We start from the raw sequence: 70,266 nt of genomic DNA, 5'->3' as shown, positions 1-70,266 counted from the left end.
GGGCCCCAGCTACTACTGTTTCCACAGTTAAACAGCGGCCAGAGAGCCCCAACGTTGAATGGTTTTGACTTTAAGAACGTTAAGAAAGCTCTGCAAAGCCTCCCTACATTGGTATTAAGCTGAGACTGAGATCCCTGTTTCTCACTTCCAGGGGTAAGTTTCTAGTTTGGATGTCATCCTCATCAGAGATCAAAGTCCAAGACACGTACCTCACAACAAAAGTCAGAGAAGACAAAACACGTGTTGCAGGCTTGTACAGTCAGTCAACTGAGCCCGTGCACTGTGGGCTTTGAAGGATAACCCAACAGGTAAGAGGGAAAGAATTGAAACAGCAGAGTACAGAGTGCTCAGAACGGCACAGAAACAAAACAAGCAGCAGCAGGCCACCTCTGGGAAAGTGCCGCTTGCTGAAGAATGCTCCCCCTTCCCCTAGGGAAAAACTACTGGCAGCAGAGCATTTCTTCACTCTACAACATACAAGGAAGAGTGCAGGCAATTATGGCTGAGTATACACAATCATCATTCCCTAAAAATGAACTGATAAACACAAGGTTACCTCCGCACTATCTTGTTTCACTGGTTTGTCCTGGTCACACACATTTGCTGCTGGTCTGCAATGCCTGAGAGAAGCAGAGAAAGACGGAAATGAGCTATTTCTGTATCCGTACTCATCTCGAGTACTGCATCCAGTTCTGGGCTCCCAATACAAGAGAGACAAGGAGCTACTGGAGAGAGTCCAGCGGAAGGCTATGAAGATGATCACAGGACTGCAGCATCTGCCTTATGAGGAATGGCTGCAAGAGCCGGGCCTGTTTAGCCTGGGGAGGAGAAGACTGAGGGGGGATCTTATCAATGTGTACAAGTATCTGAAGGGAGGGTGTCAAAGGGACGGGGACAAACTCTTCTCAGTAGTGCCATGCAGCAGGTAAAAACTGAACCACAGGAAGTTGCGCCTGAATATGAGGAGGAATTTCTTTCCTGTGAGAGTGACAGAGCACTGGCACAGGTTACCCAGGGAGGTTGTGCAGTCTCCTTCTCTGGAGAGATTCAAAGCCCACCTGGATGCAACCCTGGCTAACATGCTCTAGGTGACCCTGCTGGAGCAGGGAGGTTGGACTACATGATCTCCAGAGGTCCCTTCCAACCTTATTCATTCTGTGATTTGGTGTAATGAACCAGCAAACTAGCAAATAAAGCAACTAGAAAATTATTACTTTGGGCTAGGCTGCAGGGAGAGGATTACCTGCTTCTTGGCTTCTTTGATTTTTTTTTTAACACCTAAGGAGCTCCTACAAATACCCTTACTTTCACAAAGAAGCTCCGCCATCATCAAAGAAACGACAACAACAAAATACACCCACCCACCGAACAGTTACAAAGGGATTATCGAAGAGTCTTCTCTAAACTCTACACTGATTGCAGCAAAGGGCTCCTAAGGGGGCACAAGCAATTTATCATCCACCAGCACTGCAAACAGCCAGACGCTGCAGAGGTCAACACTATGACAACATGAGTCAGTCTACACCTAGAAATTTCACTACCACTCTCAGGCCTCTCTCATGCACTTTAACATGCATCCTCCCTTTCACAAAATCCTGACAAAGCCACTTCTGCCAATAAAGAGCCAGAAGGGATTTTTCTCTCCCATTTTTTTCTTTCCCCTCCCTTTTCTCAGACAGAGCTTGTGCTAATCCATAGCTTCCAACAGAAGCTATCGTACCACAAATGCACTGGCTGATTTAGACTTCTGACCAAGGGATTTGAACACTTTCAGGTGAAATGCTCTTGCTGCTGCTCATGAGGAGAGGCACACAACCAGAAAACAGTGCAGTCCAGGTCACTCGACTGATTTTGGATCCATCCTGCTTGCACTGGAAATAGCAGGTCCTCCCATACTCACTCACCACAGACTTATCATGCCTAGGGCTAGCCCCCACGACACCTCCGCAGCCCCCTGGCCACACACACACAGTCACAAAGAGACAAGAAGGGATGAAAGTCCACATAGTTGCAGTAATCATGGTTCAGCAGTGGAACCAGAGTTTCCAAGGCACATGCCACCTAAGAACACTAAGGCATATCATCTAACTGAATAATGTGCAACTCCTGATCTTTACTTCTTTCCCAAAGTCTGGCCAGGGTCATGCATACATGCCACCACGCTGAGGAGAAAACAGGCAAAACAGGGTTTGGCAGCATCAGGGAAGCCTCTCAGAGACCCAGTGCCCTGCACTCCAACGTTATATTTCCAGTCCCTAAGTTCCTCCCTCCACACACCTCATGCATCATCTCCAAACACGGGAAGGTCTCTCCAGCAGCAGCTACTGCCACCACTGCAGCATGTCAGCAACACCTCACACCTCCCCCAGGCAACACACTGCTCACACACAGCTACTTCTCCCTTCACAGCAAATTCAGCCTCTCCATCACAGGCCACCCAGTAGAGGCCCCATCGAGCACCGAAGGTTTCTGCTGTTACTAACAACAGACCACCCCAGCCTAGATGTAAAGCTTGCCTCCTTCCTCAAGGAAAGCAACACCCTAAACATTACTAAGCCAGCTCAGGTCGGGAGGAAACATGCAAATCTCTACCTTCTGTAATCTCCAGAAAAAGAGAAGCAACTCACAGGCACCCACTTAACATCCTGCCAAAGGAGGCCTCAGGAGCCAGGTCTTTCAGTAAGTCTCAGCTGCACATTTCTCACCTGGCAGTGAGGAAGGCAATGCTCAGCTGAAGCATTTGGTCAGCAGATACAAAGATGGAGGCTTGCAAGTAGCTCTGCTTCAGGAACAGAGCCTGAAAGCTGTTGCCAAGGTTTCTTCTGCTTGCTTGCCAAAAGACTAGGCAACACTGTATGGATTCTTCAAATCTTCTTCAACAAAAGCACTTCTCTTCAACACTTTTGCTCTCAAACCCTGCTGGTACCATCACTACAGGACCATCTTTGTGTCAGGTGCACAGAAACTTCCTACAACAGAACTGAGATCCTTAGCTGCAGCTTCCATATATCTGCTGTCAACAGGCTACTCAAGCCAAACAGAAATCATTGGGGGCTAGGTGGTAAACATATATCTATGCCTATAAAAATACATTCTTATTCAGCAGGGTCTATTTCAAAAGTAAAACTCAAGCAGGCAGAACATGTGTGTGACCTCCAGGCCAACCTTTGACAAGACACAGGTTTCTGCCAAGCTCTCTTCAGTCACAGCTGGCCAGCATCTGCCTGCCAGCAGACAGAAAGAACACTACAACTTTCTCAAGGTGACATTCAGGGATGACAACAGTTTAAATACCTGGCTGCAGTAGTAATACCTGCTCCTGAACAGAAGCACCTCTTTCTCCAGCTTCAGGAGAGCACTCACCATCCAGGAGACCCTTGTCCTGTCCTTATCAAACACTCTGGGAGCCAGAAGTAGACTGACCATACAGGAAAAGACATTTTCTCTTCAGATTCAAGAATGAATGGAGATAGCTTGGATTTTCTGAAGCAGCCACAGCCAGGGAACACGAATGGCTGCAACACAGAAGCAAGAAAAAAAGGTATCTCTGCTTAGGTATCTCTGCCTCCCACAGCAATGCACACCTTCTACTCCGGCTTTAAAAGCAAGGACAGTGCCTGTTTGTGGCCATCCTTTTACTTTCCTCCCAAGCAACTGTAAGAAGAGAGGAAGCTACCAAAAAAGCACTGGAGCTCTACATATACATACCTCAGGGCTCAGGCCCTGCTCTTTTCACAGCCCTCTTCTTTCCTCATTACTGCAGAGGACAGACTGCTAAGGTTTGTAATCTAAAGCTGAAAATAAATCAAAATTCCACACGCTAATCACAAAACCTGCTGCACTGCCCCAGTGCTCTACAGCAGCAGCTCCTGCCTATCTACTTTCCACACCAGCTTCCCCACCCACACCCAGGGTGTTTCAGCTCTCCATCAGGGAAGAACATCCCGGGGCAGAAGCAGCACAGGAAGCAGCTGCCCTGTTCCTCTCCCTCCTCCCCTGCTGCCTGGGGGGTCACTAGTGCTGCAGCTCTCACACCTCAGGGCTTCTCAGCACCTGCCAGGCCGCAGCACAGGCTGAAAACATCCGCTGTGTCCCCGGGATGCTCACAGGCAGCAGCTGCCCCCAGCACAGTGCAGAGGTTTCTCTCTCTCCCCTCCCTTCCCCTCCCCTCCCGCAGACTCTCCCAGGGCCCTGGGGCAGCAGCATTTCCCCACACACCAGCACCAGCAGCCATGGGCACACAGGCCCCGCCCCCACACCCGGAAGTGACACCCCTCCCACCAAGGCCCCTCCCACTCCGCACTCCCCCATTGGCTCCCATTGGACATGGCCTCCCGGGGCGGGACACCAGGGAGGGGCAGGAGGCAGGCGGCAGTGCGCGTGCGCTGTGCAGGGGGCGGGTGGGGAGGGGCGGGGAGGGGATCCGAGGGGAGGGACCCCGAGGGGAAGGGCGGGGCCGGGCAGAGAGGGAGGGGCGGGGCCGGGCAGGGCGGAGCATGCGCAGTGGCCCAGAGGAGGGCGGTGAGGGGCGGGGCAGGGGCGGGGCTGCCCGGGCCCTGCGGGCGGGGAGGGGGCGAGAGGCGGCTGCTGCCGCGGGGCAGCGTCTCCCGGCCCGGGGCCGCCTGGAGCCTTTAGCCGCAGCGCCGGGAGCTGCTGCGCCGGGGCCGAGGGCCGCGGGCTGGGCAGAGCGAGCGGCCGTGCGCACGGGGGCAGCCAGAGCCGCCACGGCCCGGCTGTGTGGCAGCAGTGGCTGGGGAAGGCCCGGCCCAGCCTGGGCCACCTCCAGCCCCTGGGAGTCCCCGGCTCTTGTGCCCCTTCTCCTGGTGGCCCCACGGCTCGGTGCCAGCTGCAGTCGCTCTTTCTTAGCACCGTCCCAGCTGTGAGGAGACGCCGCGGGTGCAGCAGGGCTTGTGGGGGCTCCAGGCTGGAGGCAGGAGGCAGCCAGCGTCCCGGTGCCCCTGCTGACATCCCTGCTTTCCCTGGGGCAAGTCCCCAGCTCCTCTCTGAGCCCAGCCTGGCTGTGGGCACCATGAGGAGCAGGATGTGCAGAGCCTCCTGATGACCATGGCCAGAGCCAGGCTCTCGGGCATTGCAGCAAAGCGGCTGCGGGAGAGCTGTGCCCTGCTGGACGGCACTCGAGCCCCTCAGGACACCTCCCCAGAGACAACTCAGGGTCTGAATGTGACATCTCCTCGGGGGAGTGTTGACCCACAGCCCCATCACAGTTGGGCTCTGAGCACTCAGTTCTGACCCACAGATGCCTCCTGACAGCAAGGCAGTGTTGATGGGCATCTGCATGTTGGCAGTTGCTCACAGTGATGGGGAACAGATCCCCTTGCTTCTGGTGCTGAGGGTAGGGAGGGAGTAGAGTGAGGCACTTTCTGGGCTCCCTTGCAGACCTGCTGCTCTCTCCATCAGCTTTGGAGTCTCGGGCTCTTGTGCAGGCTTGCAGCTCCTTTCCCTTCCACCCACCTCAGCAGCAAGGACCTGAAAGAAGAGATGTGGGGAAGCTCCTTGCCTTTGCTGTCATCCCTGCCTGGAGCTTCCTCCTGAAAAGCCCCTGGGAAGTGTTCTGGGGGTGAGCAGCCCTGCGCCATGCAGCCCGCTCTCCATGGGGAAATGACCCTGTCCTGCCAGGGCTGTTCCTTCCCTAAGAGCTTCCCCAGCCCGTGTTCAGCCTGTTTGTAGTGAACCCTGTACGTCAGCTGGAGAAGGCTGGGCTGTGCTTTGTGTGTACTGGGAGATGGATGCTGGCAAGGAGTGAGTGAAAGATCAGCATGAAATGTGTCTCTGGCTAAAAGCTGGACTGGAGGACACAGGCATTTTTTGCCCCCTTGAGTTTTAACTTCTGAAATCCCAGCAGAAGCTGAATGTGAATGTATTCTGATAAGAATGGATTGGCATTTACCCGCCCCTCCCGCCAAAAAAAACAACTCATCTATTTTTCTACTCTGCTTTTGTAGCATATTGACAGCCAATATTCTTTGTGTGATAGAAAAGGTGCAACTAAGGATATCCGCTTTGTTTTGAGGATGTCATACATTTGATAAAACCAGGCCTTGGGCCACTGGCCAGCAGAGAACTGGCAAAACAGCACCATGATGCAATGCTGCCTCTTCATCGTGGAGCGTGAGAGTCAGTGCAAGAGGGACCGGGACCTTCAGGCAGTGCCCATGGGCGGGCCTTTCCCTCTGCATGGTGAGGCACCCAATATACTGCCAAAAAGTTCGTTGCCCCACTGTGCCAGGGCAAAGGGTGTAAAAGCCTGCTGCAACTGCAAATGGACCATGGCCTCCAGTGCTGCTCTAAGGCCACGACAATCATTGGAGATTTGTGGTGAAAGCCTCCTTTTTTGAAGGAGGCAACAGGAGACAACAGGTTGCCCATTAATTAAAATGAATTAATGGTATTAAAATCATTACACAAGTCTTCCAACTCAAGGGTTCATTTCATTCTGTCTGGACGTGAAGAAGGGCAGCCTGTGCAAGGGGCGTGGAGTGCAGAGCTGGAGAGGGGAAAACTAGTGCTGCTGCCCAGCTCTCAGCTGGCAGCCAGACTCCAAGGCTGAAAGCAAAGGTTTAGAGGCAAGGCCATGGTGATGAGTGTGCCCACGGAGACTGCCAAGGATTTGTGATGGGGGTGCCCACAGCGATCACTGGGCCTTGGTGAGGGGATTTCCTTTTGTGATCAGCAGGGCTTTGTGATGGTGGTGGCATGGTGCCTCCAAGGCCCTGGTGATGGGGCTGTCTCCATGGGGACTGTGTCCCTGCTGTGACCAGAGCCCCTGGGGTGCTCCCTCTGAGGAGAGCTGCCCAATGAAGAGGCAGCAGCTGCCCTTGGGGCCAGAGTAGCAGGTCCCAAGGAAAGGACCCTGCAGAGGGACAAGGAGCAGCAAGCAAACGCCTGCTGCCAGGCTGCACACACACTGTCAGGCACACCAGAGTGCAGGGGCGAGGTGAGCCATGGGGCTGGAGGCAGGGGCAGGCAGAAGGCATGGGAGCCGCCCAGAGAGCACCAGGCAGATCTGTCAAGGGAGCTGTGGTGAAAGAAGCAGGCAGGAGCTGCTGCGGCCAGGTGGGAATTTCTTGCTAGCCCTGGGGATCTTCCCTGGCACAAAGCACACCGACCGGCATGCTCCAAGGCCCCCACGGAGCCTGTGAGCTCTGTGCTGAGGGGCAGAGAGCAGCTCTGGGTCCAGCTCAGCCAGGCGGCATGCAGCCAGAGCTTTGCTTGCACACAGCCCTCAGCTTGCCTGCTCTTCAGCAGCCACTCATACCAACACAACTGCCTCTACCCTATTTTTCCTTCTGCCCTCAAGTGCAACAGCAGCAGCTGCACGCAGTAAAGCAGTGCAGCAGGAGTTCAGCTTGCTCCCACTGGAGGCACAGGCTGCCTTGGCTGACGTGATGCACAGGGCTCACGAGCTTCTGCACACATGCTCACAAAGATGCAGAGCTGAGCTATGACACTGGCCTTAAAAGCCTGCACGGCCTCTGCCTGACTGCACGGAGCTGCCGAGAAGCAGTTGGGAAGTGCTGGCAAAGAGCAGGAGGTTTCTGCTTGCCGGCAGGCTGGCTGCATGCTCGGCCTGGCAGCCTGCAAGGACATGCCTGGAGGTGCCCAAGGCTGCTGCCGTTGCACATCTCTTGCCCCACACCAAGAAAGCCTCTGCCCAGCCAGCCTGGCTAGCAGAAGAAGCAGAGCACCCTCAAGAGCCCTGCCTTGCTCTCTCCTGCTCCTCCTGCAAGGGTTCAGCTCCAGCCAAGGCTGCCTCTTGCAAGGCTTGGCCCTCTCCCAAGTGCTTCTTGCAGACGGCTGTCCTTGGCAACATGCAGAACCAGAGGAACCAAATTCCACAGGCATTCAGAATTGCTTCACTTGGTAGATCATTTTCACTTTGCAGATTTGGAAGGACACAAGTTCTTCTGGGTGACTGACATGGTTTGCAAGCATTTTCATACCTCACCTTGTTTGCCTTGCCGCTGCTGTTCATGCTTGCATCTCGTTATTTTATTTTTTCTGACCCCACTTAGTCTTTCTCAATCTTAGCATGCTGCTGGAGGAAAGGAAAGGAACTGGGGTGTGTGTGGGGATGTCGGTGGGAAGACAGAGGGTATTGGAAAGGTGCAGAAAGCAGGTGTGTAAAAGTAGGGAACCCTGCTAAAAGAGCAAGATTTTCTGCTATCTCGCTATGGGAATAAAGGAGGAAATGGAGAACAAGAAGAGAAAAAAAAACCTCTGTTGAAATCACTGGATTTATTCTCCTAGGCAAAGCCATACATCTGTCTTCTAAGTCGGTGTGTGCAGGAGGTGGGGGAAGGCTGCCTCCAAGTGAGTGTCTTGACTCAGCCACCATAAATGTTTTCAGTTCTACAGAAGCAGCTCTTCAGAGATTCAGGTAGGGGGTCCTTCCTATACTAGTATTCAGTTTCTTGAGAAAGCACAGCATTTGGGTGCTTGAAGGGCACAGAAGTGAAAAAGAACCTGGAGAGGGCAAATGAAATGAAACTCAAAAATATAGGTCTGTAACCATCTGTATGCACAAGCCAAAAACCTGGTGCATGTGCTGGACTATCTGTAAGACTGTTGTAAATGGAGCTCCCAGAGAGTCTCCAGCAGCCTCCCAGCATACCTGGCCATGTGGAGCCTAAGTGATAGCTGGTGCTGTCCTCTGGGCTTGTTGAGTGCTGGTGAAAAGGAAATTTGGAAGAGAATACAGACCCAGGTGGAATAGGCTGCCATGTAACTAATAACTATGTATCAATGCAGACAGACATCTGTGAACACATGCAAACAGGCTGTAAACTGAAAACTGTGTCGACCAGATCGTACACAGAAACAGAGTGTCAGAGCACACCTACTGCATGGGAAAATGCAGCAGATTTTGAGGAGATAAGCGATGCAAGCGAGCCAGACTGTTCCATGGGAAAAGGAGCATGGACAGGGCATGTTGACCCAGAGGCATGGTGGCTTGGTTGGGGCCGTACCAGTGTTGTCCCCAAACTGGGTTCTTTTACCGGATGTGCAAGCAACCAATAGACGCACAGGATCGAGATACTTGTTTATTTCATTTCTGCACAGGGATGGGTGCTTGGTGGTAGATCCACAAAGCTAGCACACCTTCTCCCTTTCTCATTCTTTATCTATAAACACTTTTCAGGAAGTACTTTATACAGATTTTTCTGTTGTTTACAGTTTTAACACATCACATACTTGCTCTGTGCTTGTGCTTGAACATCCATGCTAATTAGCATAGGAAGCAGAGAAGAAGGTGGTAACATCATTATCATGTCATTACGATCTCATTATTTATTTTGGGGAGTGCACTTTAATTGGTTAATAAGCCCTAATGAACTTGTAGGTTCCTCTGGGTTATTCTGCTGTTTTTGTCCTCTCTGTTCCTCATGTTCTTTAAAGTGTTGTGGTTTCCTCACGGTTATTTGGCTGGAGCCGGTTGCCCTTTGCAATACTGTTTCCCAAGATCCTCTCTCCCTTGTCCTTGAGTCTTGTTGGCTCTTGGAGGGTTTCCACAGCATCATTCCAACAGAATGCCAGTGTTCCCATGGGGGTCCAATTCTGATTTCCTGACAGGCAGTGCAGGGGTATTACAAGGGAAGGACATTATACTGTAATTCCATTTGGAATCAAATCAGCAACCCCAGGCTCCATTCCCTGCTCAGCCTCCCAGGAAAAGGTTTCTGTTTTAAACCCATTCCTGCTCCTCTGGTCCCTCGTCCTCTTGGGCCTCATCCTCTCACATTTATTCCCCTTCCTTGCATCTTTCGAATTCCTCTTAATGCTGTGACCAACATACTCGCTTCCTCCTGCTGTAGTTTTCCCTTCTCTTTCTGACCTTCCACTGTATAGGAAAGTTGCTAACGATTGTACCTTCTGTAGATTCTTTCCCTGCCACCATAGAACATGCTTTCCAAAATACTCCTGGATTCCTGGGGCTTCTGGCAGGACAAATGCACTCACTGCCAGCCTTCCATTAATATTTCCCACAGACATTCCTCCAGAGCTTAATGGGGTTTGCCTCAAGCTACTCCAAAAATTGCTCGGGTGTTCCTCACGCTTTTGCTAATGAAAGTACCTCTCCTGAGTTAATGGCCATTAGTCCTGCAGTTCTTACTGCTAAGACTGGATCGCTGTCCCTCTACTCTTGTAGAAAGCAGTCAAGCTGCCTTCTGTAGGTCTTCCTGCACCTGGGGCATTTGCTGGGCCCTTTGAATTAGATCTCCCAGAGCCCATGGCCAATAAACATAGACACAAAGGACCAGTGTGGGCGGCTGCTGGACTGGTGTCACTGGCCTGCCCACACCTGGCTTAGGAATCACAGCTCCAGTCATAGGCGCTTGCAAAGTGGCATACTATTTTCCCATGGGAAGTGACAAATATAGGTTAGAAGCTTGAGCAGAAGCAGGTTCAGAGGGAGGAGAAGCAGGAGCAGAGCTATTCCTCATGTCTCGCAGCATTTGCTGCACAGGCCTGCGTCTTCGCTGACTTCAATCTCTGAATCCTCCAGGATGCATAAATGCCCAGTTATCCGAAATATACTAGTAGACCAATTCCCAGCCTCCAAATGAACCACCCAGAGGCCATACTCAGAGGTTGTCCCCTTCTCAAGTCTGCAGTGGCCATTCTTCCTGATGGAGGGTGATTACTCTACCCTTACTGACATTTGAAGTATGTTTATTTTATACCAGTCTTCCAGAATTTCCACTAGTGGTGAACCCATTTTACATTTCCTAAGAAAGCTCCCCTGACTCATGCTGCCCTGGTTTTAGTACCTCCCTGGTGAGCATCACCAGCAAAACCTCACACCTGATGCTCATCGACACAGCCCACAATTGAAAACAAGAAAACAGAAAATATTATCAATGTCCTGAGACAGAACCGAGCTCAGAAAGACAACACGCACAATGTTCCTGTGCCTGGAGTATCAGCTACTGAGAAAACGTGATCTCCAGGTCAGCTTAAAAGTCATGTGCCTGCTCATGGCCTATCAGGCATTGAGGCAGAAGTAATCTCCCATCTGCATAGAAAACCTGTGCTTGCTACTGACCTATCAGGCACTGAGGCACAAGGGACCTACCACCCACAAATATGAGTCATGTGACCAGGGCCAGCCTACCCAGCACTGAGGCTCAAGTGACCTCACAGCCACAAACAGCAGTCACATGACCACCACTGGCCTGTCAGGGCCTCAGGCAGAGGTGACTTCAGAACCACAAACAGCAGCCAGAGAACCACAAACAGCAGCTGTGTGCCTGGCACTGGCCTGTCACGCACTAAGGCACAAGGGACCTCACTGTACTGGCTACCAGTCATTGGGGCAAGAGTGACCTCAGAACCACAAACAGCACCCGCATGACCAGCAATGGCCCATCAGGCACTGACGAAGAAGAGACCTCACAAACACAAACGTATCCATGGGCCTCTGGTGGAAGCGATGTCACAGCCACAAGCACCAGCCCCAGGACCAGCACGGCCTTATCACGGCCTCAGGCAGAAATGATCTCACAGCAACAAGCAGCAACCATGGGCCTAGTACTGGCCTATTAGGCACCAAGGCACAAGTGACCTTGTCACCGCAAACACCATCCAAGGGCCTCGGTATGGCCAATCAGGGCCTCAGGCAGAAGCGATCTAACAGCACAAGCAGCAAGCACATGACCACCACTGGCCAATCAGGCCAGAGGCACCAGTGACCTCCCAAGAACCACGAGGAGCAATGGGCCCAGCACCAGCAAATCAGATGCTGAGGCAGAACTGACCTCACAAGCACAGTGACCAGGATGTGCCTATGAGGGCTCAGGAGAAGTGACCTCACAAGCAGAAACAAGAGCTCTGTGCGTGGCACTGTCTTATTGGGCACTGGTGCACAAGTGACCTCATAAACACAAACTGCAGACATTGGTCTGCAACTGGCCCATCAGGTCATCAGGCAGAACTGACATCATAACCACAAACAGTAGCCATGTGACCAGCACTGGTCTATTAGGTACTGAGGAACAAGTGACTTCACAACTATAAAGAGCTAGCACATGACCAGCAGTGGCCTATGAGGCACTGGTGCACAAGTGACCTCACAGCCACAAACACCAGCCATGTGACCAGTGCTGGCCTATCAGGCACTGAGGCACAAGTGACCTCACAATCAAACCAGGCAGCAAGGGCCACAGCCCTGGCCATTACAGCCTCAGGAGAAGTGACCTCACAAGCAGAAACCTCAACTGTGTGACCAGCCCTGTGCTCTCAGGCAAAGGAGCACAAGTGACCTCACAGCCAAAACCAGCAGCCAAGAACCTAGTAGTGGCCTGTCAGGAACCAAGGCACAAGGGATCTCACTGCCACACAAAACAGCTAGATGACCAGCGCTGCCCTGTCAGGCCCTGGGGCACAAGAGAACGCATAGCCATAAAAGGCAGCCAAAGGCCTACCGCCCTCAGAGATGTTACTGCTGCACAAGTGACCTCACAACCAGAAACGTCGGCCATGGGCCTCGCACAGTCCTATCAGACACTGAGGCAGAGGTGACCTCCCAGTCACAAACAGCAGCCACATGCCTAGCACCAGCCTGTTAGGTACTGAGCCATAAGGTTCATCACATCTGAAACAGCAGCTCTGAACCTACCGCTGGTCTATCAGGCACTGAGGAACAGCCACAGGTAACATCCAGGGGCCTAACACCAGCCTGTCAGTCACTGCAGCACAATGACCTCACACCACAAACACCAGCTATGGGCCTAGCACTGACCTATCAGGTCCTCAGGCAGAAGTGACCTTAGAAGCACAAACAACAGCTGTGTGCCTGGCACTGACCTATCATGCACCAAGGCACAAGTGACCTCACGACCACTGACAGCAGCAATGCCCATAGCACTGGCAATTAAGGCTCAGGCAGAAGTGATCTCACAAGCAAAACATCAATCACATCACCAGCACTGGCCTCTGAGCCACTGGTGTGCAAGTCACCTCACAACCAACAACAGCAGCAGGCCTATAAGGCAATGAGGCACAAGTGATGTCACAGCTCCTAACATCAGCCATGGGCCTAGCACTGGTCTATCAGGGCCTCAGGAGAAGTGACCTCACAAGCTCTAATAGCAGCTAGGATCCTCGCATTGCCCTGTCAGCAACTGAGGCAGAAATGACCTCACAACAACAAAGAGGAGCCATGTGACCAGCACTGGCCTATCAGGCACTTGTGCACAGGTGACCAAACAACCACTAACCTCAGCCATGGGCCCAGACAGGCCTGTAAGGCCCTGAGGCCAAAGTGACCTCCCAATCCCAAGCATCAGCCATGGGCCTGACACTGGCCTATCAGGGCCTCAGGCAGAAGTGACCTCACAACCAGAAATAGCAGCAAGTGTCCGAGCGTTGCCCTATCAGGCACTGCGGCACAAGTGACTCTGCCACCATGAACAGCAGCCATGGGCCTGGCACTGGCCTAGCAGGCGCTGGCGCACAAGTGACTTTACAGCCACGAACGGCAGCCATGAGCCTGGCACAGGCTTCGGAGGGGCTCAGGCAGAAGTGACCTCACCAGCACTAACATCAGGCAGGGGCTTAGCACTGCCCTGTCAGGCACTGAGGCACCGGGGACCTCATGACCACAAACAGCAGTGACGTGTCTGCCTCGTCCTTGCCATTTACGGGTGCACAAGCAGCCTAAGAACGTGTATTCACGTGCATTCAAAGGAGTTTGCTTGCCGCTTGCCTATCCTGTTCTCAGGAAGCGGTGACCTCACAGTCTTCACCAAAGCCACGTGCCATCTGCTGCCCGATCAGATAGTAAAGCAAGTGTGACCGCACAAGCAAGAACAGAAGCCACATGCCCCTCACTGGCCTCTCACATGCTGAAACGGAAGTGACCTCAGAGCCTGCATTGAAGCCATGTGCTTGCTGCTGGCCTATGAGGCACAGAGGCACAAGGGACCTCACAAGCACAAAAGCAGAAAGGTGCTTGATGCTCTTCCTTGAAGCAAAAGTCACCTGTCCAGGACAAAAGGGAGCAATATGGCTGCTGGTGGCCTAGCAGATCCTGATGCCCAGTGACTTCAAAAACACAACCATCAGCAATATGGATCGAGCTGAACTGCCAGCTACTGAGGCTGAGGTGACCTCACTCACAGTCAGCCATGAAGCCATAGATCTGCTCCTGGCCTGTTGGGGACTCGGGCACAATTGACCTAACCAAGCACAAACAGCAGCAATGTGCGTGCTGGTTGCCAATCACATACTGATGCACAACTGACCGCAAAAGCACAAGCAGCAGCAATGGGCCTGCTCCCTGTTTATGAGGCGCTGAGACACACGGGACCTCACCGTCATCACCAAAGCTAGGGGCATGCTGTTGGCCTGCCAGGTTCAGAGGCACAATTCGCCTCACAAGTGCAAACGGCATCGACATACCTGCTACTGGCCTATCTGTTGCCAAGTCACAAGAGACTGGGAAGTGCAAAACCTCCCAGAGCAGAAGCTCACCTGGGCCACTCCCATGTCCCTTGATTATGCTGTTATCTCTCCAAACATAACAGTCTTCTACAAACAGCTTTCATCTCCTGCCAAGACTCTCTCTAGGTCCTCGGACATCTCCACTCTGTCACTCTAGGCACAAATCAGAAAAGGGGGAAATTGGTCTTGCCATTTCCCTTTCTTAGTACTGACAGTCAGTCAGAGAGCACAGAGACCTGGGCCCTGGCCTTGATGATGACTTGCCATTTGCTATTGATCATCCTCTGAGAATTCAGGGGGTGATGGTAGAGGAGAAAATGTGGCACTGAGCCATCACCAGAGCAGTACGTGCCATGACACAGCTCTTGAATTTAGGCCTTCCCAAATGGAGCCGGTGGTAAAATGCTTCAAGAAGAGAGGGGGCATGCATGCCAAACAGCTGGGAGGCTAGTGGTAGGATGGATGTGCTCACCACCACTGCCTTGACTCCAGCTACTCTGAGCAATGCAGCTACAGCTACGTGGGGCTCCTCACACCCCCAGAAAGTGCAGGCAAAATCTGGCACCTTGCCACCTTGCCAGGGTCAGCAGTGTCAGCACCTAAACACACCACACCTAGCACAATTTGTCTACACATGGGGTGCTTTCTTATTTCCCCATTGCATCAGAGGCAGGTCACGCTACAGCAGGATGGTGTGGGTAACTTGCAGAGACTGCATGTGGAAGGAAAAGAGACCCAGGCTGCGCATCCCTTGCAGGGCATTTTTGCCTTGCTGCTCCCATTCCAAGGGACTCCTCCAAACAGATCTGCTATGGGAAGGACTCAGTCACTTGACAGTCAGCTCCCAAGAACTCGCCTGCCCTTCTCCAAAGACCACCACACCACAAGTATTCACACCTAAGATACTTGCTAAGATATTGTGACCTTGCTCCTCATCTTACAAGTGTACTTCTGTGGAGCAGTCTCAAATGCCTTAAGGAAGAAGGCTGACTAGAGAGATGCTTCTGTGTGCCACTTTCCCTCTAAATACCATCTCACAGCAGCAATAGCTAGCTGACAAAAATGGTGGATTTTCATGTGAGACCATCAATTTTTTTGGCAAAGCAACAGATCTCTACCAGCCCTTTGGCAACAGTGGGACAGCTTGCACAACTTACTCTTGCACTCCTTCTTGCTCTGGCCCAGAGAAGCCCCAGCCAGCGCCAGCAGTCTGGCCATGGCAAAGGCAGGAGAGTTGCCCCTCCTGGGCTCTCTGGCCCACATTTGAGATCCACCCCGCCAGCTCCTCCAGTGAGGAAGTGGCATCTGTCCCGATGGCTTAGGATCCCTCCCACATTTCCTAACCAAAACTCTGCTGTTCCTTGCACGAAACTAACTGATAGGCATCTCCATGGTTATAAAAGCCAGAGAAATACCATGCTACTGCTGCCTTTACTAACTGCAATCACTAATTATGGATATGCAACTGTAAATCCTAACTGTCCCTACCTGATCCCATGGCTGCTTCCCTGCCTGGCCAAAAGCTTGCTCTCAAGAACACAAGGGAGAAGCCCACCTGCAGAGCCTGCGGTTGCTAAAGGGCCAACAGCAAAGGGAGAAAGGGGCAAAACAGGCACGAGATGGTTGGAGGAAAGGCTGCGGAGGCACCCAGCCACCTGCTGAGAATGGAGCACTTCTCTACCTAGCTTTCCAGTATTTACCACTCCTTGCAGATCTGCATATGGGCATCAGGTCGAACTAAAACAAGCCCTTGGGAAAAGTCTCTTCCAGCTGACTTGTGTGGCAGCAGGGGAAGCCCAGAGGCTGTAACGACACATGGCTCACAGACCCAGGCGCCGTCCCTGTATGGCATCAGTCTCCACAGAACCGCAGAGGGGCCCTGGCCAAGGCAGCCCTTGCCTTAGACTGCTGCTCTAGCTCCACTCAAACAGAGCAACATCCCAGAAGCAGGTGCCACCTGCCCCAGCTTCCCCACACCTGAGGAAGGCAAGGGGGCGTCCTATACTTGCCTGGGCTGACCTGCTGGGAAGCAGCTCCACAGAGAGAGCCCTGGGGGTCCCAGAGGACACCAAGATGACCATGAGCTGGCAAGGTGCCCTTGTGGCAAAGGCAGCCAATGATATCCTGGGGTGCCTTATGAAGAGTAGCCAGCAGGTCAGGGGCTACTCTTCTGCTCACAGAAACATAGAAGCACAGAATTGTTGAGGTTGGAAGGGACCTCTTTTCAGTGGTGGGACAAGCAATAGGACAAGGAGCAACAGGCACAAACTGAAACACAGCATGTTCCACCTGAAATATGAGGAAAGACTTCCTTCCTGGGAGAGTGACAGAGCACTGGAACAGGTTGCCCAGAGAGGTTGTGGAGTCTCCTTCAAGGGGAGACAGTCAAAACCTGCCTGGGGCTGATCTTGTGCAATGTCCTTTAGGTGACCCTGCTGGAGCAGGGGGGTTAGACTAGATGCCCTCCAGACGTGCCTTCCAACCTCAACCATTCCCTGATTCTGTGATTCTGTAACACTTGCGGTATTTCTCTCCAGTAGCTAGGACTGAGTATTTGCAACCATAAATATTTGCCTTCTTCCTTTTATGCACTCATGCCAGTCGTTTTTCCCAGAGGGAGGGGGAGCATTCTTTGATGGATGGCACTTTCACAGAGCTTTCCTGTTGTCCCTGGTTTTCCTTCTGGACCGTGCTGAGCACAGTGCACTATACTGCTTCTGTTCTTTCCCTCCTAGCTGTTGGCTAACACTTCAAAGCCCCCAGTGCACAAGCTTAGTTGACTTCCAGTACAAAACTGACACACCCGTTTAGTCTGCTCTTAGTTGCGTTGAGAGGTATGTGGTACGTCTCTTGGATTTACATCTCCGAGGAGCAGGAGATCAGAAATAGAAACCTAGCCATGGAAGTGAGAAATAGGAGTCTCAATCCCAGCTTAATACTGACATCGGGAAGCTTTGCTGAGCTGCTTCCTGCTTGGTCAAAGCAAAGCACCTTTGTGGCTCTCTTGCCTCTGCTTACATTTGGATGCAGGAGCACACGGGTGCACAGCTGGGAAGCGACCATCCCTGAAAAGGGACTTGGGAGTTTGGAAAGGGAGGAATGTGATGGCTGTCTGTGCCTAAAAACTATCCTTCCCTCTTTATGTGTGATTAAGACTGTGTTCATCACCTGCTAGCCAAACGCTCCCTCGTTGCTTCCTTGCTTGATGTTCTTTTGTCTCATAGAGGCAAGCTGGGGCTGAAATCTCTGGAAAGGTGCTGGCCATAAGCGAATGCCACCTGCTCTTTCCAGAGTGTCCTTGGCTCTTGAAGTGGAAGGAGAGAAGTTCCCAAGTGCAGAAGAAAGTGGAATGGCTTCCTCCTCTCCCAGAGGTGCCATAGCTCCTTGTGTGTTCAAAGCAGAGATCTGTGCAACACCCGTGAGCGAGTCCGTTTCTTAGAGCTGCTTCTGAAGGCATCTTTTTGACATGTTAAGATCTGGAGTTTACCCTGTCACTAAATGTGTGTGCAGCTGTGACCTCACCATGCAAGGGTCAGCCACAACTCTGCTTTCAGGCTCCACACGGTCCTTCAGCCTGTGTGACAAGGCCAATAACTGGTGCCGCTCTAGAAGCAGTGCAGCAAGAACAGTCTGCTACACAGGGGTTTGGTGAGCTGGGGCATACAGCTCTATGGGCACTGCCTCTTCACGGGTCCTACCATGGAAGCAGGACAGGAGTCAGCTTTTGCCGATCCACAGTGCTGCCTTAGCTGTGGGGGACCGGAGCATGCTGGGTGTAGCCATGATGCCCCGTCCCTCTGGCGATGTGGCAGCAAAGGCCTGCCCTGAAGCAACACCACCTGATGCACACCGAAGAGGATGAGAGCTCTCAGGAAAGATCCCATCCGCTGTGCGATGTGCTAGTTTTCGATGAGCCCTCTGGTAACCTCAGCAGCACTGCCCTGCAGCCAGAGACTTCCCACGGAAAGGGCCATGTGGATTTCTCCCGGAGGAAATCTCCCCTCCCAGAGGAGCTGCTCCTGGCCAGAGCTGGCTCTGTGCAGTGCTGCCAGGCTACTGTGAGCTCCCTCTGAGCCAGGAGCCTGGTGCAGCTCAGGAGCAAAGGCCCAGCCAAAGGAGTGACTTTGTGTTCTGGGATTGCTCGTCCCTCAGCTGCCGTGTGCCCCAAAGAGATGCGTGCATGCAAGCTCCTTGTCTCCACTGCCATTCTAGTCCAAGGCGATGGAGGACAGGAATCAGTTGCTCACATGGAAACACTAAGTGAAATCTGAGGTGATCCAAGCCGTGTGCAAGTGACTGCAAGCTCACACTGGGCAATGATGAGCAACACCCCCTCTTCCATAGCATCAGCTGGGGGATTCCCTGGCCATAGGAAATGTACTAGCTGCCCCAGCCTGGGAGAAATAACCTTCTCCTTAGTCACTGAGTTCCCTGCAGCCCTCAGAGCTCCATTCCTTAGGAAGCTTAGACACATGTACACCCCTGCATTGTGGCGCACGTAGCATAATTCAGGGCAGGTAGTCCATTTAGTGGCCTAAATGGATTCCTCCTGAGCCTCACGAGATGCCTGGGTGTCCAGCAAAAGTGCCTACAGCAGGCAGGACCTGGCAAGCAGATGCTGGACAGACACCACAGGGCATCTCCGATGGACCTTGGTGCCTGGGGCCACCAGCTGAATCCCACCACTGCCCTGAGCGAAGACCCATGCTGGCTACATTGAGGGGTGCTGCAGGAAGGGGATGAGCATTGCTGATGGGTTCCCCACGTATGCCTATGTTCTCAAAGCCTGGCATCCTCCTCTCCACCATCCGTGACTCTCCTGCCAAATTCTATGGACAGGGAATCTGCTAAGAGTGCTCCCCAGGTGGATGGGCTGCAGGCTGTCCTCCCACAAGGACTTCCTGGGTGGCAGTTTATCCCTCTCACAGATCAGTTTCCTTCCCTCCCAGACCCTAAGGTGCTGCTGCAGGCAGTAGGTCAAAAACACCTCTCCAGGTTGAACGGTGCTTAACAGTGGTTCCCTGCAAGTTTCATGAACAGACTAACTGGCAAGGGAAGGAACCATTTTTTCGAGTGCTGAGAACAACGCTTTGATCCGTGCCAGGTCATTGCTAGGGGTTGGAATGCAGTCAGTTGGCAGATCCTCCTTGCCACCACCACGGCAGCAGCCTCCGCTGTGTCACTGTGAGGTGGGCACAGTGCAGTGCCCCACTGCCCTCCCTCACAGCCAGGTTGGCCATGCATGGGGGCTATGGCTGGGGTGAACGCAGCTGCAGGGCCCAGCCCATCTGGGAACCCCAGTGGGGTTTTCCCTGCGGCATGGCCTGCGTCGGGGCTGGGACAGCCGCACAACCCCCCCGTGCAGCCCTTGAGTGCTGCAGGGCCAGCCCTGGGTGGGGGCGCTGGGGCAGAGGTGGGGCTCTGCCCCTCTGTGAAATGGGCTGTGCACACAGGGGACATCCCGTGTCACAGCAACATCTCCCGCCTCCCGCGTGACCCCAGCCCCTCCTCACACATCCCAGCGAGGCCGTGGGGAGCCCAGGCGCTGGGGCTGCTCTCGGCACTGCTCTGCTGCCAGGAGTCGCCGACCGTGAGCGGGAGCCGCCGAGGGGTGGCTGCAGGGCAGCACAAGGGCTGTGCTGAAGTGTGGAGGAGGAGGAGAGCAGAGAGGAGCCGACTGGGAAGGCACCTTCCTGCTGCAGGGTGAAGCCAGAGCAAGGAGGACAAGGATGGAGCTCTGGGATGCTGGCCACGGGATGCTGCGTGGGCCAGGGGTGCCAACACTCCCTCCCCAGGGTAAGGCCTTTGGGAGCTCCTTCACAAGGGTTGTTGTCAAGAGCCTGGGCTCTGGCCATGGCTGTGGAAGCCCTGGGGCTGTGAGGGTAGCTGGACGGGCTGTTGCGTTCCCCAGGAGCCCCGACTGATGGTACCTTTTGGCGCAGGTGGCAATGTGACTGCCAGGGCTGCTGCGTCCTGGCCCTCCCCTGCCCCTGCTGTCAGCTGGGGAAAGGGGTGGAGCTGCTCCAGTGGCCATGCAGAGCCTGGAGCTGCTCCGGGGGCCTTGCTGAGCCTGTATGTGCAGGGATCCGGAAGAGGGGAAATTAGCACTCCCACACTGCCACAGGCACAGCACTGTCCTCTGTGGGGTGGAAATCCCAGGGAGGGGACTGCCCTGCAAGAGCTGCATCTGCAAGGCAAGGAGACCCATCTGAGCATGGCTGCAGTGTCCTGCAGCTCCTAGTGGCTGTGGCCAGTCTGTGCGATTGCATGTTCTCGCAGCCAATCCCCAAGCTTTTCCTCAGGTCAGCTTGGCTTTCTGTGTGGCAGCCCAGCCGCTGCGTGTTGTCCTTCCCCCTGGATGCCTTGGTAACCTCCAGCCTGGCAGAGCAGGCCTTGAGCTGGGAGGTGCACTGTGGATGTTGGGTGGCAGGATCTGCATGTCTGTGCCTCTCCAGGCCTCTCGTTTGGGTGCAGACCTCTGCTGGGGTCAGAGGGCAGGTTCTAGCCTGAAGGCAGTGCCTGCCTCAGCTCTGCAGTTCCTGTCAGGCATGGGGTTAGTTTGGGGGAGGGGGTGTCTCTTGGATTCTGCCTGCTCTTGTCATCTCCTTGGTTAGGTGTGTGCTGAACAGCTGTGAGCTAGCCAACCCAGAGCATGACAAGTATTTCCCTTGCTTTCCAGAGAGTCTGCGTATCTGGGGAGGTGTGTCAGCCTACATTATGGAGCAGCTGGTGCGGAACAAGGTGAGTCTGCCACCCTTTTCCTCCCCGTCAGCCCTGATGAGAGATCTGCAGTCCAGTTTCTGTTGGAGGAAGGGTCCGAGGCTTCCTGGGTCTTGTCTAGGCCCCTCTGGCAGAGTGAAAGGCCAAAGAGGGAGCCTGGCACATTCTTCTGAGGTTATCTCTGTTCTTGGAAACCCGTTGATGGATCTTCCGGATGTGAGGGATGGTTACTTGCCCTTTGGAGAAGGAGAGGAGGAGGAGGGGTAGGAAAGCATCTGGAAAGTTCTCCCAAAGGGCTTCTTCAAGGCTTCTCCCAAGCTTTCCAGAGGGTTCCCTCTTGCCCCTTTGCACACCAGGAGTGGGCAGGGCCCAGAGCACTATGGTCATGCTCTGACAAGTGCACAGTCTGTTTGTCCATCTCCGGTGCTTCTAATTCTCCTCTTTGCTTCTGTTCACAGGACGTGAGGGTTATTCGACTTGGGACCTTCAGCGTTGTTACAGAGCAGGTTGTTGATAGAAAGAATGGTCTTCTGACTGTTCGCAGACCCATGTTTCACCTTTCAAAGAATCTTGCAGAGCTTCATGGCCTCACCGATGACAAGGCTTATGTTCCTGGTAAGAGGACAGATTGAAACTTTGGCTTTGCCTGGCAGCATGTGTGGGGTGTGGATAATTGCTGCTTTGCCATGCCTGGCAGGACCAGGGACAATACAACCTGGCTGGTCCTGGGACCAGCTTCTGTTTTCTCTTATTACCATGGTATCACCACGCAGAAGCAAAGGAAACTCTCTCTCTCTCGCGCACTTGCCTTAACAGTGGGCTCCATGCCAGATGTTCGGGGGCTGCTGCTTCTAATCTGATGTGGTAGGAGCTGTTGTTCCATGTTTATGGCACAGCAGACCTTGTAAGGGCAAACAGTAGCATTGCTGCCGTCTTTTAGAAATCGCTTCTGGTGAGAAGTGGGTAGAAGCCAGCCACAGAGAGCCTTGCGACAGAAGGGAACTCTAGTGTGTGTGTGTGGGAGGTTGGGGGGCGGGGCTGGGAGGTGGAGGGGAAGGATGCACCGTGCAGTTCTGAGGGCCTGGGGGCAACCAGAAAGTTTAAGGTGATGATTATGATTAATTAATGTTCATCTCTAATGAAGACTGACCCGGTAAGACTAAGGGCTGTTGTGCAGTCCATGTGTTTTCCTTCTTCATTGCACCCACTGTGATGCAGCACAGCTAAGTCTCTTCAAACCTGACATGCCCGGAGTGTGTGGGCACAATTAATGAGATCTCACATCATCCTGTGGGATCGTGTGCTTTGGTGACCACTGCGTTCTCCTGGGAACTGACCCCTTCTCTCCTCTCCTTGTCCTGCCATCCTGCTTCCTGGTCATCAGAGATGGCTGAGACTCTTTCTTTCTGCTTTGGCCAGGAAGGAAGCATCACTGTACCCTTGGCCTATGAGGCTGCAGAGAGTTTTGAACTTCTACCAGGGAGGGATGACATCAGCTTCCTTTATGGACTTTCCCAGAGGGCTGAAGAAAACAGCGCTGGAGCATGGTCTTGCTGGGAGAGCTTCAAGTTGCCAACACTCTGCTTGAGCCTGCTGCAGTGCTGTGTTGGTGACTGCGTTGCTCTGTTGTTGTTGCCTAGGTCATAAGCAAGCTGAGCCCCTGAAGTATGCTCGCATAGCCTCGGCCTTCTCCGTTGATCGGAAAACAGTAGAGGCTTGCATAGAAGAGACCATGTACCTTCTCTCCTGCTGCCTTGCGAGTGGGAAGAACGTTGCTCTTGTTTTGAAGGGCATTGGCATGCTTGTCATCCAGGGCAAAAAGGTGAAAATGGGATTTTACAAAGGCCTTCTGCAAAGGCTGAATGGGCAGGAACAGCTGGTAGAAGCTCTTCTTGGGGTAAGTTTTCCATGTCTCCAGCTTTCTTGCTCTTTGGAAACCCTAGCAAAGTCCAGGTGAATGTCTTTCCCGTGGCCTGCCACAACCTGTCTGGACAGGTGGGCAGTCCTAGTCTCGAGCAGTGCCAGCTCCCTGCCCAGACTCAGTAACATAGAAGACCCTGGGAAGAGCTGTCCTGGGTCCAAGCAGAGAGACACGCAGCCCAGGATCCCGTGTCTGAATGCCCAGCAAAGAGTCCAAGAGAAGGGCAGGTCTTGTGTAGTTTTTTTTTTCCCATTAGATTTCCTCCAGAAGTCTTCCAGAAAGCCAGGATTTAGCACCCCTTGAGGTCAGGATTGCATTTGACTCCGGGCCTCTTTTGGCTGTGTTTGGGATTGTGGAGCAGGGAGTTCAGCAGTTTCACCCGAGGCTGTAGAACATTACTGCTGTGTGCCACCAAGGAAGCTGCTGCAGTCCCTTGCCCTTCCCCAGGTCCCTAGTGCAGGCCTGTCCTTCAGCCTGGGCATTCAGGTGCAGTTGGGAAGCACAGCTGTGAAAGCAGGCTGAGCCCCTCAAGGGCTAAGCTGCAGATGCAAGCAGGCTGTAGCCTAGCCCTACTTGCCAGCTCTGTGTTTTCCTTCTGTCCCAGTCCGTGAGATCTTTTCAGTCCATTCTCTTGGCCAGGGCCTTTTCTGCAACCTTTGTTGCAGTGGGTCCCAGACCAGGACCCTCCACTGCTCCTTGAACATACTCCAGAAGTTTGGCACTCTCACAGGAAAGAAATTCCTCCTTACATTCAGGCGGAACTTCCTGTGGTTCAGTTTGTGCCTGTTGTTACTAACTGTACAGGGGAATCACAGAATCACAGAATGGGTAAGGCTGGAAGAGACCTCTGGAGATCATCTAGGCCAACCTCCCTGCTTAAGCAGGGTCACCTAGAACATGTTAGCCAGGGTTGCATCCAGGCATGTTTTGAATCTCTCCAGAGAAGGAGACTCCACAACCTCCCTGGGCAACCTGTTCCAGTGCTCTGTCACTCTCACAGGAAAGAAATTCCTCCTCATATTCAGGCGCAACTTCCTGTGTTTCAGTTCTTGCCCATTGCCTCTTGTCCTGTCACACAGGGCAAGTGAAAAGAGTTTGTCCACATCCCCTTGACACCCTCCCTTCAGGTACTTGTGCACATTGATAAGATCCCCCCTCAGTCTTCTCTTCCCCAGGCTAAAGAGGCCCAGCTCTTGCAGCCGTTCCTCAGAGGGCAGAAGCTCCAGTCCTCTGATCATCTCTGTAGCCCTACACTGGACTCTCTCCAGTTGCTCCATGTCTCTCTTGTACTGGGGAGCCCAGAACTAGATGCAGTACTCGAGGCCTCCCCAGGGCTGAGTACAGGGGCAGGATCACCACTTGCTGGCAACATTCTTCCCAATGCACCCAAGGATACCATTGGCCTTCCCGGCAACCAGGCCACATTGCTGGCTCGTGGTCAACTTGTTGTGCACCAGCACTCCCAGGTCCTCCTCTGCAAAGCTGCTTTCCAGTAGGGCAGCCCCCAGCCTGTACTGGTGCATGGAGTTATTTCTCCCTAAGTGCGGGACTCTGCACTTGCCCTTATTAAAGGGCTTATTATGAGCTTTCCCCTTTCTAGGGAAAGGAGAGGCTCTGTGTCTCTATTCCTCCACACTGCAGAGAAAGCCACTGGAATCTCTGGAGAGACTTTGGTGTTAAGCCTACACATGCATGCTTTGTCCTCAGCTCACGAGCAGGCAGCCCAAATGGGCAGACAGAATGCAGAGACCAGGAGGACAGGCTAGTGAAAGGCCTTCCCCTGTGCTTGCCTGCCTTGACTTCCCTGTTAGGAAAGAACTACTCTAACAAGCGATGCTCTTGATTCTTGCCCCTGCCAAAATCCCGGCAGTGTTATTTCTCCTTCTCCTGCATTCCCCTGAAGCTGCTATTCTGTCCAATTGGGGGGCAGCCGTGAGAAACAGGCAGGTTTGTTTCAGAGTTTCTGAGAGGCAGCTTCTTCTCTGAGCAGTGGAAACGTTTGCTGCCCTTGTGAGCAATGAGATCCTTTGCTTGGCAGCATCTCACATGTGTCTCTCACTTTTGCAGATGCCTGAGATGAGCAATTCAGTCCTCACAGGCACCGAAACAGCTGCTTCCCAGACCCGCTCAGGCTGTGTCATTGTCCTTCCCAAGTGAGTATGTTTGCTTGCTTCTTAGGCTCCAGCTGACCCAGCAAGCAGCTTCTCACTGCGTGTGTGGGAGTGCTGTGCTGCGAGGGTTGGCGAAGGCTGCTCAGGAAGTGATTTGGGACTAACGCCTTCCAACGGCCAGGTCTGCGCTGAGTTACTGCATTTCCTACAGCAGTCCTCCACAATCTGGCATATTCTGTATATTCTACTTGGGAAAGGGTGGGGTTCCTAACAGCTCTGGCATGCGCCTATGTGCCCATGGTGAGCATAATTTGCAATGGAGGGGCTGCAGTGGAAATGTGGTGCCCTTCCATCACAGCAGAGCCCTTTTTTTCTGTCTCCAGGCTTGAGCTGGAGACTTCCCCTGAGAAGCCGTGTGTGAGAGCTCCAAGGCCACCTCAGAAAGGGAAAGAGGGAAGACCTGATCTCAAAGCTGAGAAAGGTAATGGAGCAGCTGATTCCTGGCCTGTGAGATCCGACGAAGTATCGCAGGCTCTGTTTCCCTCGTGTGAAGTTAGGGCCCCAAAGAGTCTCTCGTAGGTCACCAGCACATCCCTGTGAGCCCCACTGTTCCTGGTGTGGACAGGGTAGAGCAGTAGAAAAGCACTCCCACAGGAAAGGGTGTTTTAGGCTAGAAATGAAGAGCTGGACAGGAGCCAGAGTGAGGGAGGGCCTCAGAGTGCCTTGGAAACATGGCTTCAAAGGAATCCCCTTGAGGCTTCACAGGTCTATCACTGACTGGAGCGGTGCTGCACATCACTGCTATACAGATGGCCACCCCAGCGGTGTTCTGAAGGGTTTTCTTGTCTGCTGCTTACAGGGGATGTTCCTACCCTGCGCCTCCTCGTCCGAGAGAGGCAGCCTCCAGCCAGACTAGCAGCTCCTAGTGTGGAGGAAGGCACAGGGGAGCAAGGCAAGGGGAAGGAGCGACATAGCAGGTGAGATGCTTGGAGCTGTTTGTGAGGGTGAGCCTGTAGCCTTGTTGGTCTTGGAGATGCATGTTTCCCTTGGACATCATGGCCTAGTGACTCTGAATGCCTTTCATCCCATACTGCAACGACTAGTAATCTCTGGCTGGATGGACAGCACAGAGCAAGTGGTTGGGAGAGCTTCCTGTTGGCTTCCTGTTTCTGCTGCCACTGCTTCCCGGGTGGAGACCCTTGGGAAAGTCAAATCCTGCTTCCCAGACACGGGGGCCTTTCCACAATTCCCCATAGCCGAAAGTAAGCAGGATTGTTTCTACCTGCCGACAGCAGGGCTTGGAGTCTAAGGACATGTTGTGAGGCTGAGGAGAGGTCTGCATGCTCTTGTGAAGCCTTTGCAAGAGGGAGGTGTTTGTCTGCCCTTTGGGCCACAACGTGGGCTGTTTCCAGAGGCCAGGGAGTATGCAGTGAGAGGGGACTCAACAGAGAGGAGCTCTTTCTTGGCCTGGAAAGGATGCTGCCTTGCAAGCAGAAGGGCAGCCCCCCTCTTCCTGCCACCAAGGCCAAGGAGCAGGGGCTGTTCTCACAGTGCCAGATTCACGTAGTGACCTTGAAGCCCTTTCCTTCACATGAAACCTCCTCCTGCAGCTGGCACAAGCTGAGCGTGACTACACCTGCTGTCAGGCACCTCTCTGTGTGCCCAGAGCATCCTGAATGCCTGATCAGAGTTGTGGGCTCTGAGATAAGGGGACTGTGTGTGTATGTGCAGAGTCTGGGAGAGGCAGGAGGTCTCCAGCGAGAGTGAGAGAGAGCTTGTGCCCCTCCTGTCATCAAAGCCTTTCTCAAGCATGTCCCTGGGGCCAGCGAGCTGCAATATGCAGCATAGCTGCAGAGGTAGCAGTGCTTGACTCCCTCGATGCCTTTCTCCACCTTTGAGCCTGGGTGCCCAACTAGAATCCATTTTCCATCCTAAAAACAGAGTGTTTGGGAGCAGTGGCTAAAGGAATTGGGAGGAGCGGGGGCAACGGTGTGTCTTGGAGCCTGTCACTGTTGCTGTGCCTGCTGTTCTCCTTGCTGCATGGAGAGAAAGCCTTGGTGTGGGCAGCCTGAGCTTTGCTAGCTTTCCTTCAGGCATGTTGTGCAGCCTTGCATGACTTGGCAGGGCATGATCTCCACCTCCGATGAGGGCAGTGAGTGGAACCCATGTCCTTTGGCTGCCGAAGGAGGTGCCCATGCTGCGGGCGCGGGATGGAGGCCCAACTCCCCCTGTGCTCATGCCACCTCCCCGCGGTGTCTGTTTGCAGTGTGCTTCAGCCTGAGGAAGTCAGATGGCCAGCTGCACGTGCTGTGAGTGCAGGCCCTCAGAGGGCAGGGAAGGTAGGTGCTGCTGCTTGGGGCCCTTCTTGTGGCAGCCGGAATTGTGGGAAAGCATCGTCCCCTGGGCAGTGGCTGTACCAGAGCCCTTCCTCTGCGCTCCTTTGAGCTCTGAGTGACCTAGTCCAGGGCTTGCTTTCCAAGATGCCAGCTGTGCTCTGCTTTTGCAGCACATCTGTTGCTGCTGCCTTCTCTGTGGACACAGCACAGGGCATGGGGCCCTGTTTCTGGTGGGAAGTTAACTGCTGGGCCTGTGTGGGGTGGAAGCTGGAGAGCTTCTGTTCATGCTCATGTCGATGATGGGGCAGCAGGAAAAAAAGGGTTCTTCAGTCTTGTTCAGATTCATTTCAGGTCTGAATGGGGCGGAGGGGAAGACTTGCAGCAGAAAGGGGTCAGCGGAGAGTGTGAGGATTACCCTGCCCTTTACGGGCGGATGTAGCTGCTCCTAGTGTACCTGTGGTGCTCTCTCTCTCCTTAGCTGGACAACACTGCCCATTTCCTAGATTGGAGGGGAATGCTTTTTTTGCCTGTGCTTCCCTCCATTGACTTCCCCGTTAGGAAAGACCTGCTCTCCTAACTCAGGTTCTTCATTCTCGACCTTGCCGAAAGCCCGGCAGTGTGATTTGTCCTTCTCCTGCATTCCCCTACAGATGCTATTCTGTCCAATTGGGGGGCAGCCGTGAGAAACAGGCGGGTTTGTTTCAGAGTTTCTGAGAGGCAGCTTCTTCTCTGAGCAGTGGAAACGTTTGCTGCCCTTGTGAGCAACGAGATCCTTTGCTTGGCAGCATCTCACATGAGTCTCTCACCTTTGCAGGTGCCAGATATAAGCAATTCAGCCCTCACAGCCATCAGAAAGGTTGCTGCTCAGGCCCTTGCTGGGCCTGGCGTTGTCCTTCCCAAGTGAGTATGTTTGCTTGCTTCATAGCCTCCAGCTGACCCAGCAAGCAGCTTCTCACTGCGTGTGTGGGAGTGCTGTGCTGCGAGGGTTGGCGAAGGCTGCTCAGGAAGTGATTTGGGACTAACGCCTTCCAACGGCCGGGTCTGCACTGAGTTACTGCATTTCCTACAGCAGTCCTCCACAATCTGGCATATTCTGTATATTCTACTTGGGAAAGGGTGGGGTTCCTAACAGCTCTGGCATGCGCCTGTGTGCCTATGGTGAGCATAATTTGCAAAGGAGGGGCTGCAGTGGAAATGTGGTGCCCTTCCATCACAGCAGAGCCCTTTTTTTCTGTCTCCAGGCTTGAGCTGGAGACTTCCCCTGAGAAGCCGTGTGTGAGAGCTCCAAGGCCACCTCAGAAAGGGAAAGAGGGAAGACCTGATCTCAAAGCTGAGAAAGGTAATGGAGCAGCTGATTCCTGGCCTGTGAGATCCGACGAAGTATCGCAGGCTCTGTTTCCCTCGTGTGAAGTTAGGGCCCCAAAGAGTCTCTCTTAGGTCACTAGCACATCCCTGCGAGCCCTACTGTTCCTGGTGTGGACAGGGTAGAGCAGTAGAAAAGCACTCCCACAGGAAAGGGTGTTTTAGGCTAGAAATGAAGAGCTGGACAGGAGCCAGAGTGAGGGAGGGCCTCAGAGTGCCTTGGAAACATGGCTTCAAAGGAATCCCCTTGAGGCTTCACAGGTCTATCACTGACTGGAGCGGTGCTGCACATCACTGCTTTACAGATGGCCACCCCAGCGGTGTTCTGAAGGGTTTTCTTGTCTGCTGCTTACAGGGGATGTTCCTACCCTGCGCCTCCTCGTCCGAGAGAGGCAGCCTCCAGCCAGACTAGCGGCTCCTAGTGTGGAGGAAGGCACGGGGGAGCAAGGCAAGGGGAAGGAGCGTCATAGCAGGTGAGATGCTTGGAGCTGTTTGTGAGGGTGAGCCTGTAGCCTTGTTGGTCTTGGAGATGCATGTTTCCCTTGGACATCATGGCCCTAGTGACTCTGAATGCCTTTCATCCCATACTGCAACAACTAGTAATCTCTGGCTGGATGGACAGCACAGAGCAAGTGGTTGGGAGAGCTTCCTGTGGGCTTCCTGTTTCTGCTGACACTGCTTCTCAGGTGGAGACCCTTGGGAAAGTCAAATTCTGCTTCCCAGACACGGGGGCCTTTCCACAATTCCCCATAGCCGAAAGTAAGCAGGATTGTTTCTACCTGCCGACAGCAGGGCTAGGAGTCTAAGGACATGTTGTGAGGCTGAGGAGAGGTCTGCATGCTCTTGTGAAGCCTTTGCAAGAGGGAGGTGTTTGTCTGCCCTTTGGGCCACAACGTGGGCTGTTTCCAGAGGCCAGGGAGTATGCAGTGAGAGGGGACTCAACAGAGAGGAGCTCTTTCTTGGCCTGGAAAGGATGCTGCCTTGCAAGCAGAAGGGCAGCCCCCCTCTTCCTGCCACCAAGGCCAAGGAGCAGGGGCTGTTCTCACAGTGCCAGATTCACGTAGTGACCTTGAAGCCCTTTCCTTCACATGAAACCTCCTCCTGCAGCTGGCACAAGCTGAGCGTGACTACACCTGCTGTCAGGCACCTCTCTGTGTGCCCAGAGCATCCTGAATGCCTGATCAGAGTTGTGGGCTCTGAGATAAGGGGACTGTGTGTGTATGTGCAGAGTCTGGGAGAGGCAGGAGGTCTCCAGCGAGAGTGAGAGAGAGCCTCTGCCCCTCCTGTCATCAAAGCCTTTCTCAAGCATGTCCCTGGGGCAAGCGAGTTGCAATGAGCAGCGTAGCTGCAGAGGTAGCAGTGCTTGACTCCCTCGATGCCTTTCTCCACCTTTGAGCCTGGGTGCCCAACTAGAATCCATTTTCCATCCTAAAAACAGAGTGTTTGGGAGCAGTGGCTAAAGGAATTGGGAGGAGAGGGGGCAACGGTGTGTCTTGGAGCCTGACATTGTTGCTGTGCCTGCTGTTCTCCTTGCTGCATGGAGAGAAAGCCTTGGTGTGGGCAGCCTGAGCTTTGCTAGCTTTCCTTCAGGCATGTTGTGCAGCCTTGCATGACTTGGCAGGGCATGATCTCCACCTCCGATGAGGGCAGTGAGTGGAACCCATGTCCTTTGGCTGCCGAAGGAGGTGCCCGTCCTGCGGGCGCGGGATGGAGGCTCAACTCCCCCTGTGCTCATGCCACCTCCCCGCGGTGTCTGTTTGCAGTGTGCTTCAGCCTGAGGAAGTCAGATGGCCAGCTGCACGTGCTGTGAGTGCAGGCCCTCAGAGGGCAGGGAAGGTAGGTGCTGCTGCTTGGGGCCCTTCTTGTGGCAGCCGGAATTGTGGGAAAGCATCGTCCCCTGGGCAGTGGCTGTACCAGAGCCCTTCCTCTGCGCTCCTTTGAGCTCTGAGTGACCTAGTCCAGGGCTTGCTTTCCAAGATGCCAGCTGTGCTCTGCTTTTGCAGCACATCTGTTGCTGCTGCCTTCTCTGTGGACACAGCACAGGGCATGGGGCCCTGTTTCTGGTGGGAAGTTAACTGCTGGGCCTGTGTGGGGTGGAAGCTCGAGAGCTTCTGTTCATGCTCATGTCGATGACGGGGCAGCAGGAAAAAAAGGGTTCTTCAGTCTTGTTCAGATTCATTTCAGGTCTGAATGGGGCGGAGGGGAAGACTTGCAGCAGAAAGGGGTCAGCGGAGAGTGTGAGGAATACCCTGCCCTTTACGGGCGGATGTAGCTGCCCCTAGTGTACCTGTGGTGCTCTCTCTCTCCTTAGCTGGACAACACTGCCCATTTCCTAGATTGGAGGGGAATGCTTTTTTTGCCTGTGCTTCCCTCCATTGACTTCCCTGTTAGGAAAGACCTGCTCTCCTAACTCAGGTTCTTCATTCTCGACCTTGCCGAAAGCCCGGCAGTGTGATTTGTCCTTCTCCTGCATTCCCCTACAGATGCTATTCTGTCCAATTGGGGGGCAGCCGTGAGAAACAGGTGGGTTTGTTTCAGAGTTTCTGAGAGGCAGCTTCTTCTCTGAGCAGTGGAAACGTTTGCTGCCCTTGTGAGCAACGAGATCCTTTGCTTGGCAGCATCTCACATGAGTCTCTCACCTTTGCAGGTGCCAGATATAAGCAATTCAGCCCTCACAGCCATCAGAAAGGTTGCTGCTCAGGCCCTTGCTGGGCCTGGCGTTGTCCTTCCCAAGTGAGTATGTTTGCTTGCTTCTTAGCCTCCAGCTGACCCAGCAAGCAGCTTCTCACTGCGTGTGTGGGAGTGCTGTGCTGCGAGGGTTGGCGAAGGCTGCTCAGGAAGTGATTTGGGACTAACGCCTTCCAACGGCCGGGTCTGCACTGAGTTACTGCATTTCCTACAGCAGTCCTCCACAATCTGGCATATTCTGTATATTCTACTTGGGAAAGGGTGGGGTTCCTAACAGCTCTGGCATGCGCCTGTGTGCCTATGGTGAGCATAATTTGCAAAGGAGGGGCTGCAGTGGAAATGTGGTGCCCTTCCATCACAGCAGAGCCCTTTTTTTCTGTCTCCAGGCTTGAGCTGGAGACTTCCCCTGAGAAGCCGTGTGTGAGAGCTCCAAGGCCACCTCAGAAAGGGAAAGAGGGAAGACCTGATCTCAAAGCTGAGAAAGGTAATGGAGCAGCTGATTCCTGGCCTGTGAGATCCGACGAAGTATCGCAGGCTCTGTTTCCCTCGTGTGAAGTTAGGGCCCCAAAGAGTCTCTCGTAGGTCACCAGCACATCCCTGCGAGCCCTACTGTTCCTGGTGTGGACAGGGTAGAGCAGTAGAAAAGCACTCCCACAGGAAAGGGTGTTTTAGGCTAGAAATGAAGAGCTGGACAGGAGCCAGAGTGAGGGAGGGCCCCAGAGTGCCTTGGAAACATGGCTTCAAAGGAATCCCCTTGAGGCTTCACAGGTCTATCACTGACTGGAGCGGTGCTGCACATCACTGCTTTACAGATGGCCACCCCAGCGGTGTTCTGAAGGGTTTTCTTGTCTGCTGCTTACAGGGGATGTTCCTACCCTGCGCCTCCTCGTCCGAGAGAGGCAGCCTCCAGCCAGACTAGCGGCTCCTAGTGTGGAGGAAGGCACGGGGGAGCAAGGCAAGGGGAAGGAGCGTCATAGCAGGTGAGATGCTTGGAGCTGTTTGTGAGGGTGAGCCTGTAGCCTTGTTGGTCTTGGAGATGCATGTTTCCCTTGGACATCATGGCCCTAGTGACTCTGAATGCCTTTCATCCCATACTGCAACAACTAGTAATCTCTGGCTGGATGGACAGCACAGAGCAAGTGGTTGGGAGAGCTTCCTGTTGGCTTCCTGTTTCTGCTGCCACTGCTTCCCGGATGGAGACCCTTGGGAATGTCAAATCCTGCTTCCCAGACACGGGGGCCTTTCCACAATTCCCCATAGCCGAAAGTAAGCAGGATTGTTTCTACCTGCCGACAGCAGGGCTAGGAGTCTAAGGACATGTTGTGAGGCTGAGGAGAGGTCTGCATGCTCTTGTGAAGCCTTTGCAAGAGGGAGGTGTTTGCCTGCCCTTTGGGCCACAACGCGGGCTGTTTCCAGAGGCCAGGGAGTATGCAGTGAGAGGGGACTCAACAGAGAGGAGCTCTTTCTTGGCCTGGAAAGGATGCTGCCTTGCAAGCAGAAGGGCAGCCCCCCTCTTCCTGCCACCAAGGCCAAGGAGCAGGGGCTCTTCTCACAGTAGTGACCTTGAAGCCCTTTCCTTCATGTGAAACCTCTTTCTGGGGCTGGCACAAGCCGAGCGTGGCTACACCCTGCTGTCAGGCACCTCTCTGTGTGCCCAGAGCATCCTGAATGCCTGATCAGAGTTGTGGGCTCTGAGATAAGGAGACTGTGTGTGTGTGCAGAGTCTGGGAGAGGCAGGAGGTCTCCAGCGAGAGTGAGAGAGAGCCTGTGCCCCTACTGCCATCAAAGCCTTTCTCAAGCATGTCCCTGGGGCAGGCGAGTTGCAATGAGCAGCGTAGCTGCAGAGGTAGCAGTGCTTGACTCCCTCGATGCCTTTCTCCTGCTTTGAGCCTGGGTGCCCAACTAGAATCCATTTTCCATCCTAAAAACAGAGTGTTTGGGAGCAGTGGCTAAAGGAATTGGGAGGAGCGGGGGCAACGGTGTGTCTTGGAGCCTGTCACTGTTGCTGTGCCTGCTGTTCTCCTTGCTGCATGGAGAGAAAGCCTTGGTGTGGGCAGCCTGAGCTTTGCTAGCTTTCCTTCAGGCATGTTGTGCAGCCTTGCATGACTTGGCAGGGCATGATCTCCACCTCCGATGAGGGCAGTGAGTGGAACCCATGTCCTTTGACTGCCGAAGGAGGTGCCCATGCTGCGGGCGCGGGATGGAGGCCCAACTCCCCCTGTGCTCATGCCACCTCCCCGCGGTGTCTGTTTGCAGTGTGCTTCAGCCTGAGGAAGTCAGATGGCCAGCTGCACGTGCTGTGAGTGCAGGCCCTCAGAGGGCAGGGAAGGTAGGTGCTGCTGCTTGGGGCCCTTCTTGTGGCAGCCGGAATTGTGGGAAAGCATCGTCCCCTGGGCAGTGGCTGTACCAGAGCCCTTCCTCTGCGCTCCTTTGAGCTCTGAGTGACCTAGTCCAGGGCTTGCTTTCCAAGATGCCAGCTGTGCTCTGCTTTTGCAGCACATCTGTTTCTGCTGCCTTCTCTGTGGACACAGCAGAAGATGCCTGCATGGGTCCCTGTTTCTGGTGGGAAGTTAACTGCTGGGCCTGTGTGGGGTGGAAGCTGGAGAGCTTCTGTTCATGCTCATGTCGATGACGGGGCAGCAGGAAAAAAAAGGTTCTTCAGTCTTGTTCAGATTCATTTCAGGTCTGAATGGGGCGGAGGGGAAGACTTGCAGCAGACAGGGGTCAGCGGAGAGTGTGAGGAATACCCTGCCCTTTACGGGCGGATGTAGCTGCTCCTAGTGTACCTGTGGTGCTCTCTCTCTCCTTAGCTGGACAACACTGCCCATTTCCTAGATTGGAGGGGAATGCTTTTTTTTGCCTGTGCTTCCCTCCATTGACTTCCCCGTTAGGAAAGACCTGCTCTCCTAACTCAGGTTCTTCATTCTCGACCTTGCCGAAAGCCCGGCAGTGTGATTCGCCCTTCTCCTGCATTCCCCTGCAGATGCTATTCTGTCCAATTGGGGGGCAGCCGTGAGAAACAGGCGGGTTTGTTTCAGGGTTTCTGAGAGGCAGCTTCTTCTCTGAGCAGTGGAAACGTTTGCTGCCCTTGTGAGCAGCGAGATCCTTTGCTTGGCAGCATCTCACATGAGTCTCTCACCTTTGCAGGTGCCAGATATAAGCAATTCAGCCCTCACAGCCATCAGAAAGGTTGCTGCTCAGGCCCTTGCTGGGCCTGGCGTTGTCCTTCCCAAGTGAGTATGTTTGCTTGCTTCTTAGCCTCCAGCTGACCCAGCAAGCAGCTTCTCACTGCATGTGTGGGAGTGCTGTGCTGCGAGGGTTGGCGAAGGCTGCTCAGGAAGTGATTTGGGAGTAACACTTTCCACTGGCTGGTTCCCAGGGAACTCCAGGTTTGCTCTGGCTTAACCTGAGCTTTGTGTGGCGGTGGGAGGGCGTGGCAGAGGCCGTTTCAGTAGAGCTGTGTCCTGATTCCCTCCTAGCTAAGGGGATGGATCCCTTAAAGGCCTGGCTCATGGAGGCTGTTGTTTGCAGAGGCACTGACATGAGGATTGGAAAGACTGCAGGGGGTGTGGAGGGCTAGGCTGGAGTTTCAAACAGTGGTGGAAAGGCAGAGGAAAGGAGACTAGTTTCTTCTGCCTGGACGCAAGCGTGGTCAAGAGCTGGGAGACTGCCTCTGGTGGCCTCATGGAGGGTTTGTCTTTGAAAGCTGCCAAAATCTTTCTCATGGGAAAGCCAGGGAAACCCTGGAAGAGTCTGAGAAGGAAGCTCCCGCCCCTCCCAGCACTGAAGGTCTTCACATGGTCACTGCATTTCCTACAACAGTCCTCCAGGATCTGGCATAATCTGCATATTGTACTTAGGGATCGGATGGGCTTCCTAGGAGCTCTGACACGTGTCTGTGTGTCCCTAATGAACATAAGCTGCCAAGGACATGCTGCATGGCAATGTGGTGCCCTTCCTTCAGCGTGGAGTCTTTTCCCTATCTCCAGGCTTGAGCTGGTGACTCCCCCCACCAAACGCGCAGTGAGAGCTGTGAAAGAGCTTTGGGAAGAGGAAAGGAGAACAGACAGTCTCGGTGTTGAGAAAGGTAACAGAGCAGCTGATTGCTGCCAGGGTTTGCACCTTCTCCTTCTGTCCTCCTTGGCAGGACAGCGGAGCCAAGGCTCCAGTGCAGTGGCTTAGATAGTACGAGGCACTAGATGCAGTTCTGCTCACCCATGATGGGAAGTCTCCAGTGCCTCCTGCGGGGGTAAGACCCCATGGCAGGCCAACAGTCCCAAGTGAAGCTAGTCCCTTTGAGTTAAACTTTCCCAGGGGACTCGTGCCCTAATGTACACTGCCAAGTACTTTCCATGGGAGAAGGAGGAGAAGAAGGGAGTCCAAGCTGAGGAGAATCCTTGTGAATCGTTGCTTCTGTCTGGAGCAGAATGATAATGGAAGGAGTGCCCTAAGTCAGGACCTATCTCATGGAATCCTAGTACTTTCCTCTGATGGGAAAAGCCACCTAGAGGAGATGGACAAAAGTCCGGTGATGTGTGCCAAGACTTCCTCGGATGTCCAAAGCAGGCAGCTTGACCCTTTGCTTGAAAGTTTTTCATTCAAACTACCAGACCAGTGCTTTTGGGTTGACTGCCTCATCAGAGAAAATGCAGCCCGTGAGATCCAACGAAGGATCGCAGGCTCTGTTTCCCTCGTGTGAAGTTAGGGCCCCAAAGAGTCTCTCGTAGGTCACCAGCACATCCCTGTGAGCCCCACTGTTCCTGGTGTGGACAGGGTAGAGCAGTAGAAAAGCACTCCCACAGGAAAGGGTGTTTTAGGCTAGAAATGAAGAGCTGGACAGGAGCCAGAGTGAGGGAGGGCCTCAGAGTGCCTTGGAAACATGGCTTCAAAGGAATCCCCTTGAGGCTTCACAGGTCTATCACTGACTGGAGCGGTGCTGCACATCACTGCTATACAGAAGACCACCTCGATGGTGCTCTGCAGGGTTTTCTTGTCTGCTGCTTACAGGGGATGTTCCTGCCGTGTACATCTCCATTCAAGACAAGCAGCCTGCTAGAATGGAAAAAGACATGGGGAAGAGAGTCAAGCGGAAAGAGCCTCATAGCAGGTGAGATGCTTGGAGCTGTGTGTGAGGGTGAGCCTGTAGCCTTGTTGGTCTTGGAGATGCATGTTTCCCTTGGACATCATGGCCCTAGTGACTCTGAATGCCTTTCATCCCATACTGCAACAACTAGTAATCTCTGGCTGGATGGACAGCACAGAGCAAGTGGTTGGGAGAGCCTCCTGTGGGCTTCCTGTTTCTGCTGACACTGCTTCCCAGGTGGAGACCCTTGGGAAAGTCAAATCCTGCTTCCCAGACACGGGGGCCTTTCCACAATTCCCCATAGCCGAAAGTAAGCAGGATTGTTTCTACCTGCCGACAGCAGGGCTAGGAGTCTAAGGATATTTTGTGAGGCTGAGGAGAGGTCTGCATGCTCTTGTGAAGCCTTTGCAAGAGGGAGGTGTTTGCCTGCCCTTTGGGCCACAACGCGGGCTGTTTCCAGAGGCCAGGGAGTATGCAGTGAGAGGGGACTCAACAGAGAGGAGCTCTTTCTTGGCCTGGAAAGGATGCTGCCTTGCAAGCAGAAGGGCAGCCCCCCTCTTCCTGCCACCAAGGCCAAGGAGCAGGGGCTGTTCTCACAGTGCCAGATTCACGTAGTGACCTTGAAGCCCTTTCCTTCACGTGAAACCTCTTTCTGGGGCTGGCACAAGCCGAGCGTGGCTACACCCTGCTGTCAGGCACCTCTCTGTGTGCCCAGAGCATCCTGAATGCCGGATCAGAGTTGTGGGCTCTGAGATAAGGGGACTGTGTGTGTATGTGCAGAGTCTGGGAGAGGCAGGAGGTCTCCAGCGAGAGTGAGAGAGAGCCTCTGCCCCTCCTGTCATCAAAGCCTTTCCCAAGCATGTCCCTGGGGCAGGCGAGTTGCAATGAGCAGCGTAGCTGCAGAGGTAGCAGTGCTTGACTCCCTCAATGCCTTTGTCCTGCTTTGAGCCTGGGTGCCCAACTAGAATCCATTTTCCATCCTGAAAACAGAGTGTTTGGGAGCACTGAGCAGTGGCTAAAGGAATTGGGAGGAGAGGGGGCAACGGTGTGTCTTGGAGCCTGTCACTGTTGCTGTGCCTGCTGTTCTCCTTGCTGCATGGAGAGAAAGCCTTGATGTGGGTAGCCTGAGCTTTGCTCCAGGCATGTTGTGCAGCCTTGCATGACTTGGCAGGGCATGATCTCCACCTCTGATGAGGTCAATTAGTGGAACTCATGTCCTTTGGCTGCAGGAGAACCCATCTTGTGAGCGTGGGGTACAGGCCCAACCGGCACTGTGCTCATGCCACCTCCCCGCGGTGTGTTTTTGCAGTGCGTTTCAGGCCGTCCCAGGGTACTCTACGTGGAGGGCAGCACAAGCCAGGAGGAAGGAAGCCGCTGCATCTGGATGGTCAGCAGTACATCCTGTGAGTGCAGGCCCTCAGAGGCCAGGGGAGGTAGATGCTGTTGCTTGGGGCCCTCGTTGTGGCTGCCTGCATTGTGGAGAAGCATCATCCTATGGGCAGTGGCTGTACAGGTTCTGCAGTCACTGGCTGCTTTAGGGATGCATTGAGAGCAGCAGCTGAGCGGCTTTGGAAGTAGGGCACAAACCGCTGTGGAATTGTCTTGCAGGTTCAGCACAGAACAGAAACTCTGCCAAGCATTCTGGCCAGCTCAATCCTGTCGCAAAGTAGGAAAGCTAGGAAAGACCTTAAGAAGGTCCTGGACATTGTGGAATGGCGAGAGCTAAATGAAAGCATCACTTACCACATCTCAGCAGGAACGACTGTGACTTTGAAAGATTACTTCTCCTGCAAAGAGGAGAATGCAAAAAGGCTGGCCAAGCAGCAGGGAAGAGAAGAGAAAGAGTACGTATGTGGTAGCTTCAGGGAAAGCCTGGGACATCTGAGTGGCAGTGACCCGCCACGGGGTCAGGCTCTCAGTCCCCGAGTCACCGGCTTGCATAGAGCATCCTATGGCTTTTCCTGACATGGGATTGACTTGAGTTCGGCCCTGACACCAAGCACCTCTCTGCAGCCCCAAGCAAATGCCCAGCACTGCTTTGGAGGGGAAGGCCTGTGGCTACCAATGGGAGCAGGCGTGGGAGGCCCTGGGGGAGGAGAGAAGCAGGAGGGCTCTCAGCCCGAGTGAGGGAGAGAAGGTGTCGGTGCTTCTGCAGCCACAGTTCAGCAGCAGACAGCCACCCTGGCCTTGTACCAGACTTCCCTTCCATCCCAGGCATAGCTGCTGGGTGCTCAGAAGGGGATTTATTTCAGTGTGGACATGGGTGACTGGAGAATGGAGAAGTCCGAGGCACAGAGCTGTGTCTGTTATTACTGTTCTGGTTTTATATACTTTGCAAGAAACATCCTCTTTTGTATGACAGCCTGTCTTTGTGGCTGGCACAAAAGAGTGCCCAGAACAGGAATACTGCAGGAGTGCTTTACTCCCTTGATAGCTTCCTCCTTCTTTGACCCAGAGTGCCCAGCTAGAATCCATTTTCCATTCCTAAACACAGAGTGTTTGAGACCAGTGAGCAGTGGCAAATGGCACTGGCAGGAAAGGGGACAACAGTGTGCCTTGGAGCCTGTCCTTGGAGTTGATTCTGCTGCTCTGCTTGCTGCAAGGAAAGAAAGGCTCCGTGTTGCCATCCTGAGCTTTGCTCAGGTGCTCTCTGTCTCATCCATGTGGCCACTGTCAGTCAAAACCACGGGCTTCTCCTGCAGGACTTCCTCCTGCTGCCGAAGCAGGTGCCTGGCTTGGGAGCGCAGAGTGGAGACCTAACTCCCCCTGTGCTCACACCACCTCCCTGCGGTGTCTATTTGCAGTGTGCTTCAGGAGCTCCTGTGGGAATGGGAGGCAGTGGTAGCCGGAAAGGAGCAACCTCCTAAAGCTAGATCGCCACCGAGGTGGGAGGTGAGTGAAGGCCCTCAGAGCGAGGAACTGGTAGGGGCTGCTGCTTGGGGCCCTTCCTGTGGCAGCCGGAATTGTGGGAAAGCATCGTCCCCTGGGCAGTGGCTGTACCAGAGCCCTTCCCCTGCGCTCCTCTGAGCCCTGAGTGTCTTTGTCTGGGGCTTGCTTTCCAAGATTCTGGTTGTGCTCTGGTTTTGCAACACATCTGTTGCTACTGCCTTCTCTGTGGACACAGCAGAAGATGCCTGCATGGGGCCCTGTTTCTGGTGGGAAGTTAACTGCTGGGCCTGTGTGGGGTGGAAGCTGGAGAGCTTTTGTTCATGCTCATGTCAATGACGGGGCAGCAGGAAAAAAAGGATCCTTCAGTCTTACTCAGATTCACTTCAGGTCTGAATGGGGCGGAGGGAAGACTCGCAGCAGACAGGGGTCAGAGGAGAGGGTGAGAAGTAACCTGCACTTTAGGGGCAGACATACCTGGTGTACCTGTGGTGCTCTTTCTCTCCTTAGCTGGACAAGCGGGGAAGACTCGAGGCAGACAGGGGTCAGGGGAGAATGTGAGGAATAACCTGCCCTTCAGGGAAAAAGAGACCCACTGCACACATGCTGCCCTCTCCCTCCCTAGCTGGACAGCGCTGCAGGTTTCTTACTCTGCAAGTGGCAATTCCCTCAGCTCACTTATGCTGCCAGGAGAGATCAGAGCCTGAGGGAGAAGTGCCAGTGGGAAAGACCATGAGCCCTGGTCAAGCTGTGACATAGGCTGGGGCCTGTTGTGGGGCTTCTCACTGTTCTCCAGCTTGGGCTGCAGCGTTGCTACCCTGGGGCAGCAGTTGCCGTTTGGGGTGCCTGAGGGCAGGCGAAACCAAAAGGGGCTGGTGACTGCACAGGTCCTGCAGTCACTGGCTGCTTTAGGGATGCATTGAGAACAGCAGCTGAGTGGCTTTGGAAGTGGGGCACAGACCTGTGTGGAATTGTCTTGCAGGTTGAGCAGAGACCGGAGAGTCAGGAAACCATTGAGGGCAGCTCAAGCCTGTCGCAAAGTAGCAAATCAAGTGCGACTAGTGAGAAGCCACCTGTAGAAATGCCCAGCATTCAGGAAGTAGTCAAGTACGACTTTGGAACGGGGAAGGAAGTCGTCGTGAATGTTTATTACTCCTGCGTAGAGGAGGAGGCAAAAAGGCTGGCTGAGGAACGGGAGGCCACACTAGACATGGTACGTATGTGCCAGCTCCAGGAAAACCTGAGACATCTGAGTGGCAGTGGCCCACCACGGGGTCAGGCTCTCAGTCCCCGAGCCACCAGCTTGCACAGAGCATCCTATGGCTTTTCCTGACATGGGATTGACTTGGGTTCGGCCCTGACACCAAGCACCTCTCTGTAGCCCCAAGCAAATGCCCAGCACTCCTTTGGAGGGGAAGGGCTGTGGCTGCCAATGGGAGCAAGCGTGGGAGGCCCTGGGGGAGGAGAGAAGCAGGAGGGCTCTCAGCCCGAGTGAGGGAGAGAAGGTGTCGGTGCTTCTGCAGCCACAGTTCAGCAGCAGACAGCCACCCTGGCCTTGTACCAGCCTTCCCTTCCATCCCAGGCATAGCTGCTGGGTGCTCAGAGGAGGATTGCAGTGCGGGACCTAGAAATCGCACCAGCGTTTGTTTGCAACCTCTCCCTGAATGCTGAAGCCAAGGCACAGGTTCACTCCCAGCCTCTGCCCCCGTGCACCCAGGCTGAGGAGCTGCTTATGCGACCCTGTTTGGACACAGGGGCGGTGAGCATGGACACACCATCAGAAGCCCATCCAAAGATACGTGGCCTGGACAAGCCTGCACTGTGCCTCTGCCTTTCGCCCTGTGCATAACACAGCCTCTTCCTTTCTCATTTCTTAGCCCTGTGAAGAAGAGCAGTATCCAGAGACAGAAGAAGAAGAAGAAGAAGAAGAAGAAGAAGAAGAAGAAGAAGAATCTCTGCCTGTCAGCTGGGCCAGCACATCTCCAAGCTGCTCATCAACAGCTATGGGTGAAGACCAGCCCATTGAAACAAACCCTGAAGAAGGTCTTGCCAGCATGCAGGGTGAAGACAACGCCACGACTCCCAGCCCCCAAAGCAGCCTCCACAGTGAGGCAGAGGAGGAAGAACCTAAAGAATAAATGTGGCATCTCCAGCACAGTTGAGATCAGCTGCCAATGCTTATTCTCCTGGGGGCTGGGCACTGGTGCCATCACTTGGGGCTGGCGCACGGCTCCTTTCATAGAGTCTTCAGGGCTGGCTGGAAGGATGTGGTGCCCGACATAACAACCTTGAGTGGCTTGGCCATGGATCTGGCCTGTTCTGACCTGGCTGGCTGCTGCTCTCAGGAGCCACAGAGGTGAGGAGCGATGCTGGGTCTGCCTGGCTGGTGGCACTGGGGCCAGCCAGCTCTGAGTGCTGTAAGGCTGTAAGGGTGAGTGAGAAGGGCAGCAGCATGGCCCACTGTGCCTAGGGCCACAGAGGCCAGAGAGGTGCCCCAGCCCTCCTGGGGGCAGAGATGCTTGTCAGCACCTGCTGCCAGGCCCTGCCTGGCCTCACCCCAGGGGCCCAGGGGCCCCTAGGTGCTTGCCTCTCCTTGGGGCCTGGTTGGCACAGCCAGCCCATTCCCAGGGGCCAGGAGCTTTCCCCCGAGAGCAGCAGCCTCCATGGCGCCTGTGGGAGCAGGGGAGGAGACCCAGCGCTCCTGCCAAATGCAGTGTTGGGCTGTGGGAGCACTGAGACAGAGCCGTGGTCCTCTGTGGCTCAGACAGCCTCTGCTGGCAGTGCCTGCCCTGGGCTTGGGCTTAGGCTCTGCCAGCGCAAGGGCTGGAGCTAGCTGCAGCTGCGTTTGCTGGAGAGGAAGCAGCTTTAACTGCTTCTGATTTCTTAGGAGTAGGAAGGGTGAAGCTAGAGCTGCCAGGAGACTAGAGCCCCGCAAGCTGTAAAAATGTAGCCAAGTATTTCCACAGCTGGAGCATGCATGCCCATGAGGGCTGGAAAAGCAGCTGTTCCCCACACTGCTGTCAGGGCAGGAACTCCATTCAGACATGCTGACGAAAGCGTGGATGAGCTCTGGCCCCGGCGCCTGGCTCTAGAGGAGTGCTGTGTGCCTGAGACATGGGTCTCCTGCCTGGCCCAGGTGCCAGGTCCAGCCTCTGAGCAGCCTGCCACTGCCCCTGGGGCAGGACCTGCCCTGCAGGACCTGATGGGCAAGCAGCAGGCACATTGCTGTTGCTTATGCTTGCAAGGTCACTTCTGCCTCACAACCTGACAGGCTAAAACAGCAGCAACACTGCTTCTGTTTGAGCTGCTGAGGTCACTTGTGCTGCAGTGTCTCCCAGGCCCACAGCACGCACATGACTTTTATGCTGACAGCAAGGTCACGGCTGCCTCAGTACCTGAAGGCCAGTATGAGGCAGTTGTCCCTGGACTTGAGGAGAGCAAACATTGCCTTCTTCAGGGACCTGCTTGGGAGAATCCCATGGGATAGGTCCTAAAAGGAAGAGGGGAAAGTGGAAGAAAGCTGGTTAACATGCAAGGAGCTCCTCCTCCAAGCTCAGGAGTGGTCCACCCCAAGGAGCAAGAAGTCGAGCAAAGCAGGCACGAGACCTGCATGCACGAGCAGGGAGCTCCTGGCAAAACTCCAACATAACAGGGAGTACATAGAAGGTGGAAGCAGGGACAGGTAGCCTGGGAGGAAAACAGTCACAATGTCCCAGGACACACAGACGGGGCCTAGGCCCATCTGGAGTTTAATCGGGTGAGGGATGTCAAAGCCAACAAGAAGGGCTTCTAGAAATACATCTGTAACAAAAGGTTGCTGAATGGGCCAAGGGCCCTGGCAACAGAGGACACAGAAAAGGCAGAGAGCCTGAGTGCTGCCTTTGCCTCAGGTTTTACTCCTCACATCGGCAGTAAAACTTCACTGCTCAGACCAGCCCTCAGCAATCCTAGGCCCTGGAGAACACGGGGAAAGTCTGGAGAAAGGAAGACTTTCCCTTGCTGGAGGAGGATCAGGTTAGCAGTCACTTCAGCACACTGGACATCTACAAGTCCATGGGCCCTGACATGGACATCCATCCAGGAGTGCTGAGGAAGCTGGCCAATGTCATTGCAAGGCCACCCTCAAGCATCTGCAAAAGGGCAAGGTGATCAGGAGAGGTGCCCGAGGGCTGGAAGAAAGCCAGTGTCACTCCAGACTTCAGAAAGGGCAACAAAGAGGACCCAGGGAGCTACAGGCCAGTCAGCCTCACTTCCATCCCTGGAAAGGTGATGGAGCAGCTCTTCCAGGACACCATTTCCAAGCACATGAAGAGCAAGATGGTGATATTGACCAGCAGCAGTCAGCATGGATTCACCATGGGGAAATCATACTTAACCAACCTGATAGCCTCCTATGATGGAATGACTGGCTGGGGAGATGAGGGGAGAGCAGTGGATGTTGTCTCCCTTGACTCCAGCAAGGCTTTTGGCACTGTCTCCCGTAACATTCTCGTAGGCAAGCTGAGGAAGTATGGGCAAGAGGAGTAGGCAGTGAGGTGGACTGAAAACTGGCCCAGTGGCAGAGCTCAGAGGGCAGAGCGCAAAGTCTAGCTGGAAGCCAGCAGCGTCCGCTGGGGTCAGTACAGGGGCCAGTCTTGTTCAGCTTATTCATGACCCGGATGATGGGACAGAGCTCACCCTCAGCAAGTGTGCTAATGATACAAGTTTGCTGAGCAGGCTCTGATGCTATTCAGAGGGACCTCGACAGGCTGGAGAAACAGGCAGAGAGGAACCTCATGAAGTTCAGTAAAGCAAATGCAGGGTCCTGCACCTAGGGAGGAATAACCCCATGCTCTACTACAGACTCCACTGGGAAGCAGTGCCGCAGAGAAGGACCTGGCGGACACCAAGCTGACCACGAGCCAGCAAGGTGCCCCTGTGCCAAAGGCAACTAAAGGTATCCTGGGTTGCCTTAGGAAGAGCATTGCAGGCAGGTCGACAGAGGTGATCCTTCCCCCCTGCTCAGCCCTGCTGAGGCCACACCAGCAGTACTGAGTCCAGTTCCACATTCCCAGGTATGAGAGATGGAGCTACTGGAGCAAGCCCAGTGAATAGCCACTAACAGGCAAAAAATGGAAACACAGGAAGATCTAACTCTAATCACGGTGATCTTGCTTCCCTTTAGCCCTTCCCGGCTTGTCACACTGCAATAGCTTGTGTGTCATGAGTACGCCTCAAAGTGCATGAGTGACACTTTCTCCTCTGGTGGCATTCCTGTATTTCACACCTCGTACAACTTCACCTGAAGCCTGCGTATGCCAAGTGACAGCTGGGCATAGAAGAAGCTGAGCACAAGAAAGAGGTTTTCGACTCTGCTTGCTCTTGTTCTGGGCATCGGCCTGTTCAGGTTGGGCTGCCTCTGTCAAGGTTTGCTCACTTGAAAAAGATGCAAAGCAAAGAGATAAGTGAGAGTGTGTGTGTGTGTGTGCGCGCGTGCATGCGTGTGGAGGGACGGGGGAGGGGAGGGAGATGCAGGGCAGGAGGTTGGAATTGCAAAGGTGCAGAAAGCAGAGACCTGAAGAAAGGGAGCTATGAACAAAGTTGCACAGGATGCTGCTCTCCTGCTATAGGCAAAGCAGGCAACGGAGATCAAGAAGACAAAAGACACTTTTCCCTTCCCTTAAAATTTGTCAGGCAATAGTCTGTAATTGATCCATGGTATTAGCTTCTCACGGACATGGACACACAACTCAGGGGCATGATTTCACTTGGACTTAGACAAGTACAAGGGGAGAGGGCAGCGGGAAGATGCTACGACCTGGCTCTGCAGCACACTGCAGGGCAGGGGTCTCGTGACATGTAAATGACCATGATGACGATCAAGCCCACCTGCCGAAGGTCAGCGCTGTGGCTAAGCTCTTTTCCCCCTGTTAGGGTGGTCAGGAGGGGACATTAGCGGGTGGTGTCACAGTCAGCTGAGGGGCATGGGAAACCATGCTGCCACAGCACGTGGCCCTTCCTCTACAGTCCTGCGCTCCTGCTGTCACAGGATGGCTGGTCTGTGCTGAGAGGGATTTCTGGCTGGAAACAAGCCCCGGGGAGGATGAAGAGGGTCATAGGGGAGGAGAACTGCTGCTTCCAGGCCTTGCCTGGACCCACAGCAGCTGGCAGACACATCCTGAAGCCGTGAACATGGAGAGAGTTCTAGCCTGGGGGTTGTCACATTGCATTAGGCAGGAGACACTGGCAATATTGGCAGTGCCTGGCAGGGCACAACCGTCCCCTCCATCAGCTGGTGCCAGCAATCTGCTGTCCTTCCTGGAGGGAAGGTCCTCCGAACACAAATCCTCCTTCAGCCCTCACACACCAGCTCTCCTCTCCTCTTCACCTTCCTTCTGGCGAGGACACACAGGTCACTCCTATTCCCATAGCCCAAGACCATTGCAAATTCCTGCCCTGCCCTCCAGCTCACCTGCAGCCACTCGCACGTTCACTGGCACTGCATCTGAGGACACTCAGGTCTGTCCTGCAGCCATCAGCACAGCTACTCAGCACTGCTGGCCCCACACACAGCCTGCCAGTCTCCCAAGAAAGCCCTCCTCCAGCACCCCTCCAACACCACACAAAGCCAGGCAGGACACACTTTAGTCCCTTGAGCCTCACAAAAGTCCCATTGAGCAGGAGAAAGGCATTTGCAGAGTAAGACCCCATGGAGGTGAGCAATGTACATGGGCAGTAGAAACACAACCCTCATCCCCCTGGAAACTCCTGCTCCTCCTGGGGCTCAAGTTTCAGCCCTGCATCTTCCACGGGGACAGATGGGTGGGGGGCTGGGAGGGTAGGAGCTGCTTTGGGGCAGGGGCTGTCAGCAGGAAGGATCCTGGTCTCAGGACTAGAGGCAAAATCTGAGTCCTGGCTCTCCCCAGAGCCCCCAGAGTCACCCCTGCCCTGCCCCACTGCTTCAGGGATGTGCTGGTGACTCCATCCCCGCCACCATCAACAGCAGTGGTATTATTCCCTCACATCTACACTAGGGATCCAGGCCCCTCCCACAACTGCTTCCCAGCTCCATACATGGGGCCCCAGCACAAGTGCTCCAGTCTGGAGTGGAGCCAAAATATCCCCAGCCCCAGGATGTGCTACTGCCCACAGAGGGCCTGTGCAGGCCCTAGGGCTGGAGGAGCTCCCAGCCCAGCATGGGGATGTGCTGCCATGGGAGAGGGTGCTGGTGACAGCCTCTGGCTCCCTCCTCTCCTCGAGGCCAAGATCCTGCTGTTTGCAGTGCTGCAGAGCTCTGGCTGTTCCCAGCAGGGAGCCCAACTTTGCCCTGCCCATGCTGGGGATGGAGGGGGCTCACACAACCCCACTGCTGGGCTGTGGCTTGGCTGCCAGGGCAGAGGAGAGCTGCCCCTCCCGGGACCCAGGGCTGAAACCCTCCTGCGAAGCAGAGCCAGCTCTGGGCAGCACTGGGGCTGCGGGGGTTATCGTCTGCCTCCTCGAGAGAGGCACCAGACTCTGGGCAGACGTGTCTGGCTTTGTCTCCCGGCCTGATGGTGACTGCCGCGGGGGAGAGGTGAGCTGTGCTGGGGCAGCTTGGCAGGGAGAGGAGAGCTGCCAGCAGTCATATGGCCTCATGCTTTCCTGTGACTGGGAAGGCTGAAATCAGTAAATGAGTGGAGGATGGATGCATAAGAGGCAGGGTGAGGGGGAGGACAAAAGTGAGGAAGGAAAAAGTAGCAATGGCGAAAGTAGGGAATACAAATCACAGCTTAGGAAGGAAAAATTAACACCAGGAAAAAAAGCTGTTCCCAGAAACAGCCCGTTATTCCCTCGCTGGGGCTCATCAAGAGATCAAAGCTTTTTCTATAAGCGCACAAACCACAGCCCACGAGACCTCAGCAGTCCGCACCATGCTCTCCCTGCAGCAGCACCCAAGCCAGGAAGACAGTGGTTTCTCTCTGGGCTTGCTTCCCCAAGCAGGCTCACAGCACATAGCCACTGTGCCAGCTCCAGTCTCACACCTGCTCCCAGGGATGGGGCTGCAGGGGCTGCTCCTGCTGCCTTTGCAGACACAGGTGCCACAAACAGGTCCTAGAGGTGGCCTTTTCCCCGCAGGTGACCAAAACACTCCTGGGCCCCTCTACTCAGGGCCAGGCAGGGGGACAGGGGTCCCCTGTGCACCAGAGTCCCAGTGCTCACAGCTCACAGCACCACTGCAGCCCAGGGCCATCAGCACTTGGGACCTCTCTGTCTCTCTCTAACTCCTATCCGCCACACACTACCATTTATGCAAAACAGCACACACCTCTCATTGCAGTTTCTCATTAGTGGTATGGCATCTCACACCATCCCACTGCGCTGCTATTGCATACCTTCATGCATTTCAGAGCCATTAAACCTTCACATTTGGTAAGGTATTGTACTTTTCTACTCACTGAGTGGCTTGCAGCTCCTTCACTGCCCACCCTGCTGCCCAGGACAGCACCAGAGCCCTGACCCTGTAGTACCTCCGGTAGCTCCTGCTGCCCCAGGCAGAGCGCACTCTGATCTGAGATGGTGCTCAAACTTGTTTCTTGCACTCATTTTCTCTCTCTGAGCTCTGTCCTGCTTGTCTCCTGGGATGTCCCTGCTCCCCAGAGAGTCTTTCCCCAGGTGAGTGGGTCTGTGCTGACCTGCACAGCAGTTCATGCACCCCTCCCCTCTGCTCCTCACAGGGTCTTGCACTACTGCTACACTGCAGTGCTATCAGATGGTGGGATTACAGCGCCGTGGGGTGACCCCTGACTCCTCACTGGCTGTGCTGGTTGGGGTAGGAAGGAGAACCAGACAGACATGGCTCAACACCACCGACACTGCTAGCACGTGTTTGTGCTCATGGATGTGCTGAGAGTGATCCCAGGGTGTTTGCAATGGCAGCAGATGTGTTTTTGTGTGCCCTAGCTCTGGCCTGTGGTGTTACATGAGAGTGCATGGATCACTCTCCAGCCCCCTTTCCCTAGGTGTCCTGGGTCCCCACTGCTTCTGCAGGGATTGCAGAGCCCTCCTTTCCTATGCATACCTGGGTATAGGGCTTTATGTGACTCCACCATGAAACATCCCTCACTTTGTGAGGCTCCACTCCCTGCCCACCCCTGAGGCACACACTCTTCCTAGAGATCCCCCGAGCTCTCCTGGTGGCCAGCTTCCTTTCCAGAAGGATGGCATCTGTGAGCGGCCCCAGACAGGCAACGCAGAGACCACTCACCATCTCTGCTTGCACTGGTCACCACGAAAGGAGCCCCAAATCCAGCCCTCGGTCCCTGGTGGATCACACTGGGCCTCTGAGCTCATCCTGCTGGGCCCATGGAGTTCACAAGCAGGACAGCAGGCCCTTTTGTGCTGCAACCCTTGGGTGTGTTTTTTACTCTCCTTTCTGAAGAAAGGCAAGACTCACGGCACAGCACGGAGGAGATCCCCTTTTATTACAAAACGTTATTTGGGACCCCAGGTCTGACATAAAGGTGCCCATTGCCTCGTCCTGCCTGTGCTCACAGGAATGCACGGGGAAGCATAACCGTACCACCACCACATTAGGAGAGCTCTTAGGTTGTATATACACACTAGAGCACAGCAGCACAGTGTGGCAATGAGGAGAACAGCTCCGAACAGAGAAAATCCTGCTGTTGTTGGGCAGATGTGTTTCCAGAAAAGCTGTAGCCCCCATGTGACAGCTGCAGGGAGGAAATACTTGCTGTGGTAGAGGGAGAATGGTCCTGCAGAGCATAGTGTCTGACCCCACAGGCTGCATCCAGACTCTCCTCCACTTCTGCTCTGTGCACTGCAGCCCTGTAGAGGGAAGGGACTGGCCCACTGTGATAGCTGCCTGCCACCCTTGCAGAAGAGGCATGTGAGATCACACTCTGACTGTGGCCAGGGGAGTTGAGCTCTCCTAATGCACATGGGACCCATGCTGTCAACCCATCTGTACTTGCGCAAGCCTGACTCTTCCCCCCGAGCTCCTTTGGTATCACTGCTGAAAGAGACACTGCAGTGGGAAACTCTCCTCGTTGCACTGGGGCATCCGAGAGAGCTCAGACTAGTATGCCTTTGAGGTTCCCTCCTCCCTGCTGATGAAGGGGGAAGCCTGGCTTCCTCCTTCAGCACAGTTGTTGGGTCAGATTCAAATGAGAGATTCCAGAGGACAAGTAGCACTTTTCTTTCTTACTTTTTTTCTTTTCTTTTCTTTTCTTTTTTTTTTTTTTTTGCAGGAGTGTAAATAATAAAAAAATGAATAACACATTGCTTTGATGCCAAATACGCTGGAAATGGGGAAGAGGTGCACATAGGGCAGTTACTGCTCCCGACATTGTAACCACCTGATCCGCTTCCTCACTGCATCTTGCAGCTCCTTGTTCCTCATGCTGTAGAAGAGCGGGTTTACTGTTGGAGGCACAACAGAGTACAGAACTGCCATCACCAGATCCAGAGATGGGGAGGAGATGGAGGGCGGCTTCAGATGGGCAAACGTAATAGTGCTGACAAAGAGGGAGACCACAGCCAGGTGAGGGAGGCACATGGAAAAGGCTTTGTGTTGGCCCTGCTCAGATGGGATCCTCAGCACAGCAGTGAAGATCTCCACATAGGACAGCACAGTGAAAACAAAACACCCAGAGACTAAACAGGCACTAACCACAATAAGCCTGACTTCCCTGAGGCTGGTGTCTGAGCAGGAGAGCTTGAGGATCTGGGCAATTTCACAGAAGAACTGCTCTAGGATGTTGCCTTGGCAGAGTGGTATTGAAAATGTGTTAGCAGTGTGCAGGACAGCACAGAGAAAACCACTGGCCCAGGCAGCTGCTGCCATTTTGACACAAGCTCTGCTGCCCATGAGGGTCCCATAGTGCAAGGGTCTGCAGATGGCAATATAGCGGTCATAGGCCATGGCAGTGAGAAGAAAATACTCAGCAAAAATGAAAAGGACAAGAAAAAAGAGCTGGGCAGCACATCCTGAGTAGGAAATGGCTCTGGTGTCCCACAGGGAATTGGCCATGGATTTGGGGACAGTGGTGGAGATGGTGCCAAGGTCAAGGATGGAGAGGTTGAGGAGGAAGAAGTACATAGGGGTGTGGAGGCGGTGGTTGCAGGCTATGGTTGTGATGATGAGGCCATTGCCCAGGAAGGCAGCCAGGTAGATGCCCAAGAAGAGCGCAAAGTGCAGGAGCTGCAGCTCCCGCGTGTTGGCAAATGCCTGGAGGAGGAACCTGTTGAAGGAGCTGCTGTTGGACATTTTCTCCCCCTAGGCATGGGGGATCGTCCAAAAAGACAAGACATAGACAAGTTAGGACAGAATTCTCTGGGCCAAACTTTCTATTTCTTAGTACTCTGCCCCTCCAAAAACATGTATCACCTGTCCCCACCTTGGTTTGCAGCCCAGCCAGATATCCCACAGTCAAATGGTTAAAGGTCCTAAGGATGGGATGTTCTGAAGAGAGAATTGGCTCATTGCTAGCCCCTCTCCCCTGCTCCTCCCCCCGCCCCAGCACTGCCCAGAGCCCCAGAAGCTGGAGGGGGACTTGATTACCTTTGTCAAATATACATCTCTATGGCAGGACCTGCAGGGTCAGTGTCTGAATTGCATCTCAAACACTCCTGCCCAGGGAGTCCAAGTGGAAGGACAAGAACAGCATAGACAGGTAGGGAAATACAGGGCAGTATCGTGGCATTTCTTCTGAGGGAGGCAGGAACATGGAGACTCAGGGGAACACTCAGGGTTTTCTCCTCTCCTGGGTGTCCATCAGCCAAGGAAAAACCTCATGCCATGGATCCTACAGGCTTGAGGGCAGAGAGCTGGAACAGGTTGCCCAGAGGGGTTGTGGTTGTGGAGTCTCCTTTTCTGGAGATACTTAAAACCCGCCTGGATGCAATCCTGTCTAATATGCTGTAGGTGACCCTGCTTGAGCAGGGAGGTTGGACTAGATGATCTCCAGAGGTCCCTTCCCACCTTACCCATTCTGTGATTTGGTGAGCTGATGGGTGAGAAGAGGAGATGTTGAAGTCTGCAGTTTCCTCCCACACTTTGACCATGACTGCTGCCTGGAGCTATCCCTGCAGGGAGGTGTTTCTCTGTCCCCACGTCTCTCTCCTGTCACTGCTCACAAACCCCATTCCCCTCATGGGGCGCTCAACCTTGCCCTGCAGACACCTCACAGGGGCAGGCAACTGCCCAGGGGCATCTCAGTGACACAGGGGCTAAGGAGCAGGTGAGATATACCCTGATGAGGCTGGAAAGGTGATGCTCGTTCTGTCTGTAGGCTGTGGGCTGGATGAAGAGATTTGCTGAGTTCCCTCCAGAATTGCAGCTCGCTCACTGTCAAGTTTTGGAGCCTCAGTTGCCTGTCTAAATCTGACAGATCCAGCAACATTTCATCCCACCCACAGACAATACGACTGAAGGCAGAGACTCATGGATGTCCCTTCCCTTTCAAGTATGCCCTGCCTTGACCTTCCTTTTGGAAACCCCCCTCCAGAAATGTTCGCAGGGTGAGCTGGAGCTGTGAGCAGCCCTGACCCAGGCAGCATCCCCTCCACAGCAGAATAACCTGTCCTGCAGGGGTGTGATCCTCCCACCCAGAGCTCCTCCCCACAGCACTGTGGGGAGTTCCCTGGGCACGCTGAGTGCTGACCCTCGCAGGTGGCAGAGTCACTGCCCTGGGCGCACTGCACCCTGTGGTGCAGAAACACTGCTCTGAATTACAGCCCTGGGCAGACCTGAGTGCACTCCCTGGCTTCACAGCCCTGCAGCATCCCTGGAAGAAGGAAGCAGGATGCCCTGTCCCTCTGACAGGGTCCCTAGGAATCCCTGCTCTGAAGCACCAGCTGCTCCACACCAGAAAAATGGGGATACCCATTGTGAAAGATCCTATAGGCCATGGAATGTGCTAGCTTCAGAGAAAGCCTCAGGGTACCTCACCTGCACTGCCCTGCAGCCACAGACTTACTGTGTTAAGGGCGGCAAAGATTTATCTCCCAGTGAGCTCTCAGCTGTCCTCCCACTCCTGATTGCCTTTAACTTCCTTCTGTCTCACTCATCTTGCTCACCTTGCTTGTCTCCTCTGGGCACCTGGCAAGTGCACTGCTGCTGTATGTAGAGGAGCTGCTCCTGGGCAGAGTTGCTTCTCAGCAGTGCTGCCACATTGCCATGAGCTCATCCCTCCATCTCAGGAGCCTGGCCCTGCTTGGGAATAGTTGCCCAGCTGAAGGTGTGACTTTATCTGTCCTTCGTACTCCCTCCTCCTGGGAAATGTTCACTGAAGCAGACTGAAACAATCATCTCTAGTCTCTCCCTAGGAGAGACTGAAGAGACACCGATTCCAGCATTGTAATTTGTCACATCAGGGGACGGTTTTCTAAGGGAGGTGGAAATGCCCCACTCTGGAAGACTATTCTCAGCTCAGGACACCCCAAGAGGGACAAGAAGGGAGTTTGTTTCCCCATGGCTCAGGTACAGTTCAGATGAATCAATCCAGGCATCATATGCCCTTTAGAAGTCCCTGGTCTGGAATGGGATTCAGATCCCTCCTTTGGACTCCACAAAACACAGGTGGTGGCATTCTCATTGCCCAGACTGAACTGTGAACAACACAGATGTCTGCATGCAAGCTCCCTGTCTACACTCCCATTATTATCAGTGGAGATGGAGGGTGGGAATCAACTGTTCACACAAAAACACCTTGTGAAATATGAAGAGACAGCAGTGATCCAAGATATGTGACAGTGTCTACCTACTCTGAAGGATAAGCTGTGAGCCCCGTGTCCTTCTAGAGCCTGAGGTGAGAGCCAGGTGAGGAATTTTCTTGGCTCCCCGAAATGACACTGGATGCCTACTATGACTAGAGCTCTGCTCTCTAGGAAGCTGAGACTCGTGCACATCTCTACATTGCAGATAGTTAATGTAATTCAGGGCAGACACTTGATTTAGTGACAGAAAATAGATGAGCAGGACCATGTCAGATGCTCAGGGTGTCCAGCACAACCACCGCTCTAGCAGACACAGCATGGGACCTACACCCCTCCAGACTCTGGAGACAAGAGAGAAAGTCTGGAGAAAGGAAGACTTTCCCTTGGTTGAGGAGAACATTTAGGCAAACTTAACATCCACAAATCCATGGGCTCCAATTGGATGCACCCACCAGTACTGAGGGAGCTGGTGGATGTTACTGCTAAGCCACACTCCATCATCCTTGAAATATTATGGAGAACAGAGAGATGCCTGCAGCCTGGAAGAAAGCCAGTGTCACTCCAGTCTTCAGCCAGGGTGAGAAGGATGACCCAGGAAACTACAGGCCAGTCAGCTTCACCTCCATCCCTGGAAAGCTGATGGAGTAGCTCACCCTGCAGGTCACCTCTAAGCATATGATCATGCTTAGAAGGAAAAGAAGATGATCAGGAGTAGTCAGCATGGATTCATGGAACTGAGATGTGGTGGGACCACTCATACAGCTAGAGGGCTGTGAGGGCAGGGTCCAAACTCTTCAGGAGAGACTGCTTGAAAGGTAGTTTCAGACAGGATGGAGCTTTTCTTGGTTTTGGCAAACAGCATGAGAAGGGGAAACAACCACAAACTGCAGCTTGTAACGTGCAGATGTGACTTCAGGAAAAGAAATGTCACCTGAAGTGTAGTGCTTTAGTGCAACAGGTCACCCTGAGGGAGTCTGTGACCTGCTACTGGCTTTGTGTTTCAAGGAAAAGCAAGTGAGGGCAGGGAGACATCAGTAAAGGCAGAGAGATCCTGCAGTGGTAGTGAGGTGAGGAAGCAGGTTGGGTGTCTACAGTCTGCAAGGAAAGAGGAGGAGGTATGAGACAGCGTAGGACAGCCTGTGGTGGAAACAACCAAGGGTGAAAGCCGAGGCTGAAAGCTCCCAGCAGAACTGAGGTCTTTGTCCTTTGGCTATGGCTGTTGTCTCTGCCACTAAGGCCTCTGAGAAGAGGTGGTTTCCTTACGGCACTGAGGCCTTGCTGCCTCCTTGTCCCCGGGAAACCCAGGAGGTGCTGTACCATTGTCCTGCTCTCGGTATGGCGCACCCCCACACTCACATTGCCCTAGGAAGAGGCATCGCGAGGGAAAGCATCACCCTACCCAGGGCCTGGGTGTCAGTGCCTGGCCATTTTGATTGACAAAACTCACCCAGCTTTGCATGACATTGGGGCCACCTGCACATTTCCCTTGCCTACTTGCAACTAGTGCCTCCAACTTTCAGGTGTAATCGGCCCCTGGGGAGGCTTTCTCAGTAATGGCCCTCAGTGGGACTCACTAATGCTCCAAGAAACTTTGGCATTTGCTACTGACTTTAACTACTTGAGAGGTTTGTTCAGTCTCCTCTCAGTAGGAGATCTGGTGCTCTGGATCAGCACCAAATACACTTGACGGGTCATTAAAATACTCAAAGCCCTAACAACCCATCTCACTCCCCCTGATTTTCTTCAGTTCTTGGGTGGCTCATGGGAGAGGTCTCAGCAGTGTATTTACAAGAGCAAGCTGTCAATGAAGACCTGAAAAAGAAAGGGCTTCTGCTTTTTAAGCTCTCTTTACTTTTCGGGTTACAGAGAAAGTGATAGCCACACTCTCCAGATCATTGTAACCCGGAGTGTCTCTGCCAGAATGAAGTCTGAGCATGGAGGAAAAGCAGTAGTTTTGATAGGAGACATGTATGGACAACCTTCCTCCTCACTTCCCAAACCCAGACAATCTTATGCCTCTTGGTGGCCTATCAGCTACTCAGGCAGACAGGACCTCACAACCACTCATCCCAGACAGCAGTCAGGTGCTCCCATCAGCTTCACCTATAGAAGTGACCTCACAACCACTTTCCCATCCATGTTCCTGCTCCCGGTCCATCACCTGCAGAGACAGAAGTCACAAAGTCACCTCCAGGTCAGGGCCTCCTCCCATTCAAGGAGCTTCTGAGAGACAATCTAATTAAAATGTCACAAAAATATCAGCCTCCTGGTGGCCTACTAGCTCACCAGATACAACTGATTTTGTAATCACCTACCAAGCCAATGGGCCTCCTGCTGCTCTTTCCTCTTCCCTTATGGAAATGACCTCAGCATGTTCTGAATGACCTCACAATCAACACCCTAGCCCTGCGCCTCTTGGTGGCCGATCAGGTCCTCGCACAGAACTGACCACACAAACAGTTACCTGAGGCATGAGCCAAGGGCAGACCTATGGGCTGCTCAGACAGAGGTGACCTTACAACCATCTACCAAGCTCCTGTGGACACTCATGACCCTTCAGCTTCTCACATGGACCAAGTTTCCTTTGTTGCTTATGAGATCACTTCTGTCTCAGCCTCTGATAGGCTAGTAGCAGCATCATGGCTGGGGCATGGGCATGTGAGGTCACTCCTGCCTTAGTAGCTGATAGACCAGCAGCAGGCACATGTCTTGGATGCTGATTATGAGGTTCCTTGTATCTCATCAGGAGTAGTCAGCATAGATTCACCATGGGGAAATCACGCTTAAGCAACTTGACAGCCTTCTGTGATGGAACGACTGGCTGGGTAGATGATAGGAGAGCAGCAGATATTGTCTCCCTTGATTTCAGCAAGGCTTTTGACACTATCTTCTCCCATAACATCCTCACAGGTAAACTTAGGAAGCCTGGGCTAGATGAGTGCACAGCGAGGTGCATTCACAACTGAATGGCAGAGTTCAGAGGGTTGTGATCAGCGGTGCAGAGTCTAGTTGGAGGCCTTCAGCTAGTGGTGTCCCCTCAGGGCTCCGTACTAGGGCCAGTCTTCTTCAGCTTAGTCATCAGTGACCTGGATGAAAGGACAGAGTGCCTCCTCAGCAAGTGTGCTGATGATACCAGACTGGGAGGAGCAGCTGATACACCAATGGGCTGTGCTGCCATTCAGCAGAACTAGACAGGCAGGAGAGTTGGGCAGAAAGGAACCTCATGAAGTTCAGCAGAGGCAAGTGCAGGGTCCTTCACCTAGGGAGGAATAACCCCAGGCAGCAGTACAGACTGAGGCTGACCTGCTGGAACGGAGAAGGACCTGCAGGTCCTGGTGGACAACAAGTTGACTATGAGCCAGTAATCTGCCCTTATGTTCAAGAAGGCCAACAGTATCCTGGGGTGTATTAGGAAGTGTGTTGCCAGCAGGTCCAAGGAGGTAATGCTCCCCTCTACTCAGCCCTGGTGAGGCCACATCTGGAATACTGCGTCCAGTTCTGGGCTCCTCTGTACAAGGGAGACACGGCACTATTGGAGAGAGTCCAGCGCACGACCACGAAGAGGATTAGAGTTCTGGAGGGTCTCTCTTACGAGAGTGCTGCCAAGATCCCACAGCCCATGCCAGAGTGAGAAAAATCCAGGCTCTGCAGGTGGTCTCCCTGTTCGACAGCAAGCAAGAGTCAACGCTACAGCCCACCCTGGCAGAGTGCTCCATGCACATGGGGAAGAGCTCTCTTTCAGGGTGATGCGGCCAGGCCCTTCCTGATATGAGGGCTCACCCCTTCCCAGTGTCAGGCTGGAACGCTGCAGCGGGCAGAAGGACCCTCTTGTACTGGGTGCCCTCAACTTGACCAAGAGCAATTCATGCTCTGCACAGCTGAGTGTTAGAGCGGATATAGGAAGATGAGGTTTCCTGCCAGTTCCTCCCAAACCTCCTCTGTACCCAGACAGTTCAGCATTCTACTGAGTATACCAGGGCTGCTCTGTTTGGTGTCACACTGGGACCCCACACCATGACCTTGATCAGCCGTTCCCAGTTGAGGAGGGGACACACATGCACCCTCAGCAGGACCTGAGTGTCCAGAATGCCCATGTCCTCTGTGGGACCAGTCCTGTCCTCCCAGTGCTGCTGAGGATGCCCCAGCACCTCCCCCTCACTCCACTGCTGATGTCCTGTGACAATCTGCCCTTCCTGGCTTTGCAGGTGCTGCCCACAAAACCTACCACTGCAGCCAGCGAGACCCCACAGAGGCTCCACACAAAGCAGTGATGTAGATTGCCTTTTGCATAGGAGACAGCAGAGCTGGTGAGGGCTTGGGACAGGGCAGCAGAGTGTGCTGGCAGCTCGGCCCCACTCCTGGCTTGGGAAACGGGACCAAGGCCCTTTTCCTGGTGTATCTGAATGAAGGGCCCTGAAGGGGGGCACAGTGGGTCCCACCACATCGTCTGCCTCATGGGGCTCTGACCTAGGATCTGCACTGACGTCTAGAAGCCTGTGTCAGTGTGTCTGAGGCGCAAAACTCTCTCCACTGCCCACAGCACCTGGACAGCTGGTCTATGCCAGTGCGACAGGATGGGAAGGGACGATACAATGCCTGTTCAAGTTTCCCTGGAAGGATCCAGGATGCACTGCTAGCGGAATCCTGGACAGTCACAGGGAGGTCTTTCAGGAAGGAGCCTTTGAGCTCCCTAGTGAAAATCTGGGTTGGCACTCCTGAAGACCTTGTTAATCAAGAGACAGCACAAGGCAGAAGGTGGCTCAGAATGCAGCAGGTGTGGCTGGATGACTTCTGTTCTGGAGGAAACAGGCTGGGAGCTGAGAAAGCGGCTCCCTTCAGCACAATACCCCCCACCCCAACTTTGCCCCTACCTGTGATTGATCCCCAGGTCTTAGGTGGAGGAAGAGGCCAGGTGGAACCCTAACAGCACTGTGGCATCTTTGGCTTTGGTGCTCAAGCAGCCCCTCCCGCAAATGCTGCTAGGTGCCTGGCACCGGCAGCAGCCCCTGGCAATGCCCACGGGGAAATCACTGCCATGTCGGGAGCAGGCAGGCAGGACATAGGCACATCTCTCTCCACATGCCGAGAGCAGGGAGATGGGCTTACGGGGAGCTGGGCCAGATCTGTTGGCCAGGGGTGATAGTGGCAGTGCTGGGGACAGCTTTCTGCCACCTGCCAGGCTGCTCTTCACCCTGGGAAGGACACTGCTGTCAATGGAAAGCTCCAGGGAAAAAACCTTCCAACTTGGTCTTGAGCCAAGGGAAGAGACAGATGCTACAGTTGAACTCTCAGCAGAGATGAGAGATGCCTCTCCTCTGCCCTCACTTCTCTCCCCTAGAAAAGGGACTGGGGACAGATGGGAGCCTGCTCAGCAGCGCAGCGATGATGCCACTTGCCAGCCCCTCCCCCAGGACGAGGGCTGGCTTCATCCCTCTACCTGCAAATGCCTCCTTTCCTTTTTCAGGCAACAAAGAGGGCCAAGAGGACCACATCAGATACCCGGATAGAGCAGGACATGTTGAACAGTGGCATCGGTGCCCAAGTATCACCTAAGCAGACAGCTGAGGCCACAGACCTCAGCAGGAGGGGCTTTGTTTGGGCTCTGCCACTGGGCACAGGTCCTGGGCTCCTGGGCGAGCTCAATGTCATGGTCAGCTCCTGCACCAGAACAGCTTAATCATAGCAGCCACAGCCTGGGCAGAAGAGAAGATCATCTTGCCCTCTCTCATGGCCCTGCCAAGGAGACCCATCCTTTCCTACATTCTCCATTGCCTCACTCTGAATCCAGCTTTGGACCAGCCTTGGGACAGACATGTGGTGCATTCACCCCTTCCCTGAGGAACAAGCTGCCTTTGCAGCTGGGGCTTGGATGTGCTGCTCCATTATGCTCCTGGGAAAGGCACAGCACTGAGGCCATGCTGGCAGCATAGTATTCAGGGCCATGTGCCAGCCAGCTCACCTCTGATGCGAGAAGCCCCCAGTCAAGGCATCTCTTTTCCTAGGTTTTTGCAGCCTCCATTTTTTCAGCTCCTGTCAGGTCAATGGACTGGTTCCCTGAAACAAGGGGAAAAATGAGAAAAGTAAGAGGCCACTGCCAGATCAAGGATGTCAAGAACCTGAGAGCCTGCATACAGCAGCTATCAGGCATACGTGGAGCTGTGACAGTCTCCCAGCCACTCTTGTCCTTCCCTGAGCCCAGCCAATCCCCAACACTACTCAGCAGTCAGGCACAGACTGGGGCTGACAGTGAGGGATGACATGGGGCTCCTGCTCAGTCCCAACAGCCATGGCAGAGACTTGTCTCCACACAGCTTGTGGCTAGGGGTTGTGAGACAGGCCTGGCACTGGTGTGCCCCAGGTTGTTCCTTCTCACGAGGACCATGTCACACAGCAGCCTGCGCCATGCTCCACTAGGTCCTGGTACCAAGGCTGCGCTGCCACCTGCGTGATGGCAGTAGGCCTCAGAGGGATGTGGGAGGATCACTCTGGGTGCCTTCCCCAGTGCTGAGCCCAGCACGTGTGATTGCAGGACACGGCAATCCCTGACCAAGCTGATATCAGGAGCCCACATTGCTACACCGCCGATCTTCAACAGACCACGGCAAGGAGGGGCAGCAAGGAGACGCGCCAAGGACAACACGGCTTGTGGGGGGGCTCCTGCGCCCTGCTCCCTGCTGCTGCTGAGGAAAGGGTGTGCTTGAGAGGGAGCACCAGGAGAGATGGATGGCTCCTGCAAACAGAGACCTCAGCCATGGGCACTCCCAGTCCACTGGGCTGGAATGCACTGGTAACGCAGGCAGGAGAGTGCATCAGCCACTGTCAACTGCACCAGTTCTCTCCCCTAGCACAGAGCACTGAACACAGTCAGGGGAGAAAACAGATTATTTGATTCAGGCAACTGCAAATGGACTGTTACAACACTGCTCAGAGTTTTAGCATTCTGGGAACAGGGGCCTCAATCTGCTGTATAAACTACTGGGAAACGCTGCGATGGTGCCCAAAGACAGCGACTGCTGCAAAGGACAGCACTGTCTTGTATGCTGTAGAACCTGGCAAAGCAGATGGGGCAGACATTGAGCTCCAGCCCTTGCTGGGCAGCACCAGCTTCTACTTCTGCCGCGATTCAGCACAAACAAACTCCCACGAGGCTTGTTCTGAGGAGCACCCTGGCTGGAAATGCTCACTTGGGAGAACAACCCTCCCCATAAAGATACAAACAGGGACCCAAGCTTTTTGCTGCCACCAAATGGGCCTGCAGCCCCAGCTGAGTCTTCTCTTGACAATCCCAGGAATTTAAGTCAGAAACAACTGTTGTAACCTTCAATGTGCCACTGTCTTTAGTCTCAAAAAGACAAGCGGTGTTGGATTTTGAGTTTAGGGACCACCAGGAAGACAGAGCACAGCCAGGCATCATCCCCCGCAGCAGTCCACAGCCACCAGCTGGGTCACCAGAGAGGAAAAGAAAATCAAAATTCTGATGAAGAAGAGAGGCAAGATGCAGTGCAGAAGGGCTATAAGGCTCCCCAGAGCCAAGTGCGGGTGGTTCGGTGCCCCCAGCAGGCAGGTTGGTCTGTGGCCACTAGGGCCAGCAGTGGACGAGCAGCCGTCCACATGGGGCCGGGTGCCAGAGACTTTCCTTGCACTGCTGTGCCCAGCAGGTGGGCCAGGAGTGGGAACTGGCTGGGCCACAGGGGCCTCCTGTGCCCCCAGCCCTCTGGTCGGGGTCTGTTTCCCTTGGGGTCCTCATCTGCCCCATTCTTAAGCTACATCTCAATATTCCTCTGCGAATGTTAAGAAAATGCAATAACCATCGATTACATGATGTGAATACTCATCAGTTTAAACAAATACATGGAAATGTAAATGCTGCAATAGTTATTATTTTCAAAAAACATTTCAACTTTTTTTTTTCTTGGATGGGGGGGGAAGAAGAGCTCCTTCTACCTTAGCACCAGGCTTACACTTCCCAGAGGCCACTTCAGGGGGCTCCGATGGTTATACTGCTCTTTCTTCCTCCAGCAGAGGTTGGGCTCAGTGCTGCCAGAGAGGGAAGGACTTGGCAGGGGGCAAGGTCTTCCTCGATGGCTCCTCAGGTAATACACCACAACCTCCATCCCTCTGTCCCTCAGCGGCATGTGTGCAGGCAGGGGCAATAGGAAACCACTCCGCCACTGAGATGCTCCATCCCCATGTCCACTGAGGTGATGTGGAGCTGCAGAGAGGCCACAGCACCTGCAGACAGACTGGCTGTGAACCCAAGCTGAGCCCTGGCAGAGCTGGGACACAAATGAGGCCTGAAACCGGCACTGGGCGAGAGAGATGTGCTGGGAGACGAGCAACACGGCTGCGCCTGACCGCACAAAGGCACTCTGTTCTGCACGCACCACAAAATACACACGGGGTGAGCCCCGGTCTCCCCTACAGCACCCTCAGTGTGCTTTCCGGTGCCCCCGGCACCCTCCCGGTGCCCTCCGGAAAAGCTCAGACCCCTATGCCTGCCACCGAAGGATGGCGAGCTCCGGCCCAGCCTCACGTGGCGGGCGGCGGGTGCTAGGCCAGGCTGGCCCGGGTGGGTGAGCACGGACAGCCCCACAGGGGCATGCCATTGGGTGCTCTCCTTGGTGGATTGAGAACTGGCTGAAAGGCAGAGCTCAGAGGGTTGTCATCAGTGGCGTGGAGTCTAGTTGGAGGCCTGTGGCTAGTGACATCCCCCAGGGCTCAGTACTGGGTCTCATCCTGTTCAACTTTTTCAACAATGACCTGGATGATGGGATGGAGTGCATCCTCAGCAAGTTTGCTGATGATACCAAGCTGGGAGGAGTGGCTGACACACCTGAGGGCTGTGCTGCATACAGAGAGACCTGGACAGGCTGGAGAGCTGGGCAGAGAAGAACCTCATGAGGTTCAGCAAGGGCAAGTGCAGAGTCCTGCACCTACAGAAAAATAACCCTAGGCATCAGTACAAGCAGGGGGTTGACCTGCTGCAGAGCAGCTCTGCAGAAAAAGACCTGGGAGTGCTGGTGCACAAGTTGACCATGAGCCAGCAATGTGCCCTTGTGGCCAAGAAGGCCAATGGCCTCCAGGGCTGCATTAGGAAGAGTGTTGCCCGCAGGTGGAGGGAGGTGATCCTGCCCCTCTACTCAGCCCTGGGGAGGCCTCATCTCGAGTACTGTGTCCAGTTCTGGGCTCCCCAGGACAAGAGAGACATGGAGCTACTGGAGAGAGTCCAGCGGAGGGCTACAAAGATGATCAGAGGACTGGAGCACCTGCCCTAGGAGGAACGGCTGTGAGTGCTGGGCCTCTTTAGCCTGGGGAGGAGAAGACTGAGGGGGGATCTTATCAATGTGTACAGGTACCTGAAGGGAGGGTGTCAAGGCGACAGGGACAAACTCTTTTCAGTACTCCCATGTGACAGGAAAAAGAGGCAATGGGCAGAAATTGAAGCACAGGAAGTCCCGCCTGAACGTGAGGGGGAATGTCTTCACTGTGAGAGTGACAGAGCACTGGAACAGGTTGCCCAGAGGGGTTGTGGAGTCTCTGTCTCTGGAGAGATTCAAGGCCCGCCTGGATGCAACCCTGTCTGACTTGCTCTGGGTGACCCTGCTGAGCAGGCACGTTGGCCTAGATGATCTCCAGAGCTCCCGTCCAACCTTACCCATTCTGTGATTCTCTGCATGTCTCTCACAGCACAGCCCGCCCCTCCCAGGCACTCATTGGCTCTCTGCCTCCCCGCGCTAGCTGATTGGACAGGCAGCACAGAGGGCTGGGGCAGCAGGAGGCGCCGTTGCCAGGCGACGGGGGCGGCGCGGGCGGGGCCGGCGCTTCTCTCCCTGACAGGAACCAGGAGCCTGGCGGCTGGAGCCAGGAAGTTCAGAAAATGATCTCAGGTGAAGAGGGGTTTTGTTACACTTTTCAGGTTTTAAAATTCTTTGTGTTCTTATTGTCCTTCACTTTGTTGTTGGTTTTTTTTTATTATACTGGTCTTTTTTTGGGGGGGGGATTTTCTTCCTTTTTAAAGGAAAGTGATTTTCGGAACTGCGGTGGAATGCAGTCACAGGGTCATGGGTGTCAGTGCCAGTGTAGGTACCTTGTTCCCCTCTGCCCTGCCTCCATCTGCAGCTCCAAGGGTCTCTGATCTTCTGCAGGTCCCCTGGGAGGGCTGCCAGGGCTGGGCAGGTACCTCAGATACACGAGAGCCTCTCCAAGGGCCCCTGGATGCTTGCAGTGAGATGCCTGAGCTCTGCCTGAAAAGGTGAAGAACCATTTTCAGCATTTGCAAAACATGAACACACACTCATCAGCTAAGATGACTGAATGATTTTAATACAAATGTCAATGTTCCCCATGAGGAACTAATGTAAATTTTCAGGCAGGGTATGAGTCTCAGGAGAAGAATACAGCCGTTGACTCGTGTTACCACTGCTCTGCCTGTTTTGCTGTGGCTGTAATCTCACTAATCTCTCGCATATTTCCACATATGCTGATGAAAGGGATCATTTCTAAAGGCACCCAAGGAACTGGACATATGCACTTTCCTTTGCTTTCTGGGACTGGAAATGCCCTGAGGACCCTTCCCAGTAAAACTCCTCTGCGATTGCATGAATGGAAAGACCCTGAGCACAGAGCCAGGCTCCGCCTGTCTTGTGGGCTGATGAGCAAGGGGCAGAGCCCGTGGCCGGCCCCACCCTCCTTCATGCACCTCTACCTCTGAGCAGGACAGAGCCTGGGTCCAGGGTAGCGCTCTGCTCATGGCCCCATCACAGGCTGCTCCCTGTAAAGGGTGAAACCCCAACACTCCCAGCATGGAGCTGCTGCCAGAGCAGCATCCTCAGGCCTCAGTGGCCTCTGTCCTCCCCCGTCCAGCTGGTGGGCCCCAAGTTGGGCTGCTCACTCTGCCCCAGTGCTCCCCCACCCCGCCCTGTCCTTGCTCTGGTGCTGGCTGGCCACCCCGGGCCAGCTCAGCTCCACCAACCTCATGAGGGAGAAGGGGCATGGGGGAGCCTATCGGTGGGCTGAGGGGAGGCTGGCATCCTGCTGCCTGTCTGGGGCTAGATCCTCGGTGTGGGGAGGGGCAGAGTTCATTGAGCTGCTGCCTGCAGAGCTGGTCCGTGCAGTGCAAAGAGAGGGGCTGGGAGCCAGAAGTGAGGGAGGCAGGAGGCCAGGCAGGGGCCGGGGTGGCAGGGCTGCGGCAGGGGCCACAGTGGGTGCTGCTGCAGTGTGACGGCTGTCCAGTTGCCTCCCTTGCGAAAGGTCCCCCTGGGCAGGAACAGGCTGCTCACAGGTTCGCATGCTGCCCTCCAAGCAGGATGGGACATATGAGGAGTGGCTTCGGCTGCCCCATGCTCATGGCCAGCTGACTGGGGCTGGCACAGCTTGCCCAGAGGCACCTCCAGCTCATCAGCCTCTGCTCCAGTATGGCTGGTGTGGGGTCAAGAGCCAGTAGAGCAGGACAGAACAAGCGCTGCTGGGAGAGTGTCAGGGGAAGATTCATAGGTCTCTGGCAGAGCCTGGGGCTTTGGAAAACTCCCTGATGCACCCCAAGTGGCTCCGTCTGCCTCTTTCACCCTGCCCTGTGCTCCTCTCCCATCTCTCCAGGACTCTCTTTCTCACAGGGAGAAGAGGGAGGGCCTCCAGCAGCCCCGCACTGCCGTTTCCACCACCATCCTTTGCAGTTGCATGTACCTGGCTCTGCCCACTTGCCTTCACCACAGCCACGCTTGCACTGGAAGTCCATTAAAATCCCAGTGCTATGATCCTCAAGCTGCCATCCACCCCGAACCTGGAGCCTGGCTGCCCACAGAGGCATCAGCCATGCAGTGTCCCAGCTATGTAGCCAAGGACAGGGGTCTCCACCCCAATTGCCCTGCTCCTCCCCTAGCTCCTGGCACTGCTGCTGCTGTGCCCATGCCTATTCCTCCTGCCACCAGACTGCCTTGAGGCCCAAGGCAGCTCCAGCTTCCTGGAGGTCTGTGCTGAAGCCTTGGAGGTTGGACTGGCACCAGCAGGGTGGGTTGGAAGAGGGAAGCTTCCCTCTGGCATGCTGGGGCTGGGGATCACTCTGGAGCTGGGCACATCTTCTCCCCTGGGGCAGGGGAGGAGGGAAAGAGCTATCCCAGGGCAACTCTGAAAGCCCCTTTCAGACAGGGTTTGTCCCATGGGAGCCCGCTGAGCTGCTGGGGGCAAGGCACTCACCAGGCCTCAGCAATAGCCTGCTGCCTTCGGCCTCTCCCAAACCTTTGGTGCAAAATGACCAGCACAGGAATATCTGATGCCAAAGCAGTGGTAACCTCAGGAGTCTGACGCAGGCCAGTGAACGGCTCAGGGAAGGACCTGCACCCCTGCAGCAGCAGGTGATGAGGAAAAAGCTGTTCTCCTCCTCCTCCACCTCCTGCAAACTTCTCCACAGCCCCACACTGCCCCAGCCTCCTCTATACAGCTCCCGCACAGGCCTGGCAGCTCCTGGCAGCAGAGCGGGAACTGAGAGCAGCCGCAGTGCCTGGCCACCCCCGGCCTCACCAGGACGTGTGTTCGGAGGCCATGGCTGGGCAGGAGAGAGCAGCCTCAGGGCAAAGAGAGGTTTGACAGCACCTAAAATGCAGAAGGAACTCAGCATGTGTATACACACTAGAGTGTGCACACACCGTGCAAAGTGCTCACCTACTCAAAAGTGTGCACATGCACCGTAGTATACACACACCCCACAGTGTGCATACACACTCCAAAGTGCACGTGCCTAACCAAAGAGATGAGCAGTGCAAGCGTACTCCAAGAGCACCCCCTTCACAATGAACTGGACTGTGTGGTGGAAGGACCATGGGAGCAGGCAGAGCTGGTGCTGGGCAGGGAGCTGCCCAGAGCCCCTCAGCCAGGCTCCAGGCCTCGCCCTGCACCACGCTGCCCGCCAGCACCCGGCCATGTGCAAAGGGCAGCATCCCCCTGCCTGGGGCTGGGCATGGGGCTGTGCTCAGGGACGTTCCCATGCCCACACCACCAGGACAGTGCTGACACTGGAGCCCCCGGCACAACCCCAGGTGGGGGGTTTCTGTGGCACAGCACGCAGCACGTTCGGCTGTAAACAGAAAGGCTGTTGGTTGGAGTCCACCCAGGGACGGTGCCCCCGTGGTGGGGTGCCTGGGGGACTGTGCTGCTCGGCACCCTGGCTTTTGCTCACAGTCCCCAGGAAGGATCCCAGACAAAGCAGTGGGAACCTCAGGGGTCTGACGGAGGCTGGGGAAGGCCCAGGGCCCAGGGAAGGACCTGTGTCCTGAGGCAGGGCTGCTGTGAGCAGGGGGGTCACGGCTGCTGGGCTGGTGCCAGTGACCTTCCCCTTCACCCCTGTGTGTGTGTGCAGAGGTAGGTCTTGCTGGGGGTGGGGGGTGGGGAGGCTCACCGGGAGGGAATGGGGAGAGGAATCAGAAGTGTTTAGGATCAGCACCAAGCAGAAGGCACACCCTTTGCTAGGGCTATAAGAGAGTAAATCAGGGTTTAGTGAATGCTATCCATTCTGCCCTCTGTCCTCCTCAAAGAAGAGCAGAAAGGCAATCCTCAGCAGACACAAATGGAACCCAAGAGTGTTCCCAAAGCATCTCATGGCCCCGTCTTCACCAGCCCCTTCATGTGATGCCACCTCCATACACCTCCCTGCTCTTTCATGAGCGGCAAAGTCCCTGCACCTCCCCTGCTCGCAGGGAATGCTCTTTTCCACTCCCAGGAACTGACGTGGGAAACCCAGAGGGAAAAGGCAAAATTCCCCTCCCCACTTCTCCAGAGGTCCAGCCCTGGCCAGGTGTCTGTGGGACAGCGCATCTGCTGGAGGCTAGCACATGCACGCTCCTGGGGGATGTCCTTCTGGACCAAATGGGATGGGCAGGGGACCAGGAGAGCAGCACGGAGGATGCATGTGTGTCTTGCTGAAGCTGAGCTGAGCTGAGCTGTGCCATGCCCATCCCTGGTAGGAAGGACAGGAGAGGGACCAGCGTGTGCCCGTGCTGAGTGGTTGTGTCTGTACCTCTGCTTCCTGAATGGGGAGAAGGGAGGGAGCAGTGCCATGGGGCAACCAAAGAGGCCAGCTGAGTCCCTGTTGCCGTGACCGTGCAGGGATGTGGGAGCACTTCAGAGCTCTGCCTGCTGTGCAGGCAGCTCTGCCAGAGACCCCTGTAGCCGGGACAGTGCTTCATCTGCCCTGAGCACAACGTGGGTGGAGAGGACAGCGCTCACCACCCAGCCTGTGCTTGATCCTTGGCCTGAGTTGTTGGCTGGAGAGAGGCTGAGACTGGAGACGCAGCGGGACGCAGTGGGTGGTAGACGCAGCTGAGCTCCAGCTGGGAGAGCAGGGTTCAGCAGCAGCAAGAGCTGCTGTGGGGCGGCAGGAGCAGGGCTTCTCCCTCTGTGCAGGGACAGGGAGCTGGAGCTGGGCTGGGCAGGGCTGGGCAGCCACATGGGGGAGTAGGCTTGGGTGAGGGAAGTGGGGAGGATGGATGGAGGCATTGGTGCCGTGAGCTGGTCGTGAGGGGACAGAAAACGCAAAAGTCAAATCTCTGTGCAATGTTCAGGAAAAGTTTTATTAAGAAATAAATAACCCCCCCCCCCCAAAAAAAAAGGAAATTTGGAGAAGACTAACTGCTTGTCAATGGAAGCAGAAGCCCCCTTCCTGATGGGTCCTTGCCTCTTACACATGCTTCTGGAAAACAGCTCTGGAGGAAATGCTGGTCCTTCTCCAGAGGAGTTCTCCCTCTGGAGACTCTTCTCCACTCCTCTCTTCTCTCCTCTGTTGCCTGCTTGGGTCTCCAGCCAAGGACTCCAGAAGGGGAAATCTTCACAGGGCTTCAGATGGGAGGAAAGACAAGAACGCCCTCGCCCATTACCCGGAAGTGATATTCCACCTGGAGGGCCACAGAAAAGAATCGGCAAAGAGGACTGCTGGCATCTGTGCTTTCCCAGGGCGCAAAGGGCATTTCTCATCCTCTCTCCTGCCGCTTGGCTTGAGCCTTCCTGACAGCGCTCTTACGCCCCGAAGCTCTTAGGGGCAGGTCTCAAAATCCCAGTTTGGATCTCACCAACGAGCTCAATAATCACAGAACTAAAGGAAAACTGCCCATGCCCTCTCCCTGAAAGGCCCAGCAGGTACCTTCCCACGGGAAAAAGGGCCAAAGAGGGGCTTCTGAGGTGCTTCCTGAGAATGCCGGAGGGACAAATGCCCTCCAGAACTAGCGGGTGACCTGCACCTTTTCAAGCAAGGCCCAGACGTGGTTGGTCACTGGCCAAGTGAACACGCAGGCAGGGATCTCTCCTACCCACTGCCCATAGGACTACGCTTTTCCACACGTCCCCGTGGCACAAGCAGGACCTCAGGCTGTAGCACGCACCTGTCCTGGCCACCTCTGGATTTTCTTCACCAGTTTCTCCGGTGGGGGCATGGCTTCAGCACTGCCCTTTGTCCTGCCTTGCACCACCTTCCTGGAGCAGCTGCCTGCGATGCCCGGGAGCCCCCTGAAAAGACACCTTGTGGGCAGGTGCTGGGAGCACAGGGGCACTTGGGACTCCGTCCTGCACTCACCGGCTGGGCACCTGCCTCTGCGGCACAAGGCCCTTCTGCCAGAGAAGGAGATGGGTTCCGCTGACTGTGTTCACACCCACAGGGACAGAGACCACCCCCAGTTGAAACGCCCAGGGCTGCAGGATGTGCCCTCAGGAACGCTCAGCGTGCCCAGACACGGGCTTGCTCTGGATGCAGCCTGGAGAGGAGCAGCCTTCTCTACCAAGACAGGCTCCAAGAGACACCCTTACCCCATCCTGCCAAATGTATTACAAATGGCCTGGCGGTCCCTGCTGCCCTGTGCTTAGGCATGGAGAACAGATTGTTCCTGGAGACGCAGGGTCAGAGAAGAAGAAAGTGGTCAGGGCTGTCAAGGCATTCTCGCCATCAAGGGCTCAGGAGTCCCCGGGGCATGTGATAAAGGACATTCAGAGCTGCTGTGAACCTTGTGTGCAGAGGAAACATCTCCCCCAGACACGCACTACGCTACAGGCTCACCCTCACCCACTCCTCCACGGCTCTCACCTGCCAGCAGGCGCGTTGTCCTCTGCTTTCTTCCCTTTCCCCTTCTGCTTCGTGGGAGCTGTTATTTTGGCTGGAGGATGCCTCGCTCTGAGGGGGAGGTGCTTGGCGGGAAGATTTCCTGTAAGCAGGAGAGAAGAAAACACTTCAGGACAGCATTGAGGAGGCCTTTGGAACGGGAAGGCTCTTCAGATGTGCTCCAGCCTGTGATAACAGTGTGAGGCCTCAAGGTGACTCCTTCTAGGCCTTCTTTCCTGGGTGGTCTTTGGCCCTTCCGCACACTGCCTTCTCCCTGCCTTGTTGTTTTTCCCCATCTACTCTCAGGGGCTTTTCTCATTCAATGACAACTCACTGGTCCCATGAAATAGCTCTGCCTCTCCATGACTGCAGCTGCCGGCACAATTTAGGATTCACATTGCACAAGGACAGTGCTCACGTTTGCCTCCCTTCTGCACCAACACCTCCAGTGCAAGAGCACTTTGCAGTGCACCCCAGGGTGCCACTGAGTGCCGTGGCAATGGGGGAAAGTTTATCTGGGAGGCATCAGCTGCAGCTGGGAGTGTTGGGCTGCCGGGAGGTCGTGTTCCCTCAGGAATCACTCCAGATGTCCCGTACTGGGAACGCAGCGTCACCTCCGGTGCCTGATGCTACCTGAGCCATGGCACTGTCGCCTTGCCTCCACTGCCTGGCCAAAGAGGACGGAAGCAGAAGGCACAAACCCCTGCCAGGATCCAGCGTTCCCATTACCTTTCTTGGCCCTGGTGTCCTCTTTTGCCTTCTCCTCTTCCTGCGGGGGCTTTGCAGGTGCCACAGGGGGCTTTCTAGATGGACTGTCAGCATTGTACCTGGAAAGAGGAAAAAGATGCCAGTCTAAAGGGAGGGCACCACACTTCCTTTGCACCTTGTGTCCATAATGGGGACAGAGGGGCATTAGGGAGCTACCA

At 54.6% G+C, this 70,266-nt stretch overlaps 1 protein-coding gene across 1 annotated transcript; it reads right to left on the bottom strand.

Moving 5' to 3' along the window:
* Window positions 1-49,879: 49,879 nt before the first annotated feature.
* LOC134154363 (olfactory receptor 14C36-like) lies at window positions 49,880-50,815 on the bottom strand. Its single transcript, XM_062601114.1, has one exon. The coding sequence runs from the start codon at window positions 50,813-50,815 to the stop codon at window positions 49,880-49,882; it is 936 nt and encodes a 311-aa protein (XP_062457098.1).
* Between the last annotated feature and the right edge of the window lie 19,451 nt (window positions 50,816-70,266).

The sequence above is a fragment of the Rhea pennata genome, unplaced genomic scaffold (genome assembly GCF_028389875.1).
Source record: "Rhea pennata isolate bPtePen1 unplaced genomic scaffold, bPtePen1.pri scaffold_26, whole genome shotgun sequence".
In the NCBI taxonomy this organism is placed as follows: domain Eukaryota; kingdom Metazoa; phylum Chordata; class Aves; order Rheiformes; family Rheidae; genus Rhea; species Rhea pennata.
The sequence above is the reverse complement of the archived record's forward strand: the minus strand, read 5'-3'. Positions and strand labels throughout refer to the sequence as shown.

Coding starts and splice junctions, on each gene's coding strand:
- LOC134154363 (XM_062601114.1), bottom strand. CDS start 50,815: ATGTCCAACAGCAGCTCCTTCAACAGGTTCCTCCTCCAGGCATTTGCC.